Source organism: Phalacrocorax aristotelis, chromosome 10, assembly GCF_949628215.1.
Source record: "Phalacrocorax aristotelis chromosome 10, bGulAri2.1, whole genome shotgun sequence".
NCBI lineage: Eukaryota > Metazoa > Chordata > Aves > Suliformes > Phalacrocoracidae > Phalacrocorax > Phalacrocorax aristotelis.
This window is the reverse complement of record NC_134285.1, coordinates 18,618,733-18,688,765: the sequence shown is the minus strand read 5'-3', so window position 1 is coordinate 18,688,765 and position 70,033 is coordinate 18,618,733. Positions and strand designations below refer to the sequence as shown.

At 49.8% G+C, this 70,033-nt stretch overlaps 2 protein-coding genes across 2 annotated transcripts; both read left to right on the top strand.

Annotated features, from left to right (window-relative positions):
* Positions 1-40,461: 40,461 nt before the first annotated feature.
* On the top strand, positions 40,462-45,013 carry SLC35C1 (solute carrier family 35 member C1). Its single transcript, XM_075105551.1, has 2 exons — positions 40,462-41,129; positions 42,903-45,013. Exons 1-2 carry the CDS (start codon positions 40,580-40,582, stop codon positions 43,460-43,462), a joined length of 1,110 nt encoding a protein of 369 aa, XP_074961652.1. The 5' UTR covers positions 40,462-40,579; the 3' UTR covers positions 43,463-45,013.
* Positions 45,014-45,171: 158 nt separating this feature from the next.
* Positions 45,172-68,314, top strand: CRY2 (cryptochrome circadian regulator 2). Its single transcript, XM_075105549.1, has 12 exons — positions 45,172-45,419; positions 48,564-48,672; positions 52,194-52,336; positions 59,434-59,618; positions 60,947-61,035; positions 62,081-62,221; positions 62,716-63,027; positions 64,075-64,226; positions 64,378-64,580; positions 65,056-65,145; positions 65,670-65,811; positions 66,265-68,314. Exons 1-11 carry the CDS (start codon positions 45,208-45,210, stop codon positions 65,807-65,809), a joined length of 1,776 nt encoding a protein of 591 aa, XP_074961650.1. The 5' UTR covers positions 45,172-45,207; the 3' UTR covers positions 65,810-65,811; positions 66,265-68,314.
* Positions 68,315-70,033: the final 1,719 nt, after the last annotated feature.

Genomic DNA, 70,033 nt, shown 5'->3' with positions numbered 1-70,033 from the left:
ATAATTTCCATTTACTTCTTTTCCTGATAATCCAGTCTTGGATGTGGTCCCATGCTCCCTGACCCCTTAAGCCTATTGCCATGGAGCCTATTTAATGGGGAATATGGTGTGGGCTCCCATGAAATGGCTTGGGGCATCCCCTGGCCCCTGGCTCTTTGTCTACCCTTCTTGCCTCCCCCATTCCTGCCTGGCATGGATCTGGCACTGAAATTCCTCATTTCTCCCTGTGTGGCCCCTTCCCAGCTCTCCTTCCTCCCGTCTGGCTGAGTGAGACCCTCAGCTGCCCATCAATGGGGAGCAGGCAGGGAAGGGGGATCCAGCTCACAGGCACGCTTACCGGGCAGCTGTGAGGTGATCTATCTGGCAACACAAGCCAGATGCCGGTTTTTCAAGCCTTGCTCTGCATTGGAAAGCAGCAGCCGCAACGGGCACAGTGGGGAGCGGGAGAGCAGAGCAGCCCTCCCTCACACCCCAGCTTTTGGGTGGGAAGCTGGTGCACAGGGAAGCACCTGGACAGCAATGGTAAGGAAAATTCTGGGAGGAAATTGGTGTTATAAAACCTAAAGTAAGATCTGATGGAAGGGGAGGTGGTTTTATAATACGGAATCTCTTAGCAGTTGATTTGCCATGCTCGGCCTCTCCAACTCTCAGACACCCCAAGATGGGTGCCTAGGTGATCCCCAGGGTCCATATGGAGGATACGGGACGCTAGACACCGAGCCCTTGTGTGTCCGGGGTTTCTCTGGATGAGTGATTAAAGCCAGTTTTCAGACAGATCTTTTCTCTCTGTTAGGAGTAGTCTCTTGCTTTTTCCTTCCTGTAGGGCAAACAGAAAGAAACTGTGCTGTGCTGCAACTCTGCTACCATCCTCCCTGCTAGCAAGCAAGTCACCTGTCCTGGGGCCAGAGCAGAGCACGGCCACCTCAGCTGGGTCCTCCCCTCTTTGGTTAACTGGAAATTCAACCATCCCTCCATCCCTTCCTCGCAGTTCCTGCTGGTGCTTACACACGTGTTTGAATTTGTATTTCCAGGGGAGCAGGGTTAGAAACATTGACCCTGAGGGTGCAGATACACGTTCATGCTACTGAGGGTTACCTGAACAGTTTCCCTGGGTGCCCAGTGAGCTCTCTGCAGCTCGAAACTTTCCTCAGGGATGGGTTATTTCTGTGTGAGCGATTTGCATTAGGTCGACTGGGCAGTGCTGGCCATGTCTCCTGGTGACTTGCCAGGGCTCACTGGGTCACTGCCAGCACGTGGAGGACTCTGATCCTCCTTTGCGGCCATAAAAGCTATTCAATCAAGAACAAGTTGCTCCTGGGAGGCACGCAGTGAAGCAGTGTGGTCTCAGGGCGACCCATGCCAGACTGACAGCCTGCACTCCCTTGTTGGCTTCCCACCATCCTCCTCTGAAAGGCCAGTGGGGCTTGGATGCTGCTGTGCCCCACAGGTTCCCAGCAGGGGCATTTACCCCCTGCTGAATTTGGGAGTGAAAGTGCAGATGGTCACGTCCTTGGAGTCAGACAACAGGGAAACAACCTGTTCCTCTTCATGCTTTACTGAGCTGACACTAAGGGCAGATTCAATCGTTTTGGGCCTGGGTAGGAAGCAAAAAGGTTAAGTGTCATGAATTGCCTGGGAAGAGCCATGCCTTTTCTGCATTGCTGATTACCCTGCGTCCCATGCTGCGTGGGCGCAAGACCATAGAGGAGTCGGGGCCACAGAGCAGTGGGTTCAGTGCAGGCTCTGAGTGGCTCCTGAGATGCTTTTTCTCATTGGCTTTTCCTGCAGTGCCTCTCCTCAGTTTTCCAGCAGCACCTGCAGAGCTGGAGCCCTACAGAGGTGGTGGGTGGCTCTGCTAAAACCATCTTTTGAACCTGAAGTTTTGCAGGGAGACACTTCATCTGTCACTCTTTCGCTCTCGCATGCATATTCAGCCAGAGAAGGTGCTGTTCCCCTAAGGTAAAATGCTAGGATATTAATTTTCTGAAGTTCTCGATAAGCTATTGAAGATTAATTTTAGGGAAAGCCGGAGGAAATGATGGGTTGGAGCCCAAGCCTGCTTAAATATGCAATATTAAAAATTGATCATTGTCCCTCCTTGTCATACACCCTGCCCTGGTGTCTGGGGCAATCCCACAGTCTGACAAAAAGCCAGGAAAACGCTCAATAAGCCCTGTGCCAAGCTAAGTGCAGATTTTAATAACTTGGGTTGCCATTATTATTTCTAAGATCACTTTTATGAGTTTCTCTTTTGTTTAATGCCTGGCTCTGATGTGTGGATTGGCAGCCGGGAGCTTGGGAATCCTCCTCCACCTGTCAGGCTGAGAGATATCACTGTCCAGCACACGCTGCTTCCCTGCCCTCCCTGCCGTGGGAATGATCCTCCAGGTGGCCGTAGCCCCAGGTCGAGGGCAGGCTGGGGTGGGGAGGCTTGGCCAGGGATGACAGCAGATGAGCGAGCTGGTTCAGCCTGCAAAACATCCAGACACCATGCAACCTTGTTCATGCTTTAGACGCTTGCCCTGACCTTGACTGCAGTGGGCAGCACTTGGTGCACAGAGAAGTTGCACCTCTTGGTTTCACCTTGTTCAGCAGCAGCTCTGGGGCGATGAATCCCTTTGCTTCAACACAGCATTGCAAGCATTGCCTCTGATGTGTTTCACTTGCAGAGAGACAAAATCTTGCCAAAATGTTGAGTTCATCAAAGCAGTGATGAACTCTTACCGGTATTTTTGAGGCTGGCTGCAAAGTTAGGGTCCCTCTGCAGTGTAAGACCCAAGATGACTCTATCAGGGCACTTAGCAAGGAGAAAACCCTGTGGGATTTCTCTTTGTACCTGTCTGGCCGAGGGGAGTCCAGGCAAAGTCCACCCGATCCACTCTGGTCAGAAAGCTGCTGACATTTTTTTCCCTCCTTGCAGTTAATTCCTGCAGGAGCAGGGATTTGCTGGTATTTGCACTTCACAAAGAGCTGCGAGGGGAGAAAGCGGGTCCCCCAGAGAGTGCAGGGAGAACAGGAGGCTTGGTGTAATCTGGCATCAGGCTTTTCTAGCCAAGTTCTCTTTTCTACTAGATATGCAGCGCAGTGATACTGAGATACTGCAGTGACTGATGGGACGTAACGATCTTCAGGGCCAGTTTGACCACTGGCCACTCCTTTGCTGTCCGTTGGTGCAGCTGGACTGCAGAGGCGTGTGTGCAGGGCTTTAAGGGGTGTCAATGTGACCCCTTTTGCTGTGCATCCCCTGTGACGGGGTTAGCACAAGGAGCCACAGTTGAAAACAGAAGAGTAGCACACTTGAGCAAAAAGCTATTATTTGCCAAAGGTCCAATCTTCCCTGATTTGCGCTTGGGCTGTAGTAGCACTTGTCCTAATGATTCATCCATGCACTTCATTGCAGCAGATTGACAGTGAGGAATGAGTGTGTTTTTGCAGCTCCCAGGGGTCTGCAGGCTGTGCTGAGTGCTGTGCCCCTCATTAACAGCCCCTGCAAAGGGATGTGTCCAAGACAGCTGCCTGGCCAGTCTGAAATTGATGCCACCTGGACTCCATGGCTGTGCTGAGTGGTGGCCACCCCATCCACCTCCAGAGAACCAGGAATGGGGAGACCCAGTAGAAAGCCACAACCAGGGGAAGAGCATACCAGCAGCAAGCCCTAGCTTGAATGGGCAATCAAAAAAATTATCACAGGTGGTGACACACTGGCCTCTGTGCAAGGGAACAGTGACATGTTCCCTGCTACTGACACCTGCTGGGATGTGACGGTGCAGGTGGCTCACACGGTCACCGCTGTTGGTTTTGCCACGCTCTACTTGAAGCTTGGGGTACCATGGTGGTGGCCGCATCTGCAGCGTGTAACCCACAGTGATGCTCGCTGCTGGTTTTGCTAGGTCCAAGATGTGTGACCCAGAGGAGCGGGAGGGATCTGAGTATTTCTCAAAACCCTTTGAGAGGGACTTACAGATGCCCAAATGCGCAAGGACCACTTCCTGCCCTCACCAAGGTCTTCTCAGAGAGTTTTGGAGACCTATTGTCATGCCTGTGCACCACACATGTGGGTCAGCTACCTGTACAGGACTGGTTAGTCCCCACACAAATCTGAATTTGCACCCAAAATGTGCCAGCTGCCTTGAAGCAAGTACTGAAGAACAGTGCTAGGCACAGGTGTTACAGGGGCAGTGGTTCCAGGTCACTTTGGATGGTACTAGTTCAGGAAACAGCATTTTTATTATTACATTTAATGACATAACAGAGCACAATGCTCTGCAGCGTGACCTCCTCGCTAACCAGCAAGTTGGGCAGGTGTGCTAATAATATGCCCTTGCACAGATAAAACCGCCTGCGAGCAATCCTGCAGAAATATCAACTCCATCCTCCCATTAGCAGCCATGGGACTGACTGCAATGCTGCTCCCCACTGTTGGCAAGGCTAGGGAAAGGAAGAAAGACAAGAGGAAGGGGTGAGGAGTGGGGTTGGGTTTTTTTTCTCCACCAAATGCGGTTTTATTTCTGCATTAAAAATTTATGGAGCCCTTCATTTAATATTTATACAGTGAGTGTCTTGGTGATAAATTACTAAGGAACACAACAGGTCAGCCTTCCTGTGCATGTAGGAGTGCCTGATGGGGACTGGGAGCTCCCCCTGGATCCAGTCTGCCTGTGCCCTTCATCCAGCATCCGTAGGTGTAGCTGGGTTTGTGGGTCTGATAGGGTTGCAGGGCTGGGAAGGAGGCTCCCCACTTCCCCCAGCCAAACTTCAGGGAGCCTGGACTGAGCTGGTGTCTGAGCTGGGCATCTCCCAATGGGATTGAACTGGGAGTCCACAGAGTGACACCTGAAAGGGCTGCATGCCAGATGGCACTAACAAACTTGGTACCAAAAATGGGATGCAGCAAGAAAGGGAGCCTGTCGCTTCCGGGTCCTGGCCCTCGCCTCGGTGCAGTGGTGCTGGGCTGAAAGCAGCTTCTGGATATCCTGTATGCAAACTAAATGCCAGTAATGATCCTCCTCCCTCAGCTGGCTGCCCTAGTCAGTGGAGGCTCTCACTAGTCAGGTAACCTGCCTCCTGGGCTTTGGCATCTCTACAGATGGGAATCAACCTTGGGCTCCACGCTCAGGGTCTCGTTGCTGAGACCTAGAGTTCAGCAGCATGAGATTGTGTCATCACTGGCTACAATATCCTGCATGAAAATGCTGCTACAGACCAGCACCTGCCATCTCCAGTACAGACCCTGCTTTCTCCCCTCCATTCACAGCCATCAGAGAGGGGCTGACCTCTCACTGTCCACTGTGAGCCATGAAGTGCTGTGAGAGACCCCAGACTGGGATTGCAAGGGCTTTGCAGGCATTCTGCAGCACCTGCTGGGGACAGGGAAAGTAGGGGTCCAGGTGAGACTGGAGAGCAATCATGAGGGGCTCTGGCTGGAGAGAGTCTGGGCTGCCGTGGGCTAAAACAATTAGCATTTCAAGGTGACCCAAGCATCCTTTGAAAACTGGGCTGGATCAATGCAGTTGATCCGTCTAATCATTTCCTCTCTATTAAAGCATGGAGCAAAAGCCCTGAGCTCACAGGCAGCCCATTGGTCTCATGCCACAGTGTCCCAGGGAAGAGCCAGGAGCCCAGGGACGTCCATTTGGGATAAGGGAGCCCTTCCCAATGGATGGAGACCTCTGGGTCCCCTCTGCCTCCTTGCTGGTGTGCCAGAGCTTGCACCCCAGGGGGAAGGGGCACAGGGCAATGTGGGGTGGCTTCCCCTGGCATTGAGGAAAGCACATCCCTTCCCCCATCCCCCAGATGGGTTTCCTAGCCTGGGTTTCCTGGCAGGGGAAGGCAGTGGCTATGATATGTTACCTGAGTTCTGTCCCAGATCTCACACATTGCAGCCTCCCATCCCTAAATTTTCATCCCGCTCCTGCAGGGGTGACACCCCCAGCCAGCGCAATGGTGAAAGCACCAGTGTAGGCAAAATATCAGAAACTACCTGCATTTCAGCTATATAGTCGATGGCTGTTCTGGACAGGGTTAAATGACACTTCCCCAGGGCGTTTCAGGATCATTTGCTCCCTCGCTCAAGCTCCGTAACTAGGCCCAAGGAGGCAGCGAAGGAGCGGACAAGGTGGCCAAAAGCAATTTCAGCCCTTCGAAAGAAATAACTGGCATGTAACAGTGACAGGAAATTGTGCAATTAGTACAACAGGGCAATGTCAACAAGCTCTTAACGCCAGTTGTTATGGCAACACCAGGGAAAGCGATGTCGGTGCTGGAAAAAACCGAGAGACTGAGAAATAACAACAGCAACAGCAGCAGCCAGGATGGCTCTGGCTTTTCTTGCGTGGGTCTGGGGCACAGCAGCATCCCAGCAGTGCTGCAGGGCCACAGCCACCGCCTCGTGGCCAGCCCCAGCCCCGTGCTGGGGAGGGGATGGGCAAAGGTAGGGGACCTGGTCCAGCAAGCAAGAAACAGGAGCTATCAGGAGGAACCGGGAAATGCTTTCCCACCTGGAGCCCCACAGAGCTCTTCCTGGCGGCACTGCCCTGCAGGAACGGCAGCCGGGGCAGCCTGCGTCATCCCTGGACACAGCGTAGAGCATCAAATGGCTGTGAGCTGGCAGCCCCGGCTCTGCTTGTCATGCTAATAAAGTAGCATTGAGTGAATTGCAGGAAAGAGAATATTGAGCGGTTTTGTGCTAGCAAAATTATGGTGCTTTGTGTCTGGCACTGTTTTCACTAATCCTGGGCAAACATATGGCTCGGCATGTTGACAAGGTGTGTCTCATGTGGCTTTGCAGGCAGCTGGCTCCTTAGCATACGTGCTGGGCATGGCTGGGCCTTTGTAGTCCCCCCACATGCCCCCACTTCAGCTGGCCACTTCGCCGGCCGTGGCCATGGCACTGGCACAGGGGAGAGGAGGGAGGCAGAGGGCTGCCCGGGAAGCAGCTCAGCCCTCACTCCCTGTCCAAGCTGTGCCAGCCTATGCACCCTGACCCACTGGCTTGACTTTCCAGCTTGAGCCTGGACTTACCTGGTGATGGCTGGGCTGAGGTTGTCCCCCCTTGGTGTCACTGGCCTGGCTCTGAGCCCCTGGCTCATCCATGGTGGAGTGCTCAGCCATCTGGAGGGGCTGTGATTTCTGGGGTGCACATGGAGGGGGTCTGTGGTACTGTGAGAGCCATTAATACTGGAGCTCACAGCATATGCAAGCCTCTGCAATGCTCACCAGTAGAAAGGTGGGGAATTTCTTGACATGTACAAAATATGCCTCTTGTACCCTGTCCCAAATATGTCAAAATGGAAAGGGTTTGACTTCAGCTTTCTGAGGTGTACAGTAGCTCCCGCTCTCCCTGTGCTCCTGCCTGCCAGGGCGAGTCCCTGCAGCAGCGCTCCCCCAAGAGGCATCCAGAATCCTCTATGGTTGTGCTCTCTGGTTTACCCCAGCATAAGCCAGCATATTCTCCCTTCTCAGCATCAGTATAGCTCTCTTGGTACCAAATTTGGTGCCTACAAAGCTAAGCAAAGGATTCAGGTTACTCTGAGCTCCCTTTTGTGTAACGTTAGATCTTTTCTGGGAAAAAAAAAGCCTTTGCAGTAGGAGCAGGAGAGACCGTGCAATGCTTTCAGAGAAAGCCATGGCTCCCAGAGTCACAGGGAGCATCACCCCTTGCAGCTCAGCTGTGTTGTTACAGGGCTCACAGGTCTGCTCCAAGGCTTCAGAAGCCAGAGGGGCAACAGAGACCCTGACAGAGTAGAAGGGTGCTGATCCAGGAGAAGCTGCTGCAGCATACCCATGAAAGCTAAAAGCATATGGCTTCAAAGAGAGAAACATCCTGAGCCCTTTGGAAAGAGCTGAGTGATGGGAGGATCAAAGTACTAGAGAGAATTGTGTTTTGTTTAAACCTGAGGTCTTACGGCAGCTTTTGAGTGAATCTTAAGGAAATGTAATGGGATCTCTTAGAAAACAGCGATGCGAGCCTTGCAGCTGGTATAATGAAGAAGAGCGAAGACCTCTGTGTGTTATTCGCAAAATGTTATTGCCCTTGTAGCAATAGTTGAGTTAGTCGTTCAAGGAAGTTAGGATGTTGGTGACTGAGTTTTTGAATGTAAGGGGGTGCTTTTCTGCCAGCTGAGTGCTCTGTGTTGTGCTTCCATCTGGCAAGATGGTAACACCTTTCCTCATTCCACAAAGCATCTTGCCATGGGAATGCTCTTATTGATTTTGCTGGAGCAGTTTGCAGAGCAAACACTGTAACATGTCTGTAAGCAGGCACAACTGAGTCTGCAGTGAGGAGGAAGCTTCTGTAAAGCTAATGAGCTCCTAATGAATGTGGCTGATTACCTGATGCTCTTGCCTATAAATGTAATAACAGCATGTGTGCAACAGTAAATGCCTATAGCATCGCTTTGGAAAACCTCTAGCATTAATCCTTCCCAAAGATGGCAGAACCATCGGGTCTCTGCACTTCTGGGCCTGGTGGGTACAGCATGGTCCATTGGTCCACTGTGCAAGTTAGAGCCAGGTGATGGCGCATGATGGTACAGTGCAGGCAGGTGGGGAAGGAGTTGTGCTGCCTCTGCGCCTCTCTGCAGCTGCCTTGTGCATTTCAGAAAGAAGAAACAATCCCAGGGAGGTAATGGGGAGCTTTGATGGGCTGATTTCCCACCCCATCCCACCTGCTAGGAAACATCGGGAGAGCTGCAGCATGACTTTCCCTCCTGCCTGGCTGGCTGATTCCTTGCTGGGGACCAGAGTGAGCATCCCATGTTACCTGTGGCTGTTTGGTCCCTCACTGGTCTCTTGCCTGGGATCAGAAGCGAGGCAGAAGTGATCCCATGTCTCACCCTGACCCCCAGCTCCATCTCATCTTTGCCTTCTTCTTTCTCTTCATCTGTTTGCACCTTGATCCTGAGTTATCTGCTGGGGTTATTTAGGACTGAGAGAGGGAGGCTTTCCATCCCTCCCGGTGAGCGGCACCACTCTCCAGCCAATGCTGAGCAGCAGTGGGCAGGAGACACTGCAGCCACTCCAGGAGAGGAGATCCAGCCTGTTAACCCATTTTTCTCATCCTCAATCCTAGTGAGGCACTGAGGAGAGCAAGTCTCTGATGCCGTAAGCAGCCCTGGCAGACCTAGCCCAACCTGTGGCAAATAGGTCCCACCATCTTCCTCCTGAGGACACCAGGAATGTCTTGCTTCCTTACATCTGTACCAACTCTCTAGTCCACATAAATAGCGTAAAGAAACTGGCAGTTCTAGAGCATAGCTTGTCTGACTTTCTGAGATGTCTACCTTGGGGTGACCTCAGGCTTCTCTGGTGGGAATAAAGTAAGATGAGTGGGCTGGAGAACATGCATGACAGAAACGTGGGCAGGAGGATGGCACAACGCAGAAGGCAAGAGTTCTCCAGCAGTGATCACAAGTTCACCTAGCTGCTGGCACGCTTGGGCTCACTGCAGAAAGGAAAGGAGAAAAAACATTTATCAAGGTGGTTAATAAGAATTAACCCCAAAAAACCCCTGGCTTCTGTTGCCTGCATTCGTTCTCTCAAAGAGAGAAACTTGGTCAGTTCTCTTAGTGTGCTGCAGGGACACATGGATGCTGAAGGTGAGTGTGGCACAAGGCTTGGCTCAAACATCTGATGCCTCTTTGTGTTTGAGTCTAAGCCCGGGGGAGGTCAGAAGCATGGGGAACCTGGAACATCGGAAAGGACTTGCTTTTCTGGCAGAAAAATCTCAGCAAGAGCTTTGGAATATGAACAGTTACTGTTTGGACAGAGGACGAATGTACAGAGAGCACCAGAAATAGGATATAAGGCAGGGCTGGTTGCCCTGGGTTTTTTGCAGGGTGATTTTGCACCCTTGTGTGAAGCTGTCCAGAGGCTGCAGTAAATCTGCGGATCGGGGGAATGATGTCCCTGAATCACTGTCTTCTCAACGGCAAGGTTTCTGATGTCCTGGCTTCCCCTCTTGCTTCCAGCTCAGTTATCCAAGTCCTTTCATCAGCCATGGCTGACCTCACCTCTTCCTCCTTTCTTTGGGTTACCTGGATGATACCTGCAGGCAGCAGAGAGAAGGCATGCCTTCCCCCAGCCCTGTTCCTGAGCGGTGTAAGTTTAGCTCCCTTGGCTTCCCCTTACAGTCTTCTTGCTCCCTGGACATACTGAATATGTAGCATTTCTGTCCTTTGATTTCTACAGGGGAAGCCTTTGCCAGCAGTGAATGTGTCTGATTTTTCTCACTCCACTGCAGCAGCTTTGGAGCCGTCAAGATCCCTGGAGACTCAGTGAGTCTTCAGTCAGAGGAGCTGACACCCAGTCTCCCGAGACATCTGAGTACAGCGCAGCATCAGCTTTTTAATACAATGCTATGAAGACATTTCTCTGTATTTCTTTTTTTGCAAATCAATAGAATGGAGCTGGCTTCCTTCCTGCTGTTGTTGGGGGCTGTTGGAGAAGGAGGTGTTTTCATTTCAGCTCTTGAGTCAAAGAATAAAGGAGGAGGAGAAGGTGGGGGAGAGGAGGCAGGAAAGAAGTATCAGAGAGGACAATAAGGGAGAGCTCGTGGCTCACAGCTTTCCATAGGGCTGGCTCTCTGGACTGCAGGAGGAGGCAATCAAAGGGTGTTTGCCTGACAAATGAGCTGGTGCTGGGATGCAAAGGCTGACTGCCTGGAGGTGAGCAATAGAGAACAGGAGGTGAAGAGAGGGGGCAGAGGGGCTGCAGGGGGCTGCGACACACTAGGGAGCTGAGTGGGGGCCTTTGTGCCAACGGACAGCAGGACTGGGCAGGATGGGGCTGAAGGAGCTGGCTGGCTTTGCCAAGCCGCCAGCCCGATGCCTTCACCCTTCAGCCAATAAATTGGTTGTGGCACAATGAGTAAGTAAAAAAACAACTGATTTCCACCTTCCACCAATGCAGGTGAGGTACTGGCTTTTTCCCCCTCCCAGCTCTGGGTGGGGCACCTTGCTGCACTTGTAATGCCATGCAAAGCCACCTGCAGAGTTTCTCACCAGGCTACAGGCTCCTGACTTGGGGTCCCGTGCTCTGTCCTGCCACCCCAGCCCACCCTCTGGGGACCCCTGCTCCCTTGGCATGGGGAGCCACCTCTTCCCAGGTCCCAGTCCCTGCTCCTGCCCTGGAGTGCTCTCCACTGAAGACTGCCATGGGGATCGAATCATTCAGAAATGGGGATGCTCTAGGTTGTCTGAACGAACACATGCATTGGCCCCAGATAGTACCTGCCAAGCAGTTGGGCCTGGAGCAGGGTCTAGCCCCATGCTGCCTTGAGTTACAAGGCCAATGTATTATTCCTAATCACCATCGAGCTCTTTCTTTGGGTTTGGCCTGTGATCATTAGTATAAAAAATACCCTTGGCACACAGTACCCTCTGCAGAAATAATTCTTCCCCCACCACTTGGTCCAGCTCCGAGCTGCTGCCCCACCAGAAGTCCCAGAGCCTTCTGCAGGAATCTGTTTTGTCCCAGTTCTGCTTTGCTTGATGTAATCTCTGCCCCAATAAAAGCACCTTGAAATCAGAGCCTTGCTGAAGCCCTCCAGGGGTACTTTGTGTCCATACAGGCACTCCCTATTCGCTCCCCTGGCGTGTCCTTGGACACCAGTGGGACACAGGATTTTCAGCCCGTCTGCTGCTGATCCTGTGGGGCATCTGAGCAGGGACCCCACCTTCTCTTGCAGCTGTCTGGAAATGTGGTGCTACCCATAACGGGTCCTCAAAGACTTGCTGTGTGCAGGGTGCATGTCTATGCTGCCCATACCTCTTCCCTGCTTCTGTATGCATACTCTCCTCAAGCTCCCTTTGTTCAGCCCAAAGCATATTCACTTTAAATTCATCTGTGATTTCCTTCTGCAACTTGGGGTCCCAGACCCTCCTGCTTCATCCCCCCATGTGAGGGAAGAGAGTGATGAAGGATGCTGGTGCTTCACTTCCCGCCCCTCTGCACTTGATCCCAGCATCTTGGAGGCAGATCTCTCCCTCATCTTCCCCACAGAGGGTCTAAGAGGTTTTTAAGCCCCCACTCACGCATGCACACACTCAACTCTCCACTAATCTGTGGTGCCATTTAATAGCAGACCTAGCGAGGGCTGGGCGAAACCTTGAGTTATTAATTCAGCTGGAAGGATGAGCTAATGAGAGGAACCTTGCAAAGCTTCCCTCCCCACTCCTGGTTGCTTGGTGCATATTAATCTTCCCAAGCGCATGTGCCAGCACCATCCCCCCACCCAGCAGCTGAGCACACTGCTGCATGTTTGCTTTATGGGCCGTTGTTCCCTGTGCCCAAGACCTCTGCTTGACTTGCTATAGTTCTTCCCAGTGAATTTGTTCCAAACCAGATGATTTAGTGGCACACGGGAGGTTTGGAGATGGCAGGGGGAGGCCGGGCACATTAATGACTAACAAAATTGTACTCACATGCTGTCACCTGGGCAGGGGCACAGCTAAGTACTCAACTCCTCTTGTCCTGGTGGGACTGCACGCGGTCCTTCCTGCAGATGGTGAGGGGCTCTGGGGTAGGGATTTGTCCAGCCGGGCTGGAAGATGGCAATTCAGCTCCTATGGGGCAATGCTAGCATCGCTGAAATGTAATTAATTCTGTGCACTACCCAGGGGATGAAAGGGAGTTTGAATATAGAGGCTGTAAAACTCTCCCAGGTGAATGCATCCATCCTGGTTTGAGCTTCGTGAGCTTTCCCAGTTGCATACCTCCTAAAAATATTCCCATGGAGCCACAAATTCCTGTAGAGTAACTGTAAGATTGCTGACAAGAGGCTCACTTTTCTTAGTTATGCTTAGAAATAGCCCACGGCACCCCCGGGATTCATTGACCCCTGCTGTAAACCACTGACCTGCAGCTTGTAGAGGAGAAAAATGAAAGGGCAGTGCCATGATTTCCACCCAGACAAAGCCATGCGCACTGAAGGTGCCAGGGCAGTCTATTAGTTTAAAAACTGCTGCCTGCTGTTATAAACCTGGCACCATCAGGCCAAGTGATGCCTGGTCTCTGGGATACAGAGAGCATCCTAAGGGGGAAGAGGCAGCTCTCCCATCCCCATCGGGCTCCAGCATGGGATGAGGCTCTTCATGTGGTGTGTTACACATGCACATTGTCTACAGCATGGTTTTCACTTTATCTTCTCACTGTAAATGTTTGATTTCTCTTTAAAGTAAAATTTCAGAGGGCTTGGCCAGTGGCTGTCGCCGCTGGAAGGACAATTGCTGGGTTGCAGCCTGGGCCAGGGGGCAGAAGTGAGTGCAGTTTGATGCCGCCAAGCAGCAACCCAGTTTTAGGTTTGAGCGTGGGAGGACTCTCCTTCTTCCTCAAGCTCAGATGGCTGCTGTTGCCTGAACCCTAGAAGCAGGATATATTTAAATATTACTGCTAATTGAGAGCATTTTAGGTCTGTATTTCTCCTAAAACTTAACTCTCTTGATTTGATACTTGAAGTCGAGGCATAAAATTAGTGTAGGTTGGTAAACCCTATGTAAATGTAAGTACTCACAAAACGCATGTTTGTTGCTCAAAAGTTAATGCTAAGCCAATAACTCAGGAGGCACCCAAAATCTGGAATGAAATGCAAAACCAGAATTTGGCAACAGCAATGGGCTCTGTAAGTCCAGTGGAAGGACCGTCTTCAGCTCAAGGATGAGCTCGGTCAAATCTGAGAAGCTGCAAACCCCAAAAAGCAGAAAGGCTCATTTTCCACCCTTGTCCTAGCAGTGACATCTGCAAGGTTGAAATCTATACTGCTGAAAATCCTCAAGGACCCCAGAGCCAGAAACCAAGCTGAATTTATTAACTACCTCTAATACTGCCTTTATTATATTGCGTGGCTTTTAAATACAAATGTATTTTGAGGCCTTTTTTGTCCTGTATCTAGGACAGGTAAGGCAGGCTCATAAAACCAAGTGTAGGCTCTGAGTTTGCACATGTTTCAGTTAATGACTATCCAAATTAAAGCTTATTCAACTGATGAATTAAAAAAAAAATCAGCTAGTGAATAAATGTAATATTAAGCCTTTCAACACAAAATGAAAAAAAATCCAAATAAATGCTAATTACATAATAGCTCTGAAAGGCTGGTTTAACTACAAGGGAAGGTGGTGAAAAACAAGTACTGGGTTTTGCAGACCAGCGCTAGTCTGCTTGCTTTAGGAAAACAGCAATATAGTTCAAATGTGCTACATTTTGTGCATTTTTTGATGAAAGAAGATTAGAGTGGATTATTTAAAGGCCTCCTGTTTACAGATTTAGTCAACTTGATTTGAAATCAATTCATCCTTCCTGCCTGGAAGGAGTTTGCTCAGGAAGATGATGATGGCAGCGGATCAGGGATTGTGGCAGGTGTGATCCCCCTTATTCCCTCTTCATCTCTCTCCGTAGAGCAGTGTTTCACATAGTTTATATTAAAACAAACAAACAAAAAAACCCCAGACTATGAGATGAGTGGATCATCTATCAGTATTTCTGTGAAGGAGAGATTATTTAGCAGGGCACTTCCATTTAACGGAGGAAGCCATAGCAGCTGGATCATGCCACAGAGCCACATCGCTGGTGATACCCTTTCACCGAGGATGCTGGGTGGGTGAAGGTGGTCACCTCCTTCACAGGGAGGGAAGCAGGATACTGGGCATGCCACTGTCCCTGTGTGCACCAAAGCAAAGCAGCGAGACCCTCGTACCTCTGCATGCCCAGCCAGGTAAGAGCCCCCTCCTCGCTGCCCCGCCTCGCAGCACTGCTGCAGATGGGGCTGGTTTGACAGAGAAATCCCCGGCGCCCTGGCCGTGCCAGATGCCTGGCACATCAGTGTTGCTAAGCGAGAAGTTTTAACGCTTTGATTAATGCCCTGACTCTGGGTGAGTAATTAGAATTAATGTGGGATATCAAATCAGGAAATCAGGCATTATTAGGAGGAGTTAGTGATTTATTTTCATTTTATGCCTGGCTCACCCCAATCCCCCACCACAGACGGGGGATTTGGCAAGAGACAAAGCTCCTTACTTACAGCACGAGGAGGGAGAAGTAAGTCGAGATGGGAGGAAGAGGAAGGAAGGGGAGAGCGCAGTTCCTGCATGATTAATCACAAAGTTACATTGCAGCCTGCAATTGCTGTGAGTGAGGTGCAGAGAGCAGCAGCAGCTGCCCCTCCGGGTCCCAGATGGCCATGGCTGGAGGGACAGCACAAGCCCAGCAGCCACTTAAGCAGGTAAGTGCCATCCTGGCACAAACCCTGGTTTGCTGGAAGTGCCCTCCTGGTACAAACCCTGCCACTTCCCTGCTGTGATTTGCTTTTGCTTATATAGACCATGGATGGGAAGAATGTGCCAGCGGAAAATCCACTCACCTACAACAGGGACATGGCAGCAGGGCAAGACAAGGGTGACCCTCACTGGTGCTAATGCTGGAGGAGGTCTTGCTCCTCAGAGGGGTCCTGCTCTGGCACAGCAATGGGGACAGAGCAGTTTCAAGCCATGCCAGGCTGCCAAGCCTTTGCTGAAGCAGCCTGACACATCACAGCTGGTTGCTCCAAAGCAGCCGTCAGAGTGTGGTTGCAAGCCAGCACGTGTGGTTGACAAACAGTTTGCGGCAGACAGCTTCCCAAGCCACCATGGGATGAGGGTAGGCTGGAAATCCTGAGCCTGCCGCCTGCCTTTACTGGTGCAAGGGAAACAAAAGGGCAAGGGGAGTGAAACAGTGTAATTTGGGACCCTGGTGTCCAAGAGGCTTGAGAGCAGTTGCTCTGAAAGGGGAGAAGCAGGCCAAAGGATGGAGTTAAAGGACCCCATTGGACCCCAAAGCCAGCCTGCGTCAGCCCACCATACAGTGGCTACTGGGGCTGCCATGGCAGCACCCCTGCTGGGAGGGCAGTTATTGCGAGGGCACCCTGGAGGCAGAGACAGGGTGGGAGCCCTCCCAGACCCAATGGGTTCTTCAATCACACAAATAAGAAGATGGTGTTTCTCCATGGCTCATTGATTGTGTTTGAGAATGAATTTTAATTACACTGCCCAGCCTCGGTAAATCACAGGGGCAATTAAAACCACCATTTGCACTGACTAATTGCTCCAGAGCATGGATTGTGGTAAGATGTTAAGCTGCTTAGCTATGGTACAAGGCAGAGATGCAAAGGAGCAGGGTGGATTTGAAAGGGAGCAGGGAAGGGGGATGTGGGCAGAGGTAATGGAGCCAACTCGTCTTCCTCAGTCCCCATCCCACATTCTTGGTTGACTGTGCAATTTGATGGCCAGTTAGTAAAAAAAAAAAAACAAGGAAACCTCTGCAGGTGGCAGGGCCTTTGATGTGCTTGGCTCATGTGTACTGGCAATGTAAACCCAGTGCCCTGGGGCACCTTCTGCCCACACCTCTCTGTACATCCCTTGCAGCTCCAGCAAGCTCATCCCTTCTCCTGGGAGTTTGGCTCAAGTTGCCCCAGCCACTGGCTGGCTGGCAGAGGTGTGTGCTCCCTCCTGCCTGGCTTACTGCTCTCCCCGTGCACCAGCAGCACCACTCTCCCAGCCCTGGCATGGAGAGGAGAGTGCGAGGCAGGGGAAGGGGCTCGCCAGGGGTAATTGCTGCTGAGACCCAACTGCTGTGTAGGCTGGGAGCAGGGGAAACAGGCAACAGTTTTGCACCCCCAGAAAGGACAGTGAGACTTGGGAGAGAGGACCCTCCTGAGCAACGCTCCTGTGCAGGACCCCGAGCCCATGGGTTTGCTGCTGGCCAAGCCCAGGAAGCCATGGAGGAATTCACAAGGTTGCATGGGAGTGTGAAGGCAACAGTTCCTGCAGAACTCAGCGTATGATGTTTAGTGCTCTGCCCCATGTGTCATTACAGCAGATGAAGCTCTGATTTGCTGTAGCCCTGTAGGGTGCCTCCCTCCAAGGAGCTTAAGGAGGTCTTGGCCCAGTAAGGATGTAAAATGGCCTTTGTTTTGCTATGATGGGGAGGTGGGAGGGACCCAGGGAGCAGGGAAACACACAACCTCCCAGATTGCACAGAGGGCCAGTGTCATAGCTGGGACATGCCAACACAGCCTCCTAGGAGCAGGACATGGCCTGGAGCAGGACATGCTTCCTTGGCAAAGCAGCAATGACACTGTCTCAGATGGCTTCAGCATCTCCAAATGGGGGTCCCGTTCCAGTTTGCGTGACCTCAGGGTTTAACTGCAGTTAAACCTCATTTAATGGGGACCTAACTGGGCTACTCCTGTTGCAGAAACCAAGGTAAAGCTTCATTACAGGTTTGGCTCATGGTCCCTCTGCCTGTGCCCCGTGGGTGGGAGGTGAGGTGGCTGTAATGGCTCCGTTCTTGCCCTGCCCTGGCAAATCTCTCCAGGAGCTGTGAAGATCAGCACCGCTGTTACACCCAGGAGCATCTTCCATGTGCCTCTCTCCTCCTAGATGCCTTCTGCTGCAGAGCCACTGCCGCAACAGGTTGAGCCCCAGATGGAGAAGCCAGCACATGGCTCATGATTAAAACCTCCAAGATGGTGCAGACAGATGGAAACTTCCCCCGGTTCCTCATTGCTGGGGAAAAAAACAGGGTAAAGGAAGAAAAGTCTTTCTCTCCCAGGATGGGGGTTATGGGCCCGACACCTCAATACAGCAACACAGCCACTAAGGATGATCATCCCTCTTGCGCTTTTGCATCTTAGTGCTGGTTTGAGGGAGGGCAGAAGGCCCAGTGGGCTGGTAGCAGCAGCCAGCTCAGCCTTTCTTCGCATGGAAGATTGGGGACCCAGCCAGAGAGGACGTGGGTTCAATGCCAGGGAAAGCTGAGCGCTGCACTGGAGCCTAGGCAAGGGGCACAGCCAAGGGCAGCGGCTCTGGCCGTGGGGGGCTTTCCCACAGCTGCACACTCACCACCCTGGCATTCCCCCCCAACACCCTCAGCACAGCCCTTCTTGCTTGTCCTCAGGGAGTGCCTGGGCAAAGCCAGAGTCCTTCGTGCCCAGGGCTGTATGGCATGGAAAAGGATGGAGGTGAGCAAGCAGGATGAATCCACAGCTATTCAAGTCCTCCACATCTTTGCAGGGACATGTAGTGGAACACAGGCTGCAAGGCCAGGGGAAGTGCACTGAGCACCATCACCTTGGCCCACCAAAGGCTGCAATGGGCACAGAGCTAACAAAGTACAGTGATGGGAGTGACGGAGCGACTAGGAATGCTTGGAGTGGCGTGGCAGGAGGTAAGGAGCTAGCTGCTGTCCTCCGCCATAGGGGGCTGAGCAGGGCTGAGCAGCAGCAGCAGCACTCCACCAGCCTTTCATTGTCCAAGCTCTGTATTTGTAGGGAGAGTTTAAATGCTAACAAGCCCCAAGCTGGTGGTGGAGTAGGAGACCCAGGCCAGTGCTGGAGGAGGCCCAGTGGGAAGGGAAGAAGATTGGAGTGTCCTCAGGTGGCAGTGCCCCAAAGACCTCCCCTTTGTGATCAGACCTATTTGCAAATTCATCTTCTCAGGCAGGAATTTTAAGCAGCATTTTTTCACTCTTTTTTTTCCCAGAATGAAAATGTCATTGGTATAGTTCATAGTACCCCCTATAACATCTCAGCCTCAAAGTAATCTCAATTACTTTGAGTCTATAAACAAGTAGAAAAGCACTCTCTCTCTCTCCTTTCTGTTCATTCACCAGAGAAGAGAGGAAAGCAAATAAGCATAATAAGAGATGCAGAGACTGGGTGGCACAGTCATGCTGTGTAGTGCAAAAAATGGGTGCTGTTCTGGAGTGCCTGGGCACAGCTCAGCTTTTACCTCGTATGAGGGGGTTTTGTCCCAGCTGAAGAGGAAGTCGATCTCCTGCTCTCAGACAAGACAAAAGCAAGTCTCAGTCAATGAGATCCCCAGAGAAACCAGTCTCTGCCCTGGCACATAGTCCTGCGTAGAGAGACAAGGAGGAAGAGCTGTGTTTGGCAGCGTATGAAGACAGCAAGAGTGCTGTCTTCCAAGCAGGAGGGCTTGGGAGGTTTCAGCCCCCATTAAGGTTCTTTGACCATGGAGCCGACGCTCTCTGAGGAGGCATAAGAGACTGCAGAGCTGACTGCTAAAATGCAGCCTGCTGTGAAGCATCACACAGATTTACATGTAGATTTTCATCAGAATTGAGATGTATTTGTTTAATTAGCACCACTGTAACGCAAGCTTGGCTGGAAAAACTTCACTGGGGAGTCAGGTTAATGCAGAGCTGGACTCCAGGCACCTCAGGAGAACAGGCTGCAGCCAAAGACACTGCTACACTGGGACGGCTTGATCGCTCCTGCACAAGCAGCCAGGAGAGGATTTCCAATGTTGTACCTAGCAGGGCAAGCAGCTCTTGGCTTGGATAGAAGATGCTTTAGCCTGAGGAAGAAAAGCTAAGGGCCATTGTGGCAGTCTGCAATCCCAGCTCAAGTGTGGCAGAAAACAGAGGTTTTTTACCAAAAGCAACATATGTCACTCATTTGAGTTAAAAGAGGATTAAAAAAAAAAAAAAAACTCAAAGAGAAAAGAACAACATGTCTTAAGACTAGTCTGCTCTCCCAGATGGTGTCTGGGACGTTTCACCTCTGCCTGAAGACACCCCAGCCAAACCAGGAGCAGGAGCAAAGGGGTGAGTGCCCTAGCGTTGATGTGCCAGCCCGAGCACCATGGAATACCCTCGAGAGCAAAACCAGGACCTGCCACACTCCATCTGAAGGGGCAGGGTCATCCAGCTGGGGTTGCAACATGCTTCCAGCAGCTCTGAAGCGGCACAGACAGCCCCGTTACGCAGTCACACTTGTCAGCCATACCACCAACAAACGGACATGAAGATACCATAAAAAACTCACAGATACCTGCGTGTAAATATTTACCACATCAGGTGTTTCCAGCCTTGCAGAAGGAAACAGGGCATCTGCTCTGACCTGCTGGCAGAGCAGTGGGATGCCTGGGGCCTGGGCTTGGGCACAGCTGGTGAGGGACACTGGTGGCAAGGAGCACAGCCAAGGCTGGGGAAAGAGAGGGAGGCAGTCCCATATGGAGGGGAAAGCCCAGCGCGGGAGGATGTGAAAGGACCAGTGGGACAGGGTGGAGGGCAAAGAACAGCAGTGCTGGTCCTGGCTGGCGGGTGCTAGTCCTGGCTCTGGGACAGGCACCGTGTCCTCCTCCATCCATTTACAGGGAACAGCAGGGGGGCAGTGACTTTCCCTGGCTACCTGGGAGGGAGGACTTGGGTTTCTGCAGGTGCTTGGCTTTGGTGCTGACTCCTCTAAAGGGCAGGAGCATGCAGCAGACAGGTTGTCTTGCCCTGAGGGTTTTAAGTAATGAGGCAAGATACGGCCTGTGAACTCCGTGATGGATAGAGAGTGGCATTAAATGGGACTCGGTGCCTGTGTCTTGTCTCTAGCCATCACGAAGAGGGGTGAGCTAAATGCTGAGCACTGAGGCTTTGGGAGCTGCTCCCTTCTGCTGGCCTGGGGGCAGGCAACACCAGCAGCAGAGCACAGGAGGGGTGGGTGTGTCGCAGACCCTACAGCCCTCTTTGTTCCACGGTGCTCTGGATGCTTCCTCCTGAAATGAAATTTATTTGGCAGTCTTGTTGCTCAGGCTTGCTAAAGTCTGAATCATGGGTCTTCCTATGCACACCCAGAATCCATCAAAAATTCAAAAGAATTTGTGGAAGCACAAGGCAAATCAAACCTGGCTTCTTTTATCTGAGGTATTCTACCTCATTACATGGGACTAAAAGAGGTGTCACCTGCCACTAATGTCCCCCTGACCCCCTCCCTATGGTGCTCTCAGCCCCGATGCCATGGGGATGGGCTTGGCTCACCCTGTCTGGGGCAGTAGCTCCTCTCAGGGCAGCACTCCAGGAGGACCCCAGCATGGCAGAGGGTGGACAGGGCAACCCCCAGTGTAATCCTAAATGCCAGCCCTAATGCTGGGCTCTGCAAAGCTCATCTTGGGGGCTGCCATCCTGCCTGGCCCTTAGGCTGCCGTGCTGCCTGCCACTGTGCCCCTCTGCTCCTCCTCGTCCGGGTGCTGGGATGGATTTGCCTGCTGTCAGACACCAGTGCCCCTCTCCTCTTGTGTCCTGGGACCTGCAGGGCACACTTCTGCAAGCCCAAAGCAGGGGCCTGCTGAAACGAAGCCCTAAGGAAAGGAGGAGCAAACACCATGTGGGGACAAGTGAGGGACTAGCACAAGCACAGAGGTCCCCGGTGGGATCCCAATGCCTTGCTGCTCCCCCAGCCCCAGGATGGAGCCCTACACCAGCTCCCTCCTGTGCCAGCACGGCGGGGGACAAGGCACCGCAGCACTCTGGCCGCAGGCAGGAGGCTGCAGGCAGGCTTTGGCACCGGCAGTGGCAGGCACGCAGACAAGGCTGGGCTCCACTGTGGCAGATTGATAGGTGTCGGGCAGAAAACATCCTGCTGATAGCCCGAGAACAAAACGCAAACAGGGAGAAATGACAGCTGTTCCTGTAGCTTTTCCATCATCTCAGCTGATAGCAGCCGCGGTGCCTGCAGCTCCGCGATTGATGCATCTCTGGGGACACTGGGACCGTGGATGCCACAATCGGGAAGAATAAAAGAATTGCTGCTGGAACCCAGAGGAGACTTCGGATCCTTAGCAGGAACAAAAAGGATATCAATCTGGTGCCAGCACAGGCCTGTCAGACATAACCGCACACTCAGCAGCCAGCTGGCAAGGCACAGCTGTCACCTTTGGGCCCTCCTCCCCACCCAGGGTAGCTCTGTTTCACCCAGGCAGTGCCAGGCAGTGCCAGGCAACAGCCTTGCCCGGGGCTGTGGCATGGAAACCCAGCCACTGCTTGCCCAAGAAGTGGCCAAGAAAATCCTTGGCAGGAAAGATGTGGAAAATAGAGCAGGAGATGAGCCTCTTTGGGGTCCTGGCTTGCTCTGGCACAGCTGGTCCTGAAGCCTCACACAGCTCAAGAGCCTAGCTGGCTACTCTGCCTTCCTGCACCAGGTGAGCCCCAGCCTAAGCTGCGATGTCTCGTGGTTGGTCCCCTGCTATCTGGCCCACTGCAATTCCAGTACCCAAAATATATGGGACTACTTTATACAGCACTCGCAGACATAAGCACCAACCCCCTTGGAGACAGAAGAACCCAGTATTTCCCTTCTTCTTGACGTGCAAGGGGTAGGGATGAGGCATATAGTGCTGCTGGTTGGAAAGCACCTGGGTGCTTGCGTAAACTGGTCTTCTGGGGCTTCCAGGCAAACGTGGCTGCGGGAAGCCCAGCTGCTGCACCTCTGACCTGTGTGGGGGCCTGGTACTCACACATTACAGCAAATGCATGCAGCCCCCCTTTCAGCTGCTGCCCTCTCCAGCTTCTTCTGGGGCAGAGCACACCAGCCACTTGACAACCACTCTGCTCCAAACATGTAGAGGTTAAAGACAGCCTCACAGCATGGTCTGTCCCCTGGGCATGGCCAGGTCCCAGGCTGGCACAGGTACCTCTGACATGGGTGGCCAGGACCACTGGGCTTGTGGGAACTGGTGATGGCCACAGGATGGGGGCTGCCAGCACTGTCTCTAAGGGTGCTTTCTGCAGCATCTGTGCCTCCGGCAGAGATCTCCCATCCCCAGAGCCAGGCATGGAGCTTCTCTGCTTGCCGGTGGGCCATGACAGGGCTGAGGAGAGCACAGGTGCTTGCAGGGCCATGCAGAGGCCCATCACCCACTGTCCTCTGCCTTGAAGGGGGTGCATGCCACCAGGACCACCATCCCCATAAAGCCAAGGAGAGTGGACAGGCATCGCCATTCAAAGAGTTATTGCCTAATGGTCCTATGACAGCTTTCTGTGAAAATGAAGCTGTTTCTTAAAGTCTGTTCCCTGCCTGGCAGGGGGACTAGAAAAACACGTCAGCAGCCTGCTCTCAGCTGCTCCCCAGCCTGCAGGCTGGCTCAGGGACCATGAAATGCTGCAGCATAGGATGTGCAGGTACTGCAAACTTCTTATTTAAAGTTTGCTGGTCATGGCAATCAGTAGCAAAATCGTAAGACTTGGATAGCAATAAGGACCTCTGATTTTTAGCAACAAAGGTGTTTTGTTTGGCTCCGTGGACATGCATGCGTACACACAGTCTTCATGCATGCACAGCCAAAGGGGAAACTGTGCTGATCGAGTTAAGTGTGGCAAGACCCTGCTACAGTGCAGAGCAAATACTAATGCCTTGTAAAGAGCTCTAATTAGTTTAGAAGTGAAGCTTGGTAAGTTTTCAACATCTTGAGGAAACTGCATTGTGGCTGCTTAAACCTCCACAGCTGCTGCCCTCTGGAGAAGGCTGGCAATGTTTCTCCCTCTCCTAGAATAATATTTGTGTCTGTGACTCTATTTTCTGTGACTACTTCAGCTGACGCAGGGCTACTTGAGAGCTGAGCTCCAGGCAAAGAAGGGTTTTCGGGCTGGGCTTGGTGTGCTGCAGCTCACGCAGGGCCACACAGGGCAAGTCACAGTGGGGAAGGAAGGCTGTAGGATTTTGTATTTGGAGGATTTTGGGACAAGACCTCGAGGCTTGCAGCAAAATGGGGACCTGCAAAGGGTGGGTCTGGCCAGAGCTGACGTCTTACATGTATGCGTACCCCCAGTGCTGGCCTTTCTCAGGACTTGCTGTTGCTACTGCAAGCCCAGCTCCTGATGGCAGGAGATGCTTGGCTTGCTTTTCTCTTTCCTCCACCTCCCTTCACTTTTAAATAAGATTCTATCCCTCACTGCTCAAAGGAACACTTTGAACACCTGATGCCACTGCGCCCTAAAAGCTCAGAAAGCAGCAAGTAAATAAAAAGAGCGCTTTCTCTTCTGACTTAAAAAAAATCACATTTAAGAAAAAAACCCAACAATCTCCTAACCCTTTTTGCCCTGATTCAGGGGAAAAATTTTTCCTCTCTTCTTTTCAGGCTGGTACCTCCGGAAGATTTAGGATTGCAGTGCTAGTGCAGAAGAAGGCACTGTGGCCCCTGTGCTCCTTCTTGAGAGTGCTGGGTTGCGCCCAGCGGCTGGCTTGTGCTGTCACCCACCACCCAGTGCTTGGTGGTTGGTGGGGGACCATAGCACTGCTCTCACTGGCGTCCTTTCCTGATGGAGAGCTTCACCATGAGCATGGGACACAGCCACAGAAGCTGTGCCTGTGCCATGGGCCTTGCCACCCTTCTCTCAGGGTGAGTTTTTTCCTTGGAGCCATTAGCCAGCGGCTAATGCACTCACCTTGAGCTTTACAGTGGCCAGCTGGTCCCAGTCCTAATGCTGGGTGCCTGTCCTGGGCATGCAGGTGTGTCTGGCAGAGAGGGCATCCAGCCCTCAGGGCATCCAGCATCCAGGCAAGGCAGAATGAAGGTGCCCTCCATGTCTGCTCCCCACTATGCTCATCAGCTGTAAATGCTGGCAAGAGGGCTGTAAGCCACTGGCAGGTAATTGCTAGAGCAAGCAGGGCTGCATTAATTGAGATGACAGCAGCCAGCAATGTGCTCTTGGTTAGTCTTGGCTCTGCAGCAGCTGGTGGGGAAGCACAAAACCCAGGGGGATGGGAGTCAGCGTCCGTTTTCCTACTGTGATGCTCCAGGCAAGGGCCTGTGAGGGGGCAAGAGGGAAACCTGCCTTTCCCCTCACCAGTGCTCTGAGCACTCATACCTCTGCCATTCACTGGGGCTCCACACCCCCACACAGGCTTTGCCGTGTCCAGCACTGGAACTGGTTTTGCAGATGTGAGCTGGGGGATCCCTGCCCTGTGGACTGTCCTGCCAAAGAGATGCAAGAGCCTGACGCAGCCGCAGGGTAGGAGGCAGGCAGCCATCTGTTACAGGCATGTGCATGCCCAGCAGGGAGGTGGGAAAGGAGCTGCAGCCCCCCCTTTTCACCCCCTCTCTTCCCACCCGTGCTAGAATCTTGCCTGGAGGTACTGCAGGCCCTGGAGCGGTATGCAGCACCCTGCCCCCAAACAGCTCATTGCTGCAAAGGGGAGATGTTACTTGGGCAACCCATAAGAGTCGGAGAAGAGGGGGGTGATGCAGGCAAGGAGTGAGGGGCATTAGCGGAGATGAGCAGGGAGCCCTGGAGCTGCCAAGGCAGAAACCTGGCCCTCCGGAGCTGGGGGGGCTACAGACCTGGCTAGCTAAAGGCACAGCGCGACAGAGGAGTGCAGAACAGCTAGATGTGGTCCAGGTCCTGCTTTCTGTCACTTCACAGACTTCTCCCTGTGACCCCAGATCCTGCCTGGAGCTAGCCAGGCAAGCCACAAGAGCAGGGACAATGCCACTCCCTTCACCGTCTCAAGCCACCACTGGTAAGCTTGGGCTTGCCAGCTCAGACATCCAAGCCTGCCAGGGCAGGATTCAAAGTGTAGTCCAAGACTGCTCAGCTGCTGGGGAGGAACCAGGAGCTGCGGCCACAGCAGCTGCTGGCTGCAAATTGGAACGAAACAGGTTAGTTGCCGTGGTTTGCCTGCATCAGCAATGAGATGGGCAGGGCTGTTGCAGGGTGCCCAGAGCGTGGGCAGCAGGGAGCAACCACCTGTACCACCCTCCCTGTCGGGTGTCATGGGCTAGGGTGCCCTGGAGGTGGGTGCACAGAGCAAGTGCACCACTGCCCAGGGAAGGCTGGCACTGAGGCAAGGGACCCTGACCTCTGTGGGGACCAGAAAATAGTCCGGCTATCCAACACTGGAAGCCACAGAGATCAAAGCCACCCTAAATTGTAGATGTTCCTTTGAGTTCAGCCATGATGCTGCCCACTGAGCTGTAGGGGAATTGTTGAGTCAAGGGCTTTAGGATAAATGGTGCAGAAAGCCACCTGGTGTCATCACCATGGGGCTTGAGGGCCAGGGACAAGGGCAGAGCCCCTCTTATGTGTAAGCAAGGGGCTTGCAGGCAGCAACATGGCCCAGAGATGCTCTTCTAGCCTGCTACCTCTTCCACACCCCACACATATGGGCACAAAGAGGTATTCCAACCACCTGCAGGAGTACAGGCACCTCCTCTGGCCCTGACCATGGGAGGCTTAGGGACCCCAAAAGCAGAACCCCACTGCATCCTGCAGTGGGGCAGCCAGCAGGGAGAAGGGAGGCGTCAGATATGGCTGTTATGGCAACAGAAGCTCTCAAGATGAAGGGAAGGGAAAAGGCACTCTTTAAAGCATGTTTCCATGGCAACAAGCATCTTCAAAGGCCTCTATAAAAAAATGACATTTAAAAAAAAAAGAGGAAGTTTCCGTAGAGGGGGGCACTTCTGTGAGCTGAGCTGCCGCAGGTGCTTTAGGAGTTAAACGAAGAGCCTGGGCCCTCCTGGGAGGGGATGGGGCCAGCCCTGCAAGGCAGGAGTGTGGGGAGCAGAGTTTTGCAGCTCAGGGGCTGTGTCATGCTTCCTCCCTCTCCCACATAATTTTTTTTGCCAGCTAAGCCTTTGCTGCATAAGGTGGCCAAGTCCAGAAAAGAGGGCAGGGAACAATAGCCTAGTGGCAGCCAAAGGGCAAAGAAATGCCTGTGCTCTTGTTCTGGCTCTTCCAGACTTGCTTTCCCTATGAAAGGGAGGACAGCCCCACAACATCCCTACCGCAAGGGCTTGTCAGTCCCACCTCCTAGGGATGGCAGGCTGTAGGCAATGAGCTCTGGGTCAATGCCACAGCTGGGAGCATGCAGCATAACTGCCTGCTGGGGACAGGGATGTAGCAGCATGGCCATGGCTGATGTGACAGCAAAGGGCCAGGTGCCCGTGGGAGCAGCAGCAACAGCCTGTTCTGCCTGGGAGTGGTGTGGGATGGGATGGGATGGGACAGAGCCAGCATGGTCAGGCACCAGCTCCATCCTGCTTCATGCCGAATCTGCTCTGGGCCACATGTGCTCTGGTGTTACAGGATCTCTGCAAGGATGATCCAAAAGGCTTTTCTTTCTTCTCAGCACATGCCCCTTGACTCCAGCCCCATGTTGCTGGAGGGGCACAAGATGCTGACAAAGGCTGTGGTCAGCACTGGCCCCACCTGCATTTTGTGCCGGGGGTATGGTCTAAGCTGGACTGGGCACCACAGCAAAATGCTCTCAGAAGGGGGCTTCAGCCTGCTTTGCCTTCTTTCCCCCCTCTCCCCACCTTTCTCCACTGTGCGATCACAAGCCTTGGGCTCACTTACCTCCTTCCCCGGGGGTGCTGCGTGGTCTGCAGCAGGGGCTGACTCACTGCCACATGCAGAAAGAGGCATCGCATGGGGCTTCACGAGTCGTGAAGCTCATTTGAGGACACTGAGCTGCAGCCCTTCTCTCTGCTTTTACATGCTCTAGAGCTCTAACCACTGCCCTCACAACCTCATTACTAGGGATGCCAGGCACCACTTGGCTGTCCCACCCTAAAAACGAAGCCTCGTTTGGCTCACTCAGCAATGGTGAGCGCTGACTTTTCTTTACTTTGGGATGGGGGGGGCAGAAGGGTGGTGGGTAGCAGAAGTGCCCTGATGCTGAACAGATCTTGGCTGGAGGAGTTTTTGAGACTGTGGAAAACCACCAGGGAGCCAAATCTCTAACAGGTGTTCAATAAAACAGATTAAAATACTCATTCCAGATGGCCTATCCATCCTGGATATCTTCAGTGTCAGATGCACCTAATTTTAGTTTATATGATTTCATCTGCGGGCATTCTTTGCTTCGAACAAAAGAGCTCACAATTAAAAGGAGGGACAATGCTAGTTGCCAGAGCCCCGGCCCTGTGACTGTTACTGGTTTTTATCGGAGTACTCCCTGAGAGGTGATCAACCACCCTACAGTGCCTGGCTCCACATCAGCAGGGGGCTTGATTGCTCTGCTCCCCCAGCCCCAGTCCAGCCCCTTCTCTGCAGAGATCTGGACTTCCGTGCCTTATTTTAAGGCTGCTGCTCAGCTTGATGACTAACAAACTCTACACTCAAATGATTCTGCTGCAGAGTAATGCTCCTAATCCTTTGTATGCTGGAGAACAAGCACTTTCCCAAACCCACGGGCTCTGCGATCACATACCTCCAGGTTATGCCTGATGCAATAACCCTGCATCTGCCCTGGTCTCCTGTTTTATCAATGGATTTTGAGATGTAACCTTACCTGGAGAATCCTTTGAGTGGCTTCTCTATCTAATTGTCTGCAACAACACATATTGTTGGCAAGTGGTGCAGGACAGTTTAGCCTCACACAGCATAACTGGCTACAGGTAAATTGAAAAGGACAAATAATAAAGCAGAAGTGCATTAAAGGGCCTCCTTCAAGTGTATGAGTGAAAGAAGGATTCTCCATGACCAAAAAGATGCAGGTTAAAGGACTGTATGAGCTGGCTGGATACAGCAGGGCTGTGCGGCAGAGCATTTCCCTAGATCAGAGGCGGGAGTATGGGTGCAACCCAGAGCACGGCACTGACTGCCCAGGAGCCCTGGACATCAGAGCAAGGGCAGGAGGCACCACAGCTGCACTTCAGCACCGTTATCTCCCACCACCAGCTCCATGTAGTAACACCAGGGTAAGCCAAAGGCTTCAATTACATTTATCAGGCAATCAGAGTCACAGCAGCCCTGTTAGCACAAAACGAGCACTGGGGGACCACGTGCTGGGGAATGCGGAGCTCAGCCTTTGGGGGTGTGTAACAAGGGGCACAGCTGGAGATGCTGCAGGGGTTCAGGTGATGCCATTCCCTGTGCACTGGGAAACCCTGGCAGGGGATGAGCAGGGGACAACATCAACAGGCGTTGTTCCTCTCCCTCCTGGCCCACAGCCACCTGCAGCAGGACCGGTTAATGTGGAACATGTTATTGCAGGACCGGCTGTGTCCGTGAGATGATTCCCCTTCAGTCTTTGGGATTTGCTTTTCTCCAGCCTGTCTGCCCCATCTGGCAACCTGGGGGCTCAGAGTGAACTGAGGTGGGGGCTCAGGGCAGAAGTTATGCGAGTGCTTGTGTCCAGTGAGCTGCTGGGAAGGAATACCTGCTTGTTATACCCTGTGAGGAATAAGTGGAAGCAAGGAAGGGATGCCTGCTGAGGAGGGGGAGTTTTTCTTACCAGAAAGGACACATGTATAGGTTTTTTTAAAGAAAAAGAACACTTGGTTCTGACTATAGGGACCCTGTGCTAACCCACGCAGAACAGGGCAGCAGGGATGCGATGCCCCAAGATGTGCCTCTGCCGTCACCAGGGCTGCTCCAAGGAGCCCTGCAGCTCCTGGGTTATGTTACAGCAGGCAACAGCTCCTCTGTGAGGCATAACCTGGCCATTCTCTGCTGTCCTCCATGGCATGGTTTGCAGGGTACAACCTGCTCCATGCATTGGAGCACTGCCAGCAGCCCTCTTACTGCTTGGATTCTGCATTGTTGATCGCCACAGCAAGATGAAAGGGATTGCCTTGATTGCTCCGCAGAAGGAGCAGTGAGGCACATTCCCAGCCCCATGCCTGGCCTGAGCCTGCTTCTCAGCCTTGCACGTGCTCGTCCTCCTTGGCTGCCCCGGGCTCACGTTTGGATGCAGAGCAGCAGCTCCCGGCTGTGAGCAGGCTTCACCTGCTTTTTGGGAGGTCAGGGCTCCCCATCCCATTTCCTCCTGCTCATTCACAGGTGCCAGGCTTCTGTGTGTCCTGCAATCCCCTTGTTAATCCTCCAGGTATGAGAGCGTTCAGCATCGTGCAAACGGGAGCCACAGGCTAAGAAGTACAAATATAATTATTGTGATAATGCTCCTGTGCAGCCAGTTGGAATGGCAGGGGAGGAGGTGGCTAGAGAGGGCTTTGCTGTCAGCCTCCTTCCTGCCCTGGCTTCCTCTGACCGGGTATTTTTCGTCTCTGCTTGGGGTAATGCCTCCTCAGTACCAAGATCCCAGACCACAGGGAGGCTGAGGCCAAAACTTATTAGTTTTGGGAGACACGACTCACAAGAACGTTTATTCCCCCATGCTCCATGCCAGCTCCCATCCCCGCTCCATCGCTTACATCCTTTAGGTGCAACAAAGTTGGGTGCTGGCTTAAAAGCACCCACTCTTGCGTTTGCAATGTGGTCTTCATGTTAACCATATTCATTTAATAATAGCCAAGGCCCCGTGTATTCCCTGGCAAGCTTGACCTAAATTCGGCAGCAAGGTTTATTCTGCAGCTTGCGCTGCAGTGGATAGGAGAGTCAGCAGCAGCTGGGGGAAAAAAACAAACCTCAAAATGGGGAAGCTTGGATTGAATTAAATCTGAATCAGATCACAGCCATCTCCACTGTGTTTCTTTAATTGGAAGTTCAAATTCAGTTTATTGTTCCCAGCCTCATCATTTTTAGTTTCCAATGTGCTGCAGGATTTGCGATCTCAAATGGCTGTGATTGTTGTGCAGGGAAATTTTGGCTGCTGTGGTTGCTAGAAATTAGGCAAGGGCTGTGGTGTAGTTTGGATGATGGTTTATTAGGTTTCAGAGTTAGTTCTGAGTGGAAGGTAATGCCTCTCTGGGAGGCATTACTGGCTGTTTCCTTCATCACCTGTGGAAGGTATTCACTGGGCTGATTTATTTTGTGTTATTACAATGACAGTCAGGCATAAAGGGCCTAAAGATGTAGCTTCAGCAAACTCCCTTCTTGGGGAACAAGAAAATACCCAGGGCTGGATAATGACAAACTAAACAGGTCTCATGCAGGTGCCTTTAACCACTGTAACCTCAGGAGGATTAGAGAAACGATATTCTTAATTCTGGCTGTTTGGCCAACTCTTAACTTTGTTAGTCAGCTCCCTGGAGGAGAGACAAAGCTGCTCATGTATGTACAGCTCTAAGCCATTGGCCATGCTCCAGAAAACAGTCCTCTCTGCTGCTGGAGAAGGATCCTTACCAAAGCTTTGCTTGTGTTCATTCAGGCACATCCCCTGAAGGGATTAATGCTCAGCAGATGCCACCTGAAACATGCAGAGAAAGGGAAATGCCCCTTTTCCCTGGAGACTGGCAACAGGTACACTGTTGGCTTCAGGTGTGGACAGGTACCAATGCTGGGAGCCTTCTGGTACTGGCTTGTGCTCCTGGGCAAGCCTGGGCTCTGGCACCTTCCTCAGCAAGGATTAAGGCCCTCCTCCATCACCTGCCCAAGCAGGCAGCTCAGCACTGTTGTTACGAGACTGGGAATGAAGCTAGATGGAGGAGGATGGCTGGTCTCATATTGCCTGATCAGAGCTTTGCCCCAGCCTCAGCATAGGTGTTTTGTCACCATCCTGTCACAACCCTCCTGCTCAGCCTTTGGGAAATGCCTCTTCCGTGAGGGACACACTGCTCCTGCTCCACCACCCCTGCCTCACCACGCTGCCCGATCCCTGGCAGCAACGATTGGACACTGTTGGCTTAAAAAACCCAAAGCCATCAATCCCCATTAGGCAGCCCCCTGCTTTGCCATCCAGTGCCTCACACCAGCCGAACATTGAAGAGCTGAGCCCCAGCTGCACCACAAGCACCCGGGACCTGGCGCCTTGGGCTGCTGGGTCACCCCACTTCAGTGTGCGGGATGGGGGACCTGCACCTCCCACTGCCCCAAGGATGGCTCCAAACATCCTCCCTTCTTCCTGGCCATCACTCGGAGTGCTTTGGGAGAATGGGCTTTTTTTGTTTCATTCGCATCGCCAGGAAGGAGGAGGGATATGCAGCTCCTTTGCTCTTCTCTGAGCCCAGGTGAGTTAGCCTCCTTGCCTCCCATTATCCTCCCAAGGGGTAGGGGTTAATGCCCTGCTCCTCAGAGGGACACGGGCAGGTCCTATGGAGGTTTGGACCCTTCGTCTTCATCAGGAGGGAGGACAGACAGCACTGGGGACCCTCTGCTCCCCACCAATGCAGTCCAGATGTGCCCTGGGCCCTGACAGGCTGTAGGAAATGGCACCTCTGGTAGGGAAAATTGGATCCTCCTCCATAAATAACCTGTGTTTTGGCTGGAGAGGCAGAAAGGGCAGGATGGCCTGGCATGATGCTGTGAGGGGGTCAGTGGGTGCTGGATGGAGGGTTCCCGCTATGGTGGCAGCCCTGTCCCAGGGAAGCCAGCTGCTCCTGCACTTGTAGGCCGCAGTGGGGAGGGAGGGAGCATGCTGATGGGGCATTCAACAGAGGTACCCCAGCTAGACCTCCCCAAAAGCACATCAGGGCAAACCGAGCACCTTGAGGAGCCAGGTGGGGGGCTTCAGAGCCTGTTTGGGGCTGACACTCTGCCCACTTGGCCAGCAAAACAGGGGGACATCCCTGCCACACCAGATCCATCTCTTGCCAGAAAAGCCAACTTCAGCCCAATCACGGAGAGGAAGCCAGAGCAAAGTGAAAGAAGTCACCCTTTGGTTTCTTCACCTGACCTAGCCTTAAAAACTCAATTTGAAGGTGGCGTTAGGGAAGTAAGATATCGTTTATCAGGAGCAACATATCCAATCTATAAATTAACATGCTCAGCCTGGGAGTCAGGAGGCAGAGATATCTATCAATTCCTCCCCAGCAGGCTGACACAGGCACACAAATTTGGCCAATTCCCCAGAGGAACATCTGGTCTCCAGCAGGTCTGAGGACCCAGAAATCCTGTGGGGACAGAGCCAGCAACGGTGAAATTATATGGGAGATCCCTGGAAAAAAAACAAGCTCCCACCTTTACCCCGCCCTGTCCTCTGTGGCATGGGGACAAGAGGGCCCTCCAGAAAATGGGGTTCTCGTCTCAGTCCAATGGTATAATATATTTTTAATTGCACCATCAAGGCATTCAATATATGACAAGTTGTAAATGGCTGCAGTTCATTAGGGAAAAGCTGGCATTTTAAAATACATCTACACAGTTTGCCTCCACCCTCCAAAAAGAAAGAATAAATCATGGAAATAGTATTTGCTTTTTACATCGGACATACACAAACATATCTTTACATGTATACAAACTACTGGCTCTGTACTTACTAAATCTGCGGTCTTAAGGCTGCTCACCTCCCAGCCCTGGGAGGTGGCAGGTGACTTTTGGTGATGTCTGGCATGACTCTGCTGTAAAGGACAAGCAAACAAGGACATTCGCAAGCTTGTCACAAGATGTTTGTCTCGCTGAATCCCTTTTCTACATAAAACCAGAGAGGCTGGGCCAAATGGTGGAAATGGGTTCAATCAGGACCCCCGGCACGGCCTCGCTCCCACCCCAGGTAGCCGGGTCTCTGCATCAGCTGCTCCCCATGGGGAGGAATGGCTGAGGGGATAGCTCCCTCCGAGGGACATGGAAATGAAATGATCAGGGGGCTCAGACGGTGCAGCCAGGAAGCCTGTTAAAGGCATCGTAAATAAGAGCCCATGTAGACAGCAGGTACTGCAGGGCTTTATAGGCCTATAAAACACCCTGAGCTGCCACCGAGGCTGGAAGGGATGGGTAGAGAATCTAATTTCACAGGATTTAAAGCAGGTGAGAGAGATATAAATGTGTGTTTTTAGTAGTAATTAATGCTGCCATTCAGAAGCACTTAAGCACTGGGTTCGAAGAGTTTCCAAGGGCTTGTCTCATAAATCACAGCCCGCTACCTGCCCGCCCTGCTGCTGCAAAGCTGGGCTGCTGCTCCCTTGCCTGACCCGGCCACAGCAGCAGGGCCATTTCCAGCCCCAGGTAGAGAGCTCAGCATCGCTGCAGCCAAGCTGCTCCCAAGCCATGGCAAGCAGAGCCATCCCCAGCCATCTCTCTGAACTGGGGGCCACCCTGAGATGGGCACAGGAATGCCTTCCGTCAAGTTATCCCCTTTTCTGCAGAGCCAGAGGGACTAAGCAGCAGCTTCTCCACGCCTAGCTAACTGCTCACTTCTCTGCCACGGGCTGCTAGTTTTCACCCTGCCTTCTTGAGTCCTTTCTGCTGTGCAGGTGGTCAGGTCCCAGCCAGCTCCCTCTGCCTGGCGTGGGTGGGGAGCAGAGGCTGCCACAGCCCACAAGGATGAGGTGGACAGTTGGGGATGCATGGGAAATGCACTGGAACCACGCAGTGTATATAATCTGTGCTGTTTTGTGTGCTGCTGTGGTTTCTAAACTGCCACCAGGACCCTCGGGGTCTAATTTCATATGATTTCTGGATGGTGACAGAGGCCAAGTGCTTAGCAGAGAAGCCCAGCATGGGCAGCTGAAGGTGCACCCCATGACTAAGCATCCCCACGCACCCCAGAAAGCTGTTGCAGAGCTCATGGCCTTTGCTGCACCATGTGCACCCACTCCTGCCTCTCACGGCTGCAAGCGGGCAGGTTAAATGGGACAGCAGGCCAGGGTTCCCCCTCCACCCCCGCCCCAGTCCTGCCCTAGTCTCACCCCACTCCTGTCCACCTCTACCCCAGTCTCCCACCAGTCCAGCCCCAGACTTGCCCCAGCCCTGCCTGGGAAGGTTCCAACCGTGTGCCAGCCCTGCCCTCTAGTGTCATTTCTGCCACAACCACACTTTATAATGCAGCTCATTCCCCTGGCACCTCTGGTGCAGATGTTCAGTCCGGTCTAAGGTGTGACTGTTCCAGGCAGAGCTTGACTTTCAGGCCAGGGGATCAGGGCAGGGGAACGATCCATGCTCAGAGATTTGCCAGATAGTGATGCTGTAATCTGGGGGTCGAAGGAACTTCCTGCTGCCTTCACCACGGGTCTCTGCCCATGGTCAAAGCAGGTCCCTGCCATTTCCCCGGTCAAGGCAGGAGTCCTAAGGAAGCCAGGAAAGAACAAGAAGCTGGGATAAACCTTCATTAATTATTTCCTACACATTATTCTTCCACATAAATGCAGTCAGATTATCCAGGTTGGGGATTAAGCATGCCCCAGATGCAGAGACAATCTGAGATGTGGCCAAGTTTAATAGCTAATGGGGCACCTGTACTGCTTTCAGAAACAGCTTGGGTCTTCAAATCCCACAGCTGCTTTGTCATGGCACAGAGCCCATGTAGAGGTCCTGCTGAACCCCATTGCCTTCATAAAGAGCTGAGTCAGCATGACTGCAGCAGGGCCCTGGCACCAGATATGCAGAGGCTGAAGAGCCCAGGCAGTGCTGGTTTTGATCCAGTTACAGAGCTGGTTTGGATCCAAATGGGAGTTAGCTCCTTCTGGGCTGAGCTCCAGAAGACTCTGCAGAAGTCCCCCATGTCCCAGAGTCCAGGAAGGTGTCTGAGCTTGGTGCAGCTGGATCCAAGCACTCTCCAGCTGGTGCCATCAAGCTGCTGGAGGATGGCACGTGGGGCAGGCACTGAAGCATCTTTGCAGCAGTTGCCTGGGCCAACAAGGCTGGCACAAATCCACAGCTAATAAATCCACCTGGACCAAATCTGTTCCCATTTTGCAGTGACACGAGGCTGCCTCTGCACTGGACTCCCCAGGTGCTCCATGAGACTGCAGAGACATCTATTATCTTGCATGACAAAGAGCTATGGCGGCACTACCCTGCCACGGCCATTTCTCCTATGAACCACAGAGAGTCTGGAAAGATGCTGTATTGTAATGGGAAATGCTGGTGCTAGAAACAGGTGTTGTTGGGGGTGATACTAAAAGGTTTTCTGTTTTCCCACCCTGATTCATATTTACCACCTAGCAGAGAAAGACCTGATCTGGCTGTTCTGACCTGATAAATCAGGCTTGGGTTTTGCACTGGCCTCCTTCTTCTGTATTAACTGTCAGCAAATACAAAATAACGGTGTGACAGCTGAGACCTGTTGTTACCAGGCAATATCTTCAGTTCACGCTTGAAACCTTGAAGGCATAAGCTAATTTTGCTGAGGTACAGAGCAACCCAGAGGAATTATCAGTAGGTCCGGTAAAGTAATATTTCTGTCATGTGTGAACCCTGCTGGGTTGTTGGTCCCTGCTTGGATGCCATTGTGGGTGTCACACTGGCTATATACAGGCTGAGCATACACACACACACATATATGTACAGGTATACATATGTTTACATATATGCTTGTATATACATGTGTACCTCTGTTAATACATATATAAAACTAGATTGATGCCTTGACTTGTTAGCCCCACGCATTATAAACATCTGCATCAGGGATGCTGGAAATCAGCTCCCCGTACACACAGGAACAATAAATCCTTAAATACACTCAAATGACCTCACTGCTGAGCTGGTTTCTTCCCATTTTCCATTCCAGGTAGTGGAGTAAGCCCTATTTATAACCTGAAAGGGGTCTTCCTGAAGAACCAGAAATACTAAAAACTGGTGGTGTTTTCTGCTGCTTTGTTTGCTACTCTACATGACTTACAAAGGGCCTATTCCCGCACTACCATGCTGGTCAGTACGTCCAGGTTTCCTGTGTGACCAGGAAATGCAATTTATGCTGTCTCCCCACTGGGTTTGACCTACATCCCAAAGCCTATCGCTATTTTATCAGCCAGGCCGCTGGTTATCAGCTGATTTGCTTGCTTTCAAGTAGGTCACATAATTTAAGGGGAAAGGGGAGCGCTCCCCTCAGGTGAGAGGAGATATTTTAAAAGGTTTTCTGTTCACATAGGAAAGGTTGAAATAATACGCAGGAGTGCATGCATGTGTGTGTGCATGCTGGCAGGCAGGCAGGCATGCCAGCCACCAGCAGAAGCACAGGCATCTTGCAGGACCTGGGAACAAGGACACTACCAAGGCAGCCAGATTTACAAACATGCAGAAACCACCAAAGCTGCTGATTTTCCAGCCTCAGACCTCCACTAGCGATAATTGTTTATTTTGAAAGCACTCAGGGAACATGAAGTGGCACACTCTGAAGACAGAAATAATCCTGTACTGGCTCTTCATATATGTGCTATCATGTTATATCGAACCAGGAAGCAGGGCAGGAAAATATCTAGGTCTTGTCTGTGTAAGGAAGTGAATTGCTGCTGCTATAGCATAATAAACATATTCTGTAAGGAAGTTAAATGTATTTATCTTCTCAAAAACTAGGTTAAAAAGGTAACTTCATCTGCCTGTAAGTGCTTGCTTGTAAAAAAAAAATTAGCAAAGCTGTAACAAGATCCAGAGGTTGAAATCTTGAACCAGGCAATTCCAAGCATGAAAGAGTGTACATTATTTAGTGGGACATAATCAGCCATCAGAATAATGTTGCTAGTGTCCTGCTGAATTCAGTATCACTGGAAGTATTTTTACTCGATTTTTTTTTCCCTAAAAGATCAGCTTTAATTCAAGCAGGAATCAATTCAGGTAAGCCCAAGGCTGGTGCTATGCAGGAGACCAGGCTACATTGTCACAACGGCTCCAATGAGCATTATAACCTGTTCATTACCACCTTTGCTCTGAAATTTCTAAATCACCTACAACTTTAGGTCACCTTCCCCCCAAAGCAGAGCATCCCCATGAGGCAGGTAGGGAGGCACGGCTATGGCAGAGTAAGACTGACGGCCAGTTTTTGCACCTGGGCAAGCCTTTATTCAAAGCATTTGTCAGAACCATTGTCATGCTGTAGATAAGCTCTGCCTAAGGAGATTGACCAGCACAACTATCACAGAACTACTTGATTATTCAAGAATAAATCACTTTTATTTTGGAATACACTGTCAACACCGGGGAGTTATATTGGCAGAGCTGAGAGAGCTATTCTGGTCAATCCTCCCATGCAGACGTGCCATACATGTGTGATAAGACTGGAGAATAAACTCCCAGGAGGAGCAATGAACATTTTATTGATTGGGATATTTCAAACTTGTGCAGGACAAAGCTATCTCTGTGGGCTGAATGAGTGGGCAAGTTGGAACTGAGGGTTGGGGTTTTTTCCATCTCTAATTTCTGTGTTTAGTTTAGAGAAGACATTTTGACCAACACTAGCATGTGGCGGGGGGTGGGTGGTGAGATCTTTATCTGGCTGTGATTCTGCCAGAGACGCTGTCATACTTGTAACATTACTGGTAGGATAAGTCACTTCCTTGAAATTCAAGACAAACGTGTGATGCTGAAGCCACAGGTATGTGTAACAGGCCACGGGCACCTCTAGAACCAACCTAGTACCCCGCACCCAGGCTGTTTTCTTTTTCTTACCTGACCTATGCCATTTATGGGAGAAGCACTGGGCCAGGCACTGGAAGGAGGTGGATGGGAAGGTATGCAGGATAGGAAGCTTGCAATGAGTGAGTGCTACCTGCACTTCTAGCAGCATGATCAAAGCATGACTGAGCTAGAAGAGACACCAGTCGGTGATTTCCAGCACATCGATAGCAAATTTCCCTGCCTTGATGCCAGGCCCTCTGCAGAGTCATGATCTCTGCTGTTTCCGGGCTGCATCTGCCTGCTTTCACACCCCACAGGTGCTCAGCCAAACACCATGCACCACTGCAGCTCTCCCAGTGGCCCACACAGGCAGGCAGAGTGGGGAGGTCAGTGAGGCAAGGAGGCAAAATTCACTTGGGGTTCCAAGGGCTCTACCAGGCTGGAGAGGTGCCTGATGGCCCATCACGAGGCACAGGGGTGAGAGCTGGTGCTCGGCACATACCCAGAGCTCTCCATCACCCTGTGGGGCACTTGGGCAGTCCAGAGCAAACACCCAGGCACCAACTTTCTCTGTCCAGAGGGAACACGATGTCCACCAGCACCCAGGTGCTGTTTACGGGTGAAGGGCTTTGAGGAAAGGCGACATCTTTTACTAAACCAACTGATGCAGCTGGGGGGAAAAAAACCATCAAGTGCAATTTCAGAGATTTGAGAAAAGCACATTATGCCTGAAACATTTACCAGCTGCATCAACTGGTCTAATGAAATACATCATTTCTCTCCCCACAACCCCTGCTACGCTTCTGTCCTTCACAACTGCAAGAGCATAGCTGCTATGAGGGCAATTAGCACAACTGGCCTTGCCTCCAAAATCCCCTTAATTGTGTCCTCTGAGAATTGCTGGGCCCCAGGACATTGCAGAGCAGATATTTTGCAGCAGTCTCAACTGAAATAAGGAGTGCGGGATCACACTGAGCGATGACACTGAGCTCAATTCTGCCTCCCCCGCCATGTGGAATCTGGTGTAAATCTTAATTTATTTCATCCTGTCTAGCAGTTTGAATTCACAACGTGCTGGACTTTGGTATTGAAAAGGCTCCTTTGTTATAAAGCACCATTAAGAGAAGGTGGGACCTTTTGGCGTGTGAGTATGGGCAGATGGGTCTTTTATACCTGGAATGATGATTTGGGACTGTGGGATAACTGCTTTAGGAGAAGAGCGTGCGCAGCTTACCCCAACACCCAGGCTACCTTGAAAGTAGTTAGCTCCTGTATTGCTTGCTATGTAGCAGGGTGGTGCAGAGTCCAGCACAGGCTGCACATCAGTACCAGAGTAGTTAATGGCATCGGCAGCGATATTCTCCTGGTTAGATTTCAAAGCTAATGTTGCAGGAAGGGGACTGTTGTGGTTTAGACCCAATCAGCATCTAAGCACCACGCAGCTCACTCCCCCCACCCCAGTGGGATGGGGGAGAGAATTGGAAGGGCAAAAGCACGAAACCTTGTGGGTTGAGATAAAAACAGTTTAATAATTAAAATAAAATAGTAATAGTGATAATGGTAATGATAGTAATAATAATAAAGTGAAAAGGAAAATAAGAAGAGAGAAATGCAACCCGGGGGAAAAAAAAACCCAAGTGATGCAACCGCTCACCACCCGCCAACCAACGCTGCCGGTCCCCGAGCTGCGATCGCTGCTTCCCCGGGCCAGCTCCCCCGTTATTATACTGGGCACGACGTTACATGATATGGAATATCCCTGTGGCCAGTCCGGATCAGCTTTCTTGGCTGTGCCCCCTCCCCTCCCGGCTTCTTGTGCCCCTGGCAGAGCACAGGAGGCTGGAAAAGTTCTTTACTAGTGTAAGCACTACCCAGCAACAGCTAAAATATCAGTGTGTTACCAATATTATTTTCATACTAAATCCAAAGCACAGCACTATAGCAGCTATAGTGAAGAAAATTAACTCTATCCCAGTTAAAACCATGAGTATGGCAGCCGACACTTCCCCATACTGTCTCTATGAGCTCTTTGCAGGTGTCACCATGTCTACTTCATTCGGGCCGTATCGGGAAGGTTTTATTTACATCTGCAAAAGCACAAACTTTATTTCTGTAAATAAGGCCCAGGCAGCAGAGCACAGGCCTGTACTGCATGGCGGGCTGGGGCAAAATCCCTGTTAGAAAACCACTGGATGTGCAAGAGCCGGATCACATTTGCTCCAACCAGCACATAAAGGACACTGCTACGAGCGGGCAGAGTGGGTGTCGTTCTTGACACGGGGGCTGAACCGGTTACCTCCTTCACACCCCGGCCCTGCAGCCCGCAGCCACAGCGCCAGTCACCGGCTACAGGTGTAAACGACCATGAACTCCTGCAATGCCGCAGCACTTCCCCAGCGGCACCTGCAGCACGCCTTTCATTTCTGGCTGCAGGGGGGTGCACGAGGAAGAGTGTTTACTGAGCCTTCCCCGCTAATTCACCCCGGTCGTTAATCCCCGCGCTGCCCCGCCAGCCACGGCCGGGCCCGGGGCGGGGCTACGGGGCTGGGCCGGGCCCTCCCCCGACATGGCGGCGCGGCCCGGGGAGGCGCCCGCGGGGCGTGAATAAAGGGCGGCGGGGCGGGGAGGGACGAGGTGGCGGCGCTCCGGGAAGCGGCGGTACTCCGGGGAGCGGGGCCGGCGGCGGGGGAACCGCGCGAACCGGGCCGCCGCCGCCATGACCAGGGCGCAGCTGACTCGGACGGGGATCCTGCGGATGGCGCTGGGCGGTGATGGCGGCGCCGCCGACCCGCTGCTGCCGGCGGAGGGCGGCGGGGTCCGGCGGGCTCCCTTTCTGCTGCGGGCCTTGCGCATCGCCGTGGTAGTTTGCCTCTACTGGTTCACCTCCATCGCCATGGTCTTCCTCAACAAGTACTTGCTGGACAGCCCCTCGCTGCGTCTCGATGCCCCGGTCTTTGTCACCTTCTTCCAGTGTGCCCTTACGGCCGCCCTCTGCCTTGGCCTCAGCCTGGGGGCAGCCTGCGGGTCCCCCTGCCCCGGCCTGCCAGCCCTCCGCCTCGACCTCAAGGTGTGCCGCAGCGTCCTGCCCCTGTCTGCTGTCTTCATTGGCATGGTCACCTCCAACAACCTCTGCCTCAAGCATGTCGGTGTGGCTTTCTACAACGTGGGGCGCTCCCTCACCACTGTCTTCAATGTGCTGTTCTCCTACCTGCTGCTCAAGCAGACTACCTCCATCTACGCCCTCCTGGCTTGTGGAGTCATCATAGGTGAGGGGGAGTGGGAGGTGGCTGCTCCCACCCCGTGGCTGGCCCTGTAACCTTGGGGAGCCAGAGGTGGGGTGTCTTCCCCTTGCGATATCATCTCCGCCTGCACGGCAGCTCCATGGTGAGGTGGGGTAGCTCAGGGCTTGTGCCTTGCTTCACCTTGGGCAACCTGCTTTGCATGGCTGGAGCATGTAGGTAACCATTTTAAGAAAGGAGGTTACTCTTACTTGACCCTTTTTCCTCAAGTCTGTCTATTCTCTAATGAAGTTTAACTCGCCTTACCTTGCCTCTGCCCTCCATCCCCAAGGGGCATAAAACAGCAGGTGGCTTTCTCCCTGTTCTCACGTGCTTGTTGATTATTAACTTTGGTAACAATAACAGTATTTATGTCAGCACCATTGGGACCGCACAATGGAACTAGCCAATTCAGACAGGCTGAATGCATGTGATGAAGGGTTAGCCGATCAAGCCAAGCATAAAACACCGCTAGCAGATCTGGTTATGTGGTTATGATGTAGGGCAGGGCATTGACTGGCTTGACAGGAATTGATTAAAGTCTTTCATTCCAAAGGCATTGGTAATGCCAAAGGCTACCTTCCACTGGAACGCCATTTAGATGCCAAGAATGGTAAAAAGTTGACTTTGGTCTGCTTTCAGTTGGATGTGTGTCCACTTTGGTGCTTAGACAAGCAGATGGACTCAGATGAAAATGAGACAAGCAATGGAAGAGGTGAACAGGAACAGAACTACTGTTTTTTCCACCCAAGTGATGCAAGTGATAGCCTTCAGCTAGCCTTGTGTTCAGATATTGCCTAGGGCTATGGCGTCTGCCAGCCTTGCAGGGTTTCTCTTAAGACTTTTTCCCCCTGGGCTCCATCTTCTTTTGCTGTGGGAGCATTGCCTGTACACCCGTAGCAGTGTAGCTGAGCATCCTCTGTGGAGTGATGCAAAGCCCTTCCTGTCTGTGCATTGAAGCCATTTGTATTTTACCTTAGTTTAAAGCACATTAACTGCTTTGCAGGCAACTTCCTGTTGGCCTCCAACATGAAACAGCTAATGGAGAGGTGGTGCAGTGCTTCTTCTGTAGCTCATCTCCCCTTTTATGTTTTGTTTATGAGCTGGATGGGGAGAGGTCTCCCTCTCTGCCCTGGAGACGCAAAGCCTGTAGCTCCTGTTCTAGAGGTGATTAAAGAGTGCGTTTTACCCATCAAAGAAGTTTAACGTGTTGAAGATACTGCACTCAGTTTCTGCCTTGTGATCTCTTCTGATCAAGCTTCTTAATATTACATCCATGTGTTTACTATCTTTTATCTTCTTTTCTGGCCTATCTTTCCCTTCCTGTTAACAGTGCAGCAAAGCCTGTGAGGCTTTTTTCTTTAAACCTTGAGGAATATTTCTTGCTACCTGTGTGTCAGTTTGCTGTCTCTTCAATTAAAAAAGTCATATGATCTCCTGAAAATGACCTATACAAAAAGAGTCACTTCAACTTCAGTTCATGGCTCCCTGGAATAATAATTTCTAAACTCATGCTGCCTGCTCAGTGTGGGAATCTATCATCTGAGATTGAATGATAGCACAGTGAAATACCTGCACTCCCAAAATAAATCTTCCCAGAACACTAGTCATGACACTTTGTGGGTTCACTTAATAGAAAGGGGAAGCCCTGAAGCCTGTCTGTACCTTAGACTGAACAACCACAAGCAGAGATGAATTGCTGATTGTATGTTTTGAGTCTTTCAGCAGTTGGTCAATGATGTCCAATCTGTTTGGTTGCAGGTGGTTTCTGGCTGGGTGTTGACCAGGAAGGAGCAGAGGGCACTCTGTCATGGACAGGTATATTCTTTGGGATATTAGCAAGCCTGTGTGTCTCGCTCAATGCCATCTACACCAAGAAGGTGCTGCCTGTGGTGGATGGTAGCATCTGGCGCCTGACCTTCTACAACAACGTCAATGCTTGTGTCCTGTTCTTCCCCATCATGATGCTGCTGGGCGAGTTCCACACCCTCTACCACTTTGACAAGCTGGGAAGCCCCAGTTTTTGGGGTATGATGACCCTGGGGGGAGTGTTTGGCTTTGCCATTGGGTATGTGGCTGGACTTCAGATTAAGTTCACTAGCCCACTCACCCACAATGTGTCTGGGACAGCCAAGGCCTGTGCTCAAACGGTGCTAGCTGTTATCTACTTTGAGGAGACAAAGAGCTTCTTGTGGTGGACGAGTAACTTGATGGTTCTGGGGGGCTCCTTTGCCTACACATGGGTGAAAGGGCTGGAGATGAGAAAGGTGCAAGAGGATCCTAATGTCAAAAGCAGCGAAAGAAATGAGACTGGTGTGTAGGCAGCTCCTGCCCCTCTGTTTCTGTGCCTGGGGAGTTAGCCTTCAGTGCGCCTTTCCTCCTGGGGAGAAGAAGAGCAAGAAGCAGGAAAAATTTTACCTGCAAAGTGTATGGGGAACTGTCAGGAACCAGAGCCAAAGACCTGACTGGATTGTGTTTTATCCACTGGATCTCACCTTGTATTGGAGTTGAGGAGAGCATGTGTTATGGAGAGCAATCAGTTTTTTTGTCACCGTTTTTTAAAATGGACGTTGATATTGACCTAATGTGAGCAATTTGCATCTCTGTGGGGGTGGGCTCGTAGCAAACAAAGACTGGGATGGGAGCTTTGTGTAGTTAGGGATCTGGAATTAACTGAATGAACGCAATCTGAAGTTATAAAATCCTGAACCTCCATGTAAGGAAGGGGCAGGTAGCCAGGCTGTTGGGGACAGACTCCAGTAAACTGTTCTGCTGTAAAAGGCTTGGCAACAGCCATTCTTTCTATTGCCCTGTTCAATGCAAAGGATGGAAAATTCCCTCCCTTCTGGTTCTGCTTAAGCCTAAGCAGCAGCAGTGCCTCCAAATCTCCTTTCTGAGTCAGTATCGCATCCTGCTGAGGTCTCTTTTCTATTTTTCTCCACCTGGTTTGGGAAAATAATGCCAGAAGCAGGAATGAAACTTCTCATTCCCTCTGTGCGGTGTCCTGTGGAGGGAGAGCATGTGCTCTCAAGTGGCCTTTCTCAGGGAGGTGTGAGCTTGGCCTCCGCCTCCCTTGGCGATGAGCAGGAGGGAAGAGTTACTCTGAAGCGCTTGCTTCTGAAGGGTGGAGATCCCAGTTCATGGGGTTCACAGCACATGTCCTTTTTACCCTCTGCATAGGTAGTTTGCATTTGAAAGTGGGATTCTTGCTAGTTAGGCTTGTTTTGGGGGGACTTATTCCATACCTACTATGCATCTCCTGTGGTGTTTGCAGTTTGTCTTTTGGTTTGTTCCTTTTAAACACTCCACTGTGGCCAGCTCAGTGACTCCTTTACACATACCCCTGAAATCCTAGTTTTGCTTAGCTGCATCAATCCCTTTACTTGAAACTTGCTGCTGAACAGTTAGTTCTGTAGAAATCTCTGCCCCTCCATCTGGTCTCATGCAAATGCCACTTGAGGGTGCTCTACAGCTGTGACTTCTGATTCCAGGGGTCAGGAGCAACACGCTGTAGTGCGCTGTGATGTTGCACCAGCTTTCTAAACCCCTGGCCCCTTTAAAGGGTTAGTTGAAGAGATGCTGGGCAGTTGATGTGATGGCTTCGTACCCTGACCCACGGATCCTATGTGATGTACCCTGCTCCCATGTGTGATGTCTGGACGCTCCATTTCTGCCTGAAATATGTTCCTATCTAATTCTGGGGGCTCCTGCTCCAGGTTTCACGACCACAGGTACCTTTTCCCCTTTTCAGTGCAGGGTGCCACCTGGCGTCCCTGAATTATTTTTTTTTTTAAATGGGAACTGACGTTTTTAATGCCGCACTTACTGACTTGTAACGGCCAAATCTGCTGAATAAAGTCGGGAGGTCGCTATCTGGGTCTGATGAGAGGTGGGAGCGGCGGGGGGGGTGGGACGCAGCGGCGGCGCTCCCGCTGCGCCCAGCTCCGGGCGTGCTCGCTGGGGGGCGGTAGAGCGCCTCTGGCTCCGCGCGCCTCCCGCCCCGCCGCGCTGATTGGCTGCCGCCGTGTACGCGGCGGGGCGGAAGCGGGGGCAGTTCGCGGCGGTGATGGCGGCGGCGGCGGCGGGCGCGATGGCGGCGGCCCCGGCCCCGGCCCCGCTTTCGCTTTGCCGCTCGGTGCACTGGTTCCGCCGCGGGTTGCGTCTCCACGACAATCCGGCTCTACAGGAAGCGTTACGTGATGCCGTGTCAGTCCGTTGTATCTATATCCTGGACCCCTGGTTCGCCGCCTCCTCCGCCGTGGGTATCAACCGCTGGCGGTGAGTGCGCTGAGGAGGCGCCGGGGAGCGGGCAGGCCTCGGGACGCGCTCGGTGCGGGCGGGAGCGAGGGGACCGGCGGTGGGGGGGGCTCTCGGGGCGCCGCAGCCCCCGGAGCGGCACATGCCGTCTCGTCCCGCCCGGTCCCCTCCGTGCAGGAGAGAGGTCGCCTTCCCGGGTTGATCTCGCCACAGTTTTCACAGCGGTGTTGCCCTGTGACCGTGTGGGAGGGTGCCGTCAACTTTATGTAACGTCATTAGACTTTCTCCTTACCAGCTTTCCAAATGAATGAGAGCAGCGACCGCTGGGCGTTTCGCTTTAGGTAACACTCTTTTTTTCCCCTGAATTCAGAGACATTCAGCACAAAGAACCCTCAGCTGCATGACCACACCACGCCTTCCCTCTGCCCTTCGCCTGCCGAGTGCGCACAGGGATGTGCGCACACCTGCCTTCTTCCCACCTCCCAAATTTTTATGGAAATAAACCTTGGCTGCTGCTAGGAAGGTAGAAATTAACCTATGCGGGCTTTTCCCTTCTCTGCAAATAAGAAAATATATGGGGTGAGTCATGTCCATGCAGAGAGCGAGATCTTATGTACCCATAGCCGGTAACATTACATAATGCTATTCTGTCAGATCTCAGCTGCCTGAACATTTGGAAACCCCATCCGGGTAGGGATTCTTCTCTGCAAGACTCCCCTGCATACAAGTGAAGCAGGTCTCCTGCCCTCACACTACGCCATCAAGGAGGTTCTGGACAGGACAGCTACTTGGGCAAAAATCCTTTAAGTACTCTTTGAAATGTCACGTGGCTGTGTGTAAGGTTTGGGAAACTTGCTGCAACCTATGGCCTCTGCTGTGCACCATGGCTTCATCATAGAGGAGCGGGCTAGTGTGGGTGATTCCTAAGCATTTCTAGAGCCCACATCAGAGGATTGCTTAAACAGCATAAATGTGCAGAAATTACCCCAGTATCAATGTTCAAATTACAAAAAAAAAAAGGTGGATTCTGTTACTGCTTAATATTTTAGGAGCCTGAAGAGATCTTTCCATAGACCAGACTTTCTACAGGCAGCAGCCGACAGAAATGCTTTTCACGTGCTGCTGTTGTTACTAACTGTCCTCATTTGGAAGAACAAATGCAGTGCCCCCAAAAGATTAATTCCTGATCCATTTAATCCTTGTTTGTTTCTGCCAACATTGTGGAGGGAGGGAAGCAGGTAGTGGTTTTATTGATGTTGTAGTCATGGAATATATGAGCAGGTGAAGCTTTTAAAAATAATGTTTTCTTGGCAGTGTGTAGCTGCTGAGAGGAAATGACCTCAAGCTGCATCAGGGGAGGTTTAGATTGGATATTAGGGAAAATTTCTTTCCTGAAGGAGTGGTCAGGCACTGGAACAGGCTGCCCAGGGAGGTGGTGGTGTCACCATCCCTGGGGGTGTTTAAAACACATGTAGACATGGCACCTGGGGACATGGTTTAGGAGGCACAGTGGTTTTGGGTTGGTGGTTGAACTTGATGATCCTAAAGGTCTTTTCCAACCTTAATGCTTCTATGTGATTCTCTGATACTGCAGATGTCAGAAATTAACACCACTGGCTGTTAGGCAAAAATGTATTAGGAAGTTACGTGTACTTGCCGGAGTTCCATTGGTTCCCACTGGGAGCCTTGGCTTTGTTTTGCTGGGTTGGGTTTTTTGGTTTTTTTTTTTTTTTTTTTACAATTATTTGTATTCAGAGTTCTGTGCTCCAAAAGCAAATGTTTGTGTTTTTACCTAGCTGCCAGAAATTTATCATGTTGAAAAATTCTTATTGGTTAACTGCACAGCATGGGTGAGCTATATAGGACTAACTCTTGTTTAATTTTTAGAACACCTTGGAAAGTTGATATTCCTATTTAATAGAGGGGAAGTGGGCTGTGGGTAGGGGAGTGGTTTGTTTAGGTAACGCAGACCTGGGTCCAGGTCTTCTGTATTGTGATGCTTGGCCCTTGTTTCCATGAATCCTGGGTCCCTTTCTCCCTCAGGAAGTGCAGAGGGAGCTTGTTCTATCTCAAAGCTTGCAGTTCACATTATGGGCAGTGCAACTGGGGAGAGAGGAAGTACCCTGTTTGCCAGGCAATTGTAGCTTAGCTTTCCTATTAGCTGTGTGTGATCTTAAGGGAGCTGGTACATGTCTTGCAGGTCACGCTGCAGAGTGGGCGTGTAGGAACGAGGGAGAGGTAGAGGTTGGTAGGCTTGCTTACAAAGGGCTATGAGCTTGCCAGCGGTGCTGTGTGCTGTTGCAGAGCTTAAAGTTTTAAAGCTTGTGTCTTTTTGAGATGAAGTTATGATGTCGATGGGGTGATGTGTGGCTGTGAAAGCAAAGAGGGTACGTTTGATGTTTTATAACATAGTGGGGGATCAGTAAGACACACCATTAAATGCAAAAAGCATGTAAATGCTTTTTTACACTTTTGGGGTGGGAAGAAATAGATAAATGTCTTGGCGTGCTCTAATCTTTATGTTTTTGTGGTGGAAGATAAATTGCAGTTCTGTTTGCAACTATTCTAAGTACAGCTAATTCTTGCCTTGGAAGATCTTGGTGCTCAGTGTCATGCTACTGATGAGCTAGGAATGTACATTTCTCTGCTGTGACATTGCCTGTTTGTATCCAGAACTGTAAAATTTGCACAGTTCTTGTAGTAATTAATTACTTTCCTTGGAGTAGTATATCGATATCCTTCTATTTCATATGCAAAATCCCTCCTGCCCCTAGACCCATGAAAGAATATACTGTAGTGAATTACATGGTTTATGCTTTTTTCCATGTTGTAATGTGGAGAGAGCCAGCTGGCAGGGGGGTGCTGCCAGCTCTGAGAGAGAACATGGGAAGGGAGTTGCAGGAAGAAAAAAATCCTGGAAACCTCTTGCATTTGGATGTGCAGAACATGCATATGAATGGCTGGGAGCTGGCTGGTGCTGCAGTCTCATAGCGGTTGGTAGGCAGACCAGGGATGAATGTGAATTCTTGTTTTCTGGTTTTTGTCCTAACTTTCAGTTTGATTTGGTGATGCAGGTTTGCTGGAGTTCTGTGGAAATTCCCCTGGTTTGCCTTTTAGCTGTAACTGGACTGACTGACAGTAACTGCTGTTGTTTCTTCTCTGCAGATTTCTGCTCCAGTCTCTGGAAGATCTGGACAACAGTTTAAGGAAACTCAACTCTCGCTTGTTTGTTGTGCGAGGGCAGCCAACAGATGTCTTCCCAAGACTCTTTAAAGTAAGAGAATAAAGTAATTTTCTGGACCATAGTGAAGAAAAACTGATGTCTCAGTGCTATCCTTGTTCTCACTCACTAATCTGCTAGTTGTTGGAGATCCCCTCAGCTTCTCTGTAACTATAACTAATTCTTCACTATAACAAACTCTTCTCTTTACAACTAACTTTAACTACTATCCATAAGGGCCAGCTTGGGAGCCAAATACTCTTGAGCTCAGCCTTGCAAAGCAATGTAGTAGTAGGGTGTAACCTAGTACCAGGATGCTTGAGCTTCTCTTTTTGCGTGGTGGTCTTTGCCTTTGTTTCTGTAAGTCGGGTCTCACAGGTTTGCACTGCAACATGCTGGCTCCTCTGTGTTGAGATCTTTTCCCCTACTGGCCATTTTCTTCCAGCAGCTTTTACTTGGGAAGACTTCTATGTCTATACAGCTTTATAGACAACTGAAAAAGCATATTGATCTGTGTGTGAATTGCCAAGAGGTCTTTGTGTTAAAATTTCAAAATTCAAAAGCTTTTATGTTAGCTGACTGCTTTTCTCCTTCTCTTCAAGGCTGCAGTTCAGTCAGCTGAGCAGCAGCTTGGTCCAAGCTTCCTGCTGATGTACCATTGAGGACGGTGGAATATGCATTGACCTAGGTGGTCAATGATGGATTAGTGGGATACATTTCTAAAGTGATATGTCAGTGCTGCAGATTGTGAGAGGATCAGGGCTAGCAAGAGCATCTGCTTGAATACCATGGTTCTTCAAGCAATTGTCGTTCTTCAAGCAATTGTCATTCTTCTCTCTCCTGCTCTAAGATTGCATTTCCTGTTGTCTTTGCAGCTTTTTGATGGTGTCTTTGCTAGAGTGACAAAGCTAAAGGAAAAAAACATGGTTCACAATAGTCTTATGAGTTGGGTTTGTCACGTGGACTGTACCTTACCTATGTTTGACAGAACTAGTGTCCCCAAAACCTGCTAGAGACCAGCTGCTGAGAAGGAGAGGTAAATGTGAATCTAAACCCTCCTGCTGTAAATGGTTCTGGTGCGTATTTTGTGGAGAAGGGCAGTACTGGGGAGGAGAATCAGACCATGCAGGTCCGAAGGGGCACTGACTTATTTGGCTTCTGCATCTTAACACGTGACACAAACTACGTGCTGCTTATAGCCTTTTCAGAGCCTGGGTTATTTTTATCTTTTTATCTCAAATAAGTTCTGGCTAGTAGTGGTCCATGCCCTCCTTTTTTTAGTTCAAGGTATTCACAAGATAATTAACACTTTGTTGGAGAAAAATGCCTACTTTTGTCAAAGAACAAAAAGTACTTGGCAGAGTGTGAGGTTTGAGAGATGGTTGTGGAATCAGCCAGACATGCTTTTTGCTGCGGTCTGTTTTGCCTGGGCAGGTGAGTTGATGAATATCTTAGATGTGGTGTTACAGAGCAGAAAAGAATGTGTGTGGGGGTTTATAGTATTATATGGTAAATGTATGGCTTTCACAGTAATTCAGGCCTCTCCAGAGCTGCTGCACTGAACAGTGAGTTCAGCTCATGCCTTGCTGTCAGCTGTTGCAGAGAGGAGAGTTATGTCATGTGTGGTAATGCAACACTGAGACCTAACACAATTTCTGCTCTTGCTGCAGGGAGCTGAGCTATGTTGTTGGTAGCAGTCACTGCAAAGGCACTATTATGCATGGATATTGTGAGAAGTGTACTTGTCAGCTCTGTGTTAACCTTTGCAGAGGTTTTGTGTCTCACTGCCTCTGAAATAACATCTGTAATTTTACCTCTTCTATGAAGGAAAAGTATGTCATTTATTCACTGAAGTCTACTCACAGTCCCTTCAGTGTGGTTATTTTACCCCTACAGTTTTTCCATGCCATAGGCTAGGTAAGAAGAGACCGGTCAGTCATGACTTTTCTTTTGCGTATCTGCAGCAATTTATTGTTATACACTTTACTGTCTTCTGGTTGGTTGTACTATGTAACACATAGAGAGGTGGTCTTCTCAGAACTGTAGGAAATACCTGAATTTGAAGGCTTGTGTACTTCCCTAAAATCTGTTAGCCTTAAATGTTTGGGGGTTTTTTTATTATTCCATTTCTTTCTTTCAAGGCAATAATGTGTGTTTCTTCAAGGCCAAAGCCATGTTTTCCTAGCCTTCTAGCTGATACTGTGTTTCTTATAAAAGAAAGAAAAGTTTAAAATGAAGCTGTTAGATCACATTTAATTGCTGGGCAGGGCCTGGAACATGTCTGTTTCACCCCTGTTCTGAGTTATTGATACTGTTATATTCTTATTTTGAAAAAGGAGTGAAGTGCCTCTCTGAGATGTGCATTCAGTGGTACATAACTGTTTTAGTTCTCTGTCCTTCCTAATAATTTTAAGATTGAATCTGAAAGTTTAGGGGGGTTATACAGTTGTTTTCTGCTTCTAAATTCCCTTTCCTGTCTTTGGCATGATTTTGTAATGGTATTTAGAGAAGTAATAGCATGTGTCTTTTGTGCTTTGTTTCTGGTTTCAAGGCATAAAAGACTGTCCTTGTATATACAGAGGTGACTTAGACTGTCTCACTTTGAGAATGTGGTCCACAGCTTAGTTGTGTGAGGGGTTTTTTAAGTGCTTCTGTAGATTTCTGTCTGTGTTTGACTAAAATGTTTGCTAAATAAATCTGTGGGCTGCTGCTCTGCTGGATGGATGTCTCAGGAGGGTCACTGTGGAAACCATGAAACCTCTTATATGATTCATTTGCTGATGAAAATAAGGCCATAGTCTTTGAGAGCAAGCTGTGCTCTGGAAAAGCCTGGAAGAGGCTGAATGCTATTTCATAAGGTCTATTCCATGTAATCTGTGAATGATCTATTAAAGATGTGAAGATAAAGAATAGGTGCATGGCATGACTACTGTGAAATAACTCCCCAAAAGGAGGACTTTAATTTAAATCTCAATTACAGTATCATACTGTACTGTGCTGACCAGAAAGGTTTGCTTAGTTGCCATCCTTTGTCCTGCATTCCCCACTACCCTGGTTTTTGCACTTTGGGTTGGACATTGGTCCTCTATTATGTGATGGCTTTAAAGAGACATTGGAAAAAACTTAGAGTGTATTGGTTTCACTTATTGATAGTCTCCACATAAAAGTATGAGATTTTGAGCAGAACTTGTATTGAAAGAGTTCTCTGAAATGCTTTCTCTGCAAATGGTGGAACAGGATGGTAGGTTACTTTTGGACATCATGTGCAACAAAAAAAAAGATGATGTTAGGCTTGGGGACTGAGCTGTAATGTAAGAGCATTAATGAAGAACTCGGACCTCTTATATGTTTTAAACCTGACCTATAGGAAATTGCATAGCAGGTCTGATGTTTGCTAGAGCTGATAAAATTGTTGATTCTTTGGTTATCTTGAGTCCAGACTGCCCCTTAGACAGGAACCCTCTTTAAGCTTCCAGGACTTAACACTGGCCAGGAATTCTGACATCCTTGTTCGTAACTGTGTTGGTTAGAGAGAGTCTTCTGTTTGACAGTTGTGTGTATTGTGTTTTTTGCAGGAATGGGGAGTCACTCGTCTCACCTTTGAATACGACTCAGAGCCATTTGGTAAGGAGAGAGATGCAGCTATCATCAAACTAGCCAAGGAGGCTGGTGTGGATGTGGTGATAGAGAACTCCCACACCCTCTACGACCTGGACAGGTACGGGGAGAGCAAGGGCAGAAGGTGCTGCCTGGGCTAGGCTGGGATTGTCGTGTCTGGGAAGACTTTGGTCTCCTCCATTACGCTGATCACCATACGTTGATCGCTGTCATCCTATGTGAGCCTGGAAGGCGTCAGCAGGATTACTCTGCGTGTTCGCACTTTCGATAAGAGCACGTCAAAGTGCTGACAGTGACCTGAACGTACAGAAAGGTGTTGCCTCAAGCTTATTAAACTGTACTTGACAGTCATTTAAGTTGCTCAGCTGTGTCCTATTGATTGCTCTCCTTGAGCATGTCCTCACTGCGTGGGCTGCTTTTTTTGCGTCGTTGTAATAAAGGTAGCTGAGCTGTTGTCTCAAACAGGTTATGAAGGCAGGGCTTTTGACTGACAGATGAGCCAGGACAGCTGGAAGAAGTAGAACAAGGTAGACTGGGGCAAATTTACTGTATTGTAAAACCTGAATGCCTTGTCTTTGTTGTGTGTTTGCTATGGGGGAGCCTTGCCTTTATGTTGAGTTTTATCTATTTACTTGTCTGTATAACCTCTGTATAATTATGACCTCCTTAAACAGTGGAGACAGTCTTTCAGCTAAGACTCTACAGTATGCTTGGTTTCAACCATGTTTCGGTACTATTCTTACAGGCTGCTTGCTTTTTTTTTTCCTTTGGATGACTTGCACCAGTAATGATGAATGAATGTAGACTTCCTCCTATAAATCTTTAGCATCCATAATTTCCTATGGGAAGGAGCTCTGCACTAGCACATGCTGTGTGGGAATGTTTGTCTTCAGAGTGAGGGGGTTTCTTCTTGAACCTGTCTTGTTAGTGGACACTGCTTTCTAGTTTTTGCATTAGAAGAGACCATGAATGCATTTTACATCCTCACCCCTTCAATGTCGGTGCCCCTCACATCCTTCCTCATGTCATCTTTGTCTTTTCCAAGGTGGAGAGTCCTTGTTTACTTAAGTTTTCTGGTGGAATCTGTTCCATATCTCTTCTAAGCTTTGTCACCTCTCTTTATACTTCTGGGTGTTTCTAGAGATGGAGAACAGTAGTGAAAACTGTAGCTAGTGTTCAAAATGTAGGAGTAAGTTCGATTTATATAGTGCTGTAATGTCTCCTGTCTTCTAATAGTTGCTAGCATTCTTTTTGCTTTTTCTAAGTGCTGCTAAACACTCAACTGATGTCTCAGGGCTTCCTTCCAGAGAGGTCATAGCAGTTTGAGAGGCTGCTACTATTTAAGTTTAAGATTGCATAGCCATGCATGTGGAGAAACAACATAACCAACACCGCATTTTGTCTGATATTTTTGTCAGCTGCTCATGTGGTGTATAGGGCAATTTCTTAATTGCCTTTCATTTTTAGGTATCCCAGATAGCTTCTTGTATCATGCTGGTTTTTGTCCCTTTGCAGATAATTCATGAATAATGTTGAGCAGCACAAGCCCTAGCTCAGCTCTGCGTAGGATTTCTCTTCCTCTTGGAAAAATGGATTCTGACCCTATCCTGTATTTCAGAATTTTCTGTCTGCAGGGACATTACCCTTTATCCCAATTTATCTTGTTTTCTTTCAAAATTTTCAGCCAGATGGCTTCTGAAAATCCAAGTAGGGTATATTAACTGAGTCTCCCTTGCCCCAGGCTCAAATGTCACTAATAGATTTTGAGGCACAACTTCCCTTTACCAAAGCCAAATTAACCCTCCAACATATTGCATATTCCCATGCATTCACTGATTCTATCAGTATTTTCTACCCATCTGCCTAATACACATATCTGACTTTCTATTCTGTTATTTCTCTGATGCCCTTGAAATGCTTTTTAAATCTGGAGTCATACTTACTTCATAACCTCATAGTATTCAGACAGTTTTAAGGCAAGTGTTACATGCAGTATCTATTAGTTTGGTACTTTATAAATTCTGGGTGGACACTTGCTGGTCCTGGTAAGCTGTTGCTGTTCAAGCATATCTTTGTTTTGTGGCGTTTCTTCCTGACTTCCCAGTCTGTGACGTCTCCTGATACATTTCTTTAAAGAGATTCAGAGTGGCAGCCTCCCTGAATACCTCTGTGGTGAATACATGTGCAAAACTAAATGCATGGGGTTTTGCTGTGGTGTTAGTCTCTAGGGTTTTTTGATGACTCGATCACCTCTTGGCCCTGTAAATATCCTGGAGTGTCTATAAAGGGATTTATGTATTTATTACTATTTATGTTTTTTTTTAAAAAAGCTTTCTCAAACTTTCATTTGGATTGGGAGGTGCTGAGAGGCTGCTTTTGTGGCTTTTAATTTAATCTACCAGTTTGGTTTTTTGTGTCTTTTTCAGCCTTCATTTTTCTGAAGGATTTTGCCTTCTGTTATCTTTGATAATGCTATTCTTCCATTGTTTTGACTTCTGTGATCTTTCTGAAACCTTTTTTGAAGGTTTGTGCATTTGTTGAATATTTTTTCCCCAACTTCATCTTCAAATCATCTGTCTTGCCTGTTGGTGTTTTACGTCTCAGCTTGTTCTTTTTGCTCAGCACATTTCCTTATTTTCGTGTGTTTCTCTTCTTGAAATAAAAGCCGTTATGGTGGTGTTGCTCCTGGAAGGAAGTTAAATTGATGTATGCCAAAGTCATGGTTAGAGCAGGCAAGTGATAACTAACATTTTCAGCTGTACCTTAGTGCTGCCTAAGACCAAATCATGCATAGCCTTTCCTTGTGGGTTTCTGATTAATTGTTCCGTGGAGCAGTCATTTGTGGCAACTAGAAAATTATTTTTTGGCAGGCGGCAGGATGTGACAGCTACCCGGCCTGTGTGGAGGCAGTTGAAGTCTCCAGTTACTCTGACATTTCCTGGTTCTTGGCATCTCTGAGATTTGTCAGCAGGTGGTAATACAGTTCTAATATTGCATTTCTCCTGGAAGCTTCTCTGAGTGTGTCGCCCTCCAGTTGTGTTAACCAGTCTTTTAGCTCATGGTACGTGTTGTCCCTCTGCTCAGCCTACTGTTTTTCCTGCATAATTAGTAACCTGGTGGTAGCATCCTACTTCTGATCTTTCTTTAATCAAGCTTCCGACAAGATTGTCAGGCCTGGTTTTCAACAATTTAGACTAATCTTTCACTTCCACATAAATGATTGCAGCAGTCCTTCTCTTGTCCCCTGCAGCGTATTCCTGGTACCACCACTACCAGCTCCTTTCAAACACTTACAAAGAGCCTGTTCAGTTAACTTGTGAATTGGACCAGTTCTACCCAGTAGGAAGATTACAATATGCTCCTTGTTGGCACTGCCAGCATAGCTGTGTGATTATCAGAGCATCTTTCCTCTTCCCCAAAACAAGGAGAGGGCTGTAGAAAATCAGCATCAGTGCTGGAAAAGCTAGGAATTCCCAGTCAAGATTAGTGATGTTCAGATTGTAAAAGTCAGACAGAAAAAATAATCTCTTGGGTATCAGCTTAGCCTGCTCAAAACCTTTACTTGACAATTATTCTGTCTGACAACTTCCAGCTGACAGGTTGTTTTGTCCCTTCTCTGGACCTGCCTGTTTTTTCCTCCTTAGGATCTAAATCCTCTGTAGTCTGCTTGCCGACAGTCAGCATTGTGGTTTCCATAATCCCAGGCAGGCCTGGGTTGTTCAGGGGGAGCGGTTTAGGTCAGAAAAGAACACTGTGAGCTTGTATGTTTGTAGCATGCATCAGGTGCAGCTTTGCCTCAAATATTCTAGCCTAAGGCTGAAATTATAGTTAAATGTGCTTTATTAAGAGCATGTACTAACTTAAAAGAACCAAGCACTGGGGAAGCGTGCATACCTTGGTGGCTCTGCAATGCCAAAAAAGCGGTTTATTTCCATCTAAGAAGGTTAAGTCAAACTTCTGCCAGCCAGATCTTGTTATCCTTGTCATGGTGCTCTGGTGTCAGGTGTTTCCCCCTGCGCTGATACTTAGCCTGTCATCAAGTCACTTCTTGCTCTTTCATATGCTCGTGTGTGATTCTGTGGAAGTTGAATTGTTCATCCTTTGTCCAGCGTCTGCTGAGTTGGAATATCTGTTTGTTTTCTTTCCATCTCCTCTTTGGATCTGTAGACATACCCCTCATCTTATGTACGTGTAGCCCTACATGAGCTCTCTGGAGGGAGGATTTAGATCAGAGCAATTGCATAAGCTGGCGAGGCTAACTAAATAGTCTGTGTCACTTAGTAGTGTGTTGTTAAGCAGCCTGCTTGCTGAGTGCTGGCAGCCAGCTCTTCCTCACGCGAGGAAGCAGGGGAGAGCACATTCAGTCCCTTGCCAGAACTGGGCCCTGTCGTTTGCAAGTGAGCTGAGGTCTCGGGTTTTTGAGGCAAGCAGCTTTCCCTAGCCCAGTAGCCATCCTGCTGGGACACTGTTGTGGAAATGTGAGTCAGAAGCTGACACCTGTGGGGCTGTGCATTTAAAATCTGCAAACGCTCTGCTGTCACAGGTGACTGACTGTAGAATACCTTATAATCCTACCAGCACCAGAACTGTTTGGCCAGGTTTTGGTTACCTGCTTTCTTGAGGTCAAGTGTGACTGTGACTGACAGTCAGAAAGACCCTCATAACTTCTGGCACCCAGGTACTACTGTCAGGTAGCACTGGGCAGTAGTCTGGTAGGGCAGCCATTTTTATGTATGCTCACTAACACCAGAAAGGTTAGGTTTTGTATGATGAATACAGTGATTCTGCTCTTCTCTGTTCCAGTTCAAGAAAACTAAAAGAAAAACGCTACATGTAGTCTGAGAGTTGTGCTGAGGGGGACGGGTGAAAAGGGAGTATTAAATCATGGGGAGGGTCTTCCTTTTTTCTGTCATCAGGGAAGGTCCTGTGAGATTGTACTGCCTGGGTTAGAAGGACAGTAGGAAGAAGGAGGGGACTCCTGCTTGGGGGGCTTCCTGGACAAATCTATGTACAGAAGGCTGAACAGCACTACAGTACCCAGTACGTATTGTATAATATCCAATATTGTACAATACCCCATATTTGATACTTCTTTTCATGGCAGTATTGTGGAAGGTTCAAATTTTGTTGCATAATGCCAGTGTCAGGTGCTGTGAAATGTGCAAATTGTCCTAGTCCTGCCTCTTAAAGATTTGTGTCCCAGATCTAATAACTGTCTGTTTAGGAGCCAAGGAGCTGTACTAGGTAACTTCACTCGTATTCACATTCTTGAGGATGTCAAATACAGACACTGGCATCCACCTGCAAGTCACAACAATTTACTCCGAGTAGCTGTCCGTTCACAAAAGCTTTATCTGTGGATCTCGGACATGGTATAATAGTGTGGATCTCAGACTGAGCTGCAGCCTCAGCAGATCTGTGGGAGAGGACTGAAAAAAGAGGCAGTGTTGAACAAGGGGCTTCCCTGCCCCCAACCCAAGCACCTCAGGGCAAACACTATGCAGCTTTGTCACATTTTTTGCTTCCAAGCACTGAACTACTCTGGAAATGAGAAAGCCTCTCTAGAGTGGTGTAACCGGAAATGCCTCGCTTCTCCTCCAGCGGCAATGCGCATTTTTCTGGGGGTTTCTGTGAACTGATGGGCTTGTTTGGGGACCCCAGTGCTCAGAGCAAGCTGCAGAGAAGACTGTGGTGGGTAGTAGTCATGAGAGTTTACGATCTCTTACTATCTCTAGGGTGGTACACAGAGACAGCCAGCTGAAAAGTGCATGTGTGAAAGGAGAGGAGATGCTCTCAGGTACGAAGGTATGGGGCAGACCAGGTTGCCTGTGAGGCTCCCCTCAGTACACTTTCTTGGAGGGGTGGCAGAGTGCTGTAATCGTACCGTGATCATGTTTATAGCCTTGCACTAAAAGTGTACAGTGCTTTGCACTCTGTGCACATCCTGGTTGCCTGCCCTCCCTCTCCTATCCTGTTCATCAGTGTCTTTTTCTTCCAACATTTATAACTTATAGGTAGAAAGCAGGAAGGAAACTGCAGGAGGCTTCATTTTTAACATTTACAGCTGCGCTGCCTGCTTTGAAGGTTCCCCTTCTTCCCTCAGTCAGCAGTGCATAGGAGGCCCGGGCTCCTGGTCTCTCTTGGCCCAGATGAAGGTGGCTCAGTGGGCGGTAGGGCACGGGGCTGACTTCCCATGTTGCCGCTGCTCAGCAGCACGGGGAAGCTGGGTCACTGCGGAGCACACGTGAGGAAGGGCTCAGGGCCGGGGAAGGCCCTGGGCTGGCATGTCGCTCCTCCTCGCTACACGTGCAGCTTCAGGGGGAAGGGAAGGGAAGGCACATGGCGTTGCCCGAAGTGCTCGGCTTTAAGCCCAGCCCCTTGCATAAGCTGTTGACTGTAATGGGTGGGGAAAGCTGCTCTGCTGCAGCTCCTGTGTGAGCTGTGTCATTGGCTGCCTCAACCTTATGTAATGCCGGCGATCCTTGTGCTGCCTGCTTTGCTGTTAACTCCTTCTCCCTGCAGGATAGGGGGTTAAAAATGGCATCTTTCACCCTGGGGAAGCTTACCTGGCCTGGGATGCTTCTCAAAGCTCTCTGTCCCAGAAGAATACGACTGCATGGCTGTAGCAGGCTGTGGATCTTAGTGAAGTAGGGGAATAGGGTACCATGGCTGTCTTTTCTGTAGCATGATCTGACAGAGGTGAATATCATGAGACACATCTACTCATGGCTTTATGGCGTGGGAAAGGATTGTGATTTCTCTAATCACAGGGAGAGAGGAATGACGTGGAGGAGGGGCCACCGACAGGCTGGGACTTTTTGTGTCAGTTGGGGAGGGAGTAAGGTCAGAATCGGGTTAGGATATCGCAAGGTGTCAGGGGAATAGATGCAGGTCTGGGATTTGCCATCTTGGGGACACAGAAAAGCAGTAATCAGATTGAGATTTTGTACAGGGGTCTGATGAAGAACTCTGGCAGAGAGATGTGCTGCTAAACCTGATTCAACTGGAGTTGTTTGGGTTGTTTTTGCCATAGGGATGAATTAGTATGTGGGGTTTGTTTTCTGGTGTGTTTTGGTGTTCTGCTCGTTTTTAATATCCCTTTGAGGGATGCATCAAGTGGAAGGTAGGTCTATAATTTCCTTGTGTCTTCTGTGGTAGCGAGACTCTGTTGTTTCACCTTGCATATTTTGTTTCCAGAATAATTGAGCTGAATGGCCACAAGCCACCCCTCACCTACAAGCGCTTCCAGGCCATCATTAGCCGTATGGAGCTCCCAAAGAAGCCGGTGAGCACTGTAATGAGCCAGCAGATGGAGACATGTAGAGTGGATATCCAGGAAAACCATGACGACGTGTATGGGGTCCCATCCCTGGAAGAGCTGGGTATGTGTCTAGAGTGAAGACATGGGTTAACTGCCAGCCGAAACAGGATCTAGTGAAAGTGTTTCTGATGGCTGGCATGTGCTGAGGCCAACCCCAGTGTTCTTGTCTGACCTGAGCTGTAGAAGCAGCCTAATGTTTTCAGCGAGTGCTGGACCTCATGAAAATAGACTGCTGTCCCTTGCACTACTGCCAATGCACAGCATCCCCTTTAGCATTGCTCTGAAACACTCTGCATCTGTCCTTATATTGTCTGCTATGGTGAGCTTGTAACCACTGTATCAGCGTCTCATGTCCTTGCCAGTTGCTTTTCTCCTGCTGCCGTCTCTGACATGTTGTGTAACAGACCTGAAGAGGTAAACTGTGTACCAGGCTTAGACCATTTCATTCAGTTATTGCTAAGCAGCATGAATCTGGGAGCTTAGCAAGACAAAGATATTACAGGAACTTCTTTCACTCATCCTGCTATGCATAATGGTGCTGTATTTTTCATGGAGAAGGAGGATGAATAGAGAGCTTAGGCGTGACAAATGCAAGGCCTACATCAGGGAAGTGAATCTAAATGCAAGGGAAGGAAGGATTAATGCAGAATACTGTCTGCGTGTTTGTGACTGGAGGCTCTGTACCCACTTGAGAGGCATATCACCTGGTACCTTAAGGCACAGTTTCAGCAATGATGTAAAAGTGGAGGGCTTCATGACAGCAGCATCCTAAGGGTTGCAGTCCTGGGTAGATCTGCTTCCTTTATTGTTTGGTCTGTGTGAGACTGCCTGCAACCTTACACTGCTCTGCTTGCTGCCAGGGGAGGCTCTTCTGTCAGCCCAGAGCAGTGCAGGGCAACTGCTTTATTACTTCCCTGTTTGCATCAGTTCTTCAGCACTAACCCAGTGCCTTCCCCAGTGCCTGCTTTTAGCAGAACAGGAGGAGCCTCACAAGGAGCAGCCAGGCTCTCTAGTGAGCTGCTGGTATCCGTGGCAAGGTATTTTCTAAGGCAGAGCTGTCGACCGAATGTTCCTTTGCCAGCTACTCTGGCCGTTGGAGCAGAGCCCTGTGGGTAGTGCTGATACACAAGAGAGTGCTGGCATATGAGCAATGGGAAAAGTCCCCAGAAGGCTGCCTGAAGCATTGCAGGGAGAGGCCCTTGTAGTGCAGTGTCATGAGCAGGCTCTCCCCATGTTCCACAGGATTTGCCTGCTGTAGAAGGAGTAGAGCAGCAAATAAGCCATGTTAGGCAGCTGCAGTATGTAGTGTCTTGCTGCTATTAATGCTTAATGTCATCTGTACCTTTTGTCTAGGCGTGGCTTCAAATCTTACAGAGTTCTTTCCTTCAGGCTTTCCTACAGATGGTCTTGTCCCTGCAGTTTGGCAAGGAGGGGAGACGGAAGCCTTGGCACGGCTGGACAAACATTTGGAAAGAAAGGTAGCCCCTGTTAATGATTTCCTGCAGTCTCCAAGCAAAAAATGTTGAGCATTGGCCATTGCTCTGTTTCCTGCTCTTCCTAGCAGCAATCACAGCATTCACCTCTGGAAGGGGTATTTGCTATTGTTGGAGTACTCCTGTGATCTTGTGTTATGTGTGGATTAGGGAGCTCCTGGGCTTCCTCAGACCCAAAGAAGTAGAGCTGTATATTAATTATGCTGCTCTTTGAAGCACATAGGATTTTTTTGTCCTTGTTTCTACTCCCTTAGAGGAGTGCAAGCTTGGAAACTGTCACATAAGTTGCTCAGTCCTTCCTGCACGCTACACACTGTCTCGTTTTGCCTTTAGCTGAGGTACTGGTGCTAGTACATGTTGATAAAAGAATGCCTTCCCCTTTTACATCAGCCTGTTAATGTGTTGTCCCACTGGCAGGCATTCCTTGAGCTCCTTCCTGAAATACTCAGATTTTTTCTGTGGGCATGTGGTGTTCTTATAGTGCACAAGGCAAACAATGTTAGCGTAATGAAAGATGACCCAGTTGCCGTGGCATGACTCAATTGTAACCAGTTTGTATCTTTTTAATGCTGGGTGGCTTGGTGGCTGTTGTAGAGATGAAAGTGTAAGTTCTTGGGCTGAAGGGGGAATAAACTGTCAACAAAATATTCCACAAAAAGGTCTGAATTTCCCCAATTTTCTTGTTTAGCGTGTGACATGAGATAGACGTACCTGGACATAAACAGTTGCGTTAGCTTGTGTTCCTAGGAGCTCTCAGGGTTATTAGCTCCAGCATGCAAAGCAAATTTAGTCCCTTTCTTGGCCAAAATAGCTAACTGGTTTAAATCCTGGCACAAAGGTTTTGCATTTCTTGAATGGGATGTGGGAGTTGGGATTGCCCACTTGAGATCATTCCCAGCCGTAGTTGGAGGTGAATAGAAGGGACTCTTCTGTCAGACAGAGTGGCCTCACCATGTGCACAGAGGCCTGTGCTTAGCAGCGTCCCACAAATTTGGGGTTTTTTTGGCTCATTTCTCCTGACTGTGTCTAGGCATGGGTTGCAAATTACGAAAGACCAAGGATGAATGCCAATTCCTTGCTGGCCAGCCCTACAGGACTCAGTCCCTACCTGCGTTTTGGCTGCTTGTCCTGCCGCTTGTTTTACTATCGTCTCTGGGAGCTGTATAAGAAGGTAAGACAAAAGGTTCTTCTAGAGAGCAGGCTGATTTGGGGCATAGCGTGATACTGGTTCCCAGACAGTGTGCCAGAACAGCTGCAGAAGTTACTGTTGCCTCACTTGTGTTTGACTGATGGGCTAAGGTTGTTGCTACTACAGAAGAGGCTCTTGGGTGAGGAAGAGTGATTCTCCTGTATATAGCTGAGCAAACCTTAAATCTGCCTGTACTCCATTCTTCAACCTGGACTCCTGTGTCATGAGCCATGTAAAGCTTTTTGCTGTTAGTTTGGGGTGGTTCAAGTCCCTTGTCAGTGTACTGAGTGAGCTAAAAGCAGCATTAACTTTACTACCTGGGGTTTCTAGTGAAAGGTGATCTGGAACTGAGCTCCCTTATGGCAGTTGTCAGTAACTGACTTGGGAATTGTGTATAAACGTATGGGTGGCTTACAGCTCAGCTTAATGAAGCAGGTCCTCCCTGCTTGTGAATACACGTCTTTTTTCCTTCACAGGTAAAGCGGAACAGCACGCCCCCCCCCTCTCTCTATGGACAGCTTCTGTGGCGGGAATTTTTCTACACAGCAGCCACGAACAACCCAAAGTTTGATCGTATGGAGGGGAATCCCATCTGCATCCAAATCCCCTGGGACAGGAATCCTGAAGCCTTGGCAAAGTGGGCAGAGGGCAAGACGGGCTTCCCTTGGATCGATGCAATCATGACCCAACTGAGACAGGAAGGGTGGATTCACCATCTGGCCAGGCACGCGGTGGCCTGCTTCCTGACCAGGGGTGACCTCTGGATCAGCTGGGAGTCAGGAGTCAGGGTGAGTCTGACATTTCCAGAGGCTTGCAGGAGGCCATAAGGAAAACAATATCCCTGGCACTCACTGCAAGGATGAGCACACAGGTATGGCTTTTGCTTTGCATGTAAAAGTTGCATGGAAGAAAGGATTTGCTAGTGGGCTCTTGGCCTGCCAGTGGCCTGACTTCTTTCTGCCTTCTACTGTGGGGCTCTGACAGTATCAAGAGTCTCCAGTAACCATAACTAAATGTTAGTGGGACCCACTGGTAAATACAGACTGCGGGTTTGGGGGCTTTTTTAATTTTTTGTAAAAGTTCTCTCAGTCCGTCTGTTTTCTTTGCAAGTTCAATGTCGCTTTATAACTGGAGCTTTTTCCTTATTGTATAATCCATCACCATGCTGGTCAGGGAGCACTCTGACTGTGAAATCTGAGTCTAGAGTCTCTCGAGGAAAGAGGTAAAAGACCCTCCTCTTGGGCCATCTGAAGGGACAGAGCTTGAACCTATCCAGCGTACATACCACCCCACTCAAAAAGCGGAGGCAGGGGCATCTTGTCACAAAGCTGAGTGCATCATAGGGTCAAGTGCTAAAAGCACAGCATCTGCACGGGTATGAGCGAGTTACTGCTGAAACCTGTCCACCTCTCAGTGGCAGTGTGCTCTGGGACCTTCAGAGGGGTTCTTCCTTCTTGCTTTCATGCTTGTTCTGTACAGCATCTGCCTGCTTCCCATGGTTGGTGCTTTGCACTTGTTACGCCTCCTGGGTTAGGATCAATACCCAAGGCTTGCTGCAACACTAGGTAGTGACTTAGTCTGTAGCTTCATGAGAGATAAGGCAGCACTTTATCAGCATGAGCAAACAGTGCCTCCCTATGTGAAACCATCAGGAAATGAGATATATTGACCAGCCAACTAGCTTCAGTCAGCTGATCACCTCTTTGCTGCTGCTCTGGTTACTAGGAGTTGTTCTCACAGCTCAGTGCCTGCTATTTGAAATAGCACCTTGGGTCCTGATGCCACATAGTCCTGCCTGGGGAAGCCCTCACTGCCCTTTCCTCCAATTGCTGCAGGTATTTGATGAACTGTTGCTGGATGCAGATTTCAGCGTAAATGCAGGCAGCTGGATGTGGCTTTCGTGCAGTGCGTTCTTCCAGCAGTTCTTCCACTGTTACTGCCCTGTAGGCTTTGGACGTCGCACAGACCCCAGTGGTGACTACGTTAAGTAAGTGGTGTGACTGGAGATTCTCTCTTGCTTGATCTGTGAGCTTAAGTCGTTCAGTAGCCGACAGGCGCGTGGCGCTTTCTGCGCATTGTGAATGCTGCGTTGCTGTACTCGTAAGTGGTGTTTGCGCATCTTTTTACTTGTTTTGCAGGAGGTATCTGCCCAAACTAAAGGGCTTCCCCTCACGATACATCTACGAACCATGGAATGCCCCAGAGTCAGTGCAGAAGGCAGCCAAGTGTATCATCGGGGTGGACTACCCCAAACCCATGGTGAACCATGCGGAGACCAGCCGACTGAACATCGAACGCATGAAGCAGATCTACCAGCAGCTGTCACGCTACAGGGGACTCTGTAAGTACCAACAATTGCAAAAGATTGTGTCTTTAACAGGAGATAAAATGGTGGGAGGAGGGGTCGTGGTTTAAAATAGATAGGACTTGTCTCTCTGGCCAGTCCTTGCAAGACGAAGCAGTCCCTGCCAAAGCTGCTGAATCAGTTTCCAGGGGAAGCACCATGGAGCTCTTGGACAGCTGAGAGTGGAGTTTGATTAGTCTTGAGAGCTGGTGGTGGCACGGCAACATCCGTATGCCACTAATGGTCCAGTTTCACTTTGGGGAAAAAACCTAAGCAGAGCATCCTAAATAAATATGCTGCTAGATCACAGCATCTGTCTGTGGCCTGTGCTGGGTGAGCACAGCTCTGAACTCATCCTGCTTTGGGGTATGGATGTGCTGGTTGGTGATCAATAAGGTTTTTCCATGTGAAAGGCTTCTCCCTGCCCAGGTGGTTTTTGTTTCTTAACTACAGTCCTCTTGCCTTTCTCTAGGTTTACTGGCGTCAGTCCCTTCGTGTGTAGAAGATCTCAGCAGCCCAGTCACAGACTCAGCTTCAGGGCAGGGCTGCAGCACCAGTACAGGTAAGTTGGGGCTATTTGTGTGCTTCCGAGATAGTTTCATATTGGCTTCAAGGCTACAGGCAGGAGAGAAAGAGATCCTTTTTTAACAAGAGGAAGGTGTGTAGCTAGGACAACATAGATCACATTCACCTTCCTTTAGGCTTTTTTCAGAAGTCCCCAGTAAGCCTTCATTCCTAAAAGGGCTGAAGAATGGGAGTTCATGAAAGTGAATCTTTTATGGCTTGTATGGGATCATATGCAGCCACTTAAGAAAGAAGCACAGATCATTGTAGAGCTAACCAGGTATAATTAAGCTGTCCTCCATCAAAAGAGGATACTTCCATGCTTGTTCTGGGGAACTTAATTATTCTGCTTTTAACAAAGTTTTTTTCAAAGGTTTTCAAGGAGGCTGTGGGAACACCTCTTTGTGCTTGTGCACTGCATGTTCCTCTTTCTCCCAGCTCTGTAGTGGGTTAGGCTAGGGTGCAGTTACGAGGAGATCTAGAGGCAGGGGAAAGGTCACAGTGACTCTTCTTCCTCTTCAGCAATAAGGCTGTCACAAGCAGACCAGGCTTCTCCAAAGCGCAAACATGAGGGAGCAGAAGAGCTGTGCACTGAAGAACTGTACAAACGAGCCAAAGTGACATGTCTACCCGCTCCAGAGATACCTGGCAAGAGTTTATGATTGTGAGTAGTCCCTAGTGTGATCTGGCCAAAACTACCTTGTTCTGGCAGCTAGCAAGGCTCAATCTTTTACTCCTTGCATTTTAATGAACAAAATGGACTTGCTTGTGGAGGGAGGTGACTGTAATGCCATAGCCCTGTAATTTGGCAGCGGTCTGCTCTCTGGTTGTTTTGCTTTTGCTTGACAAGCTGTTAACTCGGTTGTCCAGCAGAGAGCAGTACCCTGCTACTAAAGAATCACAGAGCACAATTGTTCCATAGGTTTGCTTTAGTGAGGCTGCTTCTCCTTCCACAAAGTGGGTTTGCCCATGTGGTGAGGGCATGGGCTAGAGGAAGGAAGCAAGCAGGTCCAGTCATCTGCCTGAAATGCTCCAGATCCCAGGAGGGAGGAGCTGGTGCCAACTTTTCAGTAAGAGGGGGAGGTCAAGGCGAATTCTCTTTTGCTTTCTCCTACAGCCATCGACGAGCACCTTGCAAATGAAGAGTCAGAGTGCTGAAGAGGTGACCAGCGGAGGAGGGACTGCTGCCACAGAGGGGCTGGAATTTGCGATCTGCAACAGAAAATCTGGGGTCTCATCTAAATGTGTAATTCCAATAGCTGCCACAAAAGAGCACTGCATTACTTATGCTTGGGAATATTTGGCTTTCTGGTCTCCAAAGAGCCCAATATGTCTATTCTCAGCCATGCCCAAAATCTGCACACATTTAAGGGCACAAGAGCCTTCTGTCAACTTCTTCAGTCCCAGGTGTATGTTTCTTCTCTGACAATGGCTCAGCGCATGTGACTTGATGGAACAATGTAGGAAGCAGCATCTGTGCATCTCAGAAATAGTGAACTTCCTTTCTCATCATTAGTACTAGGTAGTGAGATGCACTGATTGCTTCAAATTATAGTAGGAGTTGAGAAGGAAGCTGCTATGGTGTCAAAAATAGAGTATCCATCCTACGAGAGAACAGGAAAATCTCAGTATTTCTTTCGTTAGCCTAGACTGACGCAGATGTAAATTATTTCTGAGGAAATTAAGGTGGTACTCATGTGGGATGGAAACAAAATGAAGGATGACTGTAGCACAAGAACAAAGAGATACAAACTATCTCTACACTTGAAAGGCACTTAAAACTTGCCCTGCAGAAGAATCTCGCTGCTGCTAGGTGAGCTATAGTGCTGTTGGCTGGAACAGGCAGCTTCAGAGCAGCTTGATTTCTGGTGGTGGTGGTGGACTCTAAGAGAAGGAGAAATTCTTCAGAGAGTAAGATCATGCCTTGGTTATGAGTAAAGCAGTCTCCCAGAAGCTTGCTGGTCCAAATGGTAAGGGAGCTACATGCTACACCTGGGCCCTGCACTCTACAGCATTTTGTTCCCTGAGTGAGAGTTTTCTCAAATGGAGTGACTGGTGTCTGGCGTGTAGCCTGTGGAGTGCCTCATGCTAATAGGGGATGTATTACACATCAGCTCCTCTCTAGTGAGCGAGCTGTACTCGGGCTCAGTCCGGTGTCTGTTCTGTGTGGATGTTTGCTCTTTCCTGTATTGGCATCTGTGTTTTGAGTTTCCACAGTATACGCCTGTACCTCGTACCCTGCACACTGCTCCTTCTTGCCATTTGCATTCATGCTGGTGCTTCATAGACTAGCAGGACAATTGTGCAGCTTTCCTGGCTCTTAACTGTACGCTCCTTGGCCTGCTCCTGTTACATGTCATTTCAACACGGTGCTGGCAGAGCGCCTCTGCTTGCCTTCCCACCTCAGAGGGCAAGGGAGGGTAGTGCTGCAGAAGAGCCTTTCTTTTGGCAGTTTTCAAGAGGGATTAGATCAAGTAGCTAATCCTGTGCAACGGGCTGCTGTTGGCACTGTTTTCATTTGCTGTCCAAAACCTTTCATCCCCACCTGGCACAGATAGTGTGGGGCCATATGTGAGCTTATGCAACTAACAGCTTGGGGGAGCACAGGAGTTGTCTCCCACTCCGACTGGGATACTTTGATTCTGTTTTGGAGCCCATGTTGGAACCCAGGGTAATGGGGCTACAAATAGTGACTGACTCAAATGTATCAGGGAAACCTGGAGTGGTTAAATTGGGTCTGTGAGCTAATTTATTGAATAGCCGAATAACCTTTCCTTCCCGGGCATCGACCCTAGATACCTTTTTTTTTTTCCAAGGGACCGTATTGGGCAGACCAACCAAGTAAACAAAAGAGTCGGTGTTCTTGCCCTTACTTTCTTCTAAACAATTATTCATAGAGCCTGCCTGGTGGATAACCCAGTAATCAACAGGTTTTGTCTCCTTCAGTCTTACCCAGACCTTACTCCCATTGTCTTGAGGGTAGAAGGGTATAAAGAAAAAGAGACCCTCTCCCCCATCTTCTGCTGTAGAGAGAAGAAAGGGGAAAGACATGCACTTTGTACACTTAGATTACAGAAATTGTGATTTCTGTCATTTGGAAAGTTTCCTGTTTAGGCAATGGTCTGTAAATACAACTTTTTTTTTTTTAATAAATGTCTTTAACCCTCTCTCTGCTGTCATCCAAATTATTTTGTTTGGTAAGTGCCATTTTTGGGGCTCAATCGTGGGGCAAGGAGCCAAAGGGAGGAGAGGCAAAAATCTCCTAAGTAATCTCTTAGAAGACTTTGTGGGCGAGGAGGAAGTCACAGCTGCAAGGTTTCTGTCAGCACCTGGAAGAGCTGCAGTTTGGGTAGTAGACTGGGAAGAACACAGAGAAACACAAGGCCAGTCAAAGATACAGGAAAAACTTCCTGCAAGAAACCTGTTACGTAGGCTGAGATTCATCCACTCTGAAACCTTTTCCCAGCTGAAACGATAAAGGTGTGTGAAACTGTGTGTCAAAGATGAAAAGTAGGGGATGATTGTTCACTGTTTTCTTTAGGTTTCTTAAAGGAAATTCAAGTTTAGGATTGGGCATGTTCAGTTGAATTGGGCATGTTCAAATGAATGCCCAGAAGATGGCAGATTGAACAAGGCTGCACCTTCCTTAGTTTTTTGTGGTAAGCTCTTAGCTGTGAGTGCCAACAGTTTGAGTTCAAAAAGGCTCGGCCAGTTCATGGGGAAAGAAAAAGCCATCAATAACCATCTTGTTTCAGGAAGGAGTGGAGGATTGCTGGAGGCTGAGATAAAGGAAACGTGAAATGGATGCCAGCTTGGGGATTTCCATTTCCTGGGATAACGCTCTTTTCTGCGTCTCAGAGCTAGGTAGCAATATCTGACCTGGTACAGGCTCCGCTAAAGCAGGCACAGTGTGAGCTCTGCCTGGGAGGAGGGAGCAGTTTGGGTTTGATGCTGTGAGAGTAGCAGCTTTCAGGATGTTCCATGGGCTGATGTGGAGGTTCCTTTCAACCAAGAGGGTGGGCGCTGGGGCAGAGAAGTGCTACGGAGCTATGAACAATGTGAGTGTTGTTCAACATGGGTCTCCTGTCGGTGACTGAGCCTTTTCTCTGTCGTTTCTTCAGTTAAGTCATGAACTGATACTAAATACACCACGACTTACCAGCCTAGTAACTAGCTAGGCCACAGCTGGAGTGAAGTTCACAGAATCCCAGGTTGGAAGGGACCTCAGGGATCATCTAGTCCAACCTTTCTGGGAAGAGCACAGCCTAGACAAGATGGCCCAGCACCCTGTCCAGGCGACTCTTGAAGGTGTCCAGCGTGGCCGAGTCAACCCCTTCCCTGGGGAGATTATTCCAACGGTGACTGTCCTCACTGTGAAAAATTTTCCTCTCGTGTCCAATCAGAATCTCCCCAAGAGCAACCTGTGTCCATTCCCCCTTGTCCTCTCCATGGGACTCCTTGTAAAAAGGGAGTCTCCATCATCTTTGTAGCTACCCCTTAAGTACTGGTACACGGTGATGAGATCCCCTCTGAGCCTCCTTTTCTCAAGGCTGAACAAACCCAGCTCTCCCAGCCTACCCTTGTATGGCAGCTTCCCAGTCCTCTGATCATCCTGGTGGCCCTTCTCTGGACCCCTTCCAGCCTGGCCACATCCTTTTTGTACAGTGGGGACCAGACCTGCACACAGCGCTCCAGGTGTGGCCTGACCAGCGCTGAGTAGAGTGTTCTGCTCTGCTCTGCACAAGTTCTGCTTGTGCATTATGCCATCGTCCTTAGTGCTCCTGTGTAGACCCAATTACTGGAACTTTAAAAAAAAAAGTTTTGGAGAATTACATGAGGTATGTTACTTTCTTAGTAACCAGCAAGACTTTAGGAATCACAAGTAC

What these genes read in the sequence shown, in the direction of transcription:
- SLC35C1 (XM_075105551.1), top strand. Translation starts at nt 40,580, where the DNA reads ATGACCAGGGCGCAGCTGACTCGGACGGGGATCCTGCGGATGGCGCTG. An exon ending in GGCTTGTGGAGTCATCATAG is followed by an intron (nt 41,130 to 42,902) that starts GTGAGGGGGAGT and finishes GTTTGGTTGCAG; the next exon opens with GTGGTTTCTGGCTGGGTGTT.
- CRY2 (XM_075105549.1), top strand. Translation starts at nt 45,208, where the DNA reads ATGGCGGCGGCGGCGGCGGGCGCGATGGCGGCGGCCCCGGCCCCGGCC. An exon ending in GTGGGTATCAACCGCTGGCG is followed by an intron (nt 45,420 to 48,563) that starts GTGAGTGCGCTG and finishes TCTTCTCTGCAG; the next exon opens with ATTTCTGCTCCAGTCTCTGG. An exon ending in TCTGGGAGCTGTATAAGAAG is followed by an intron (nt 62,222 to 62,715) that starts GTAAGACAAAAG and finishes TTTCCTTCACAG; the next exon opens with GTAAAGCGGAACAGCACGCC.